This window comes from Sarcophilus harrisii, chromosome X, assembly GCF_902635505.1.
Source record: "Sarcophilus harrisii chromosome X, mSarHar1.11, whole genome shotgun sequence".
In the NCBI taxonomy this organism is placed as follows: domain Eukaryota; kingdom Metazoa; phylum Chordata; class Mammalia; order Dasyuromorphia; family Dasyuridae; genus Sarcophilus; species Sarcophilus harrisii.
Window position 1 is genome coordinate 26,835,252 of NC_045432.1, and position 71,450 is coordinate 26,906,701.

At 44.2% G+C, this 71,450-nt stretch overlaps 1 long non-coding RNA gene across 1 annotated transcript; it reads left to right on the plus strand.

The window, feature by feature from the left end:
* The first annotated feature begins 1,703 nt into the window (after positions 1-1,703).
* Positions 1,704-48,605, plus strand: LOC116420337. Its single transcript, XR_004230633.1, has 4 exons — positions 1,704-9,594; positions 18,546-18,734; positions 36,689-36,790; positions 38,678-48,605. It is a non-coding gene; the product is annotated as an uncharacterized LOC116420337 (long non-coding RNA).
* The last annotated feature ends 22,845 nt before the right edge of the window (positions 48,606-71,450 follow it).

Here is a 71,450-nt window from a genome sequence, read left to right on the forward strand (position 1 = left end):
AAAAAAGAAGAAAGACGAAGAAGAGAAGAGGATGAAGGAGGCGGCGGTGGAGGAGGAGGGAGGGGAAAAAGAAGAAAGACGAAGAAGAGAAGAGGCATGAAGGTGGCGTGGTGGAGGAGGAGGGAGGGAAAAAAGAAGAAAGACGAAGAAGAGAAGAGGATGAAGGCGGCGGCGGTGGAGGAGGAGGGAGGGGAAAAAAGAAGAAAGACGAAGAAGAGAAGAGGATGAAGGAGGTGGTGGAGGAGGAGGGAGGGAAAAAGAAGAAAGACGAAGAAGAGAAGAGGATGAAGGTGGGCGGTGGAGGAGGAGGAGGGAAAAAGAAGAAAGACGAAGAAGAGAAGAGGATGAAGGGGGCGGCGGTGGAGGAGGAGGGAGGGGAAAAAAGAAGAAAGACGAAGAAGAGAAGAGGATGAAGGAGGCGGCGGTGGAGGAGGAGGGAGGGGAAAAAAGAAGAAAGACGAAGAAGAGAAGAGGATGAAGGTGGCGGCGGTGGAGGAGGAGGGAGGGGAAAAAAGAAGAAAGACGAAGAAGAGAAGAGGATGAAGGCGGCGGCGGTGGAGGAGGAGGGAGGGGAAAAAAGAAGAAAGACGAAGAAGAGAAGAGGATGAAGGAGGCGGCGGTGGAGGAGGAGGGTGGGGAAGAAAGAGAAGAAAAAGGAAGGGGAGCTAGGTTGTGCAGTGGATAGAGCACCAGCATTGAATTCAGGAACACCTGAGTTCAAATCTGGTCTCAGACACTTAACACTTCCTAGCTGTGTGACCTTGAGCAAGTCACTTAATCCCACTTGCCTCAGCCAAAAAAAAAAAAAAAAAAGAAAAGAAAAGAAAAGAAGAGGATGAAGGAGGAGGAGGTGGAGGAGGTGGGAGGGGAAGAATGAAGAAAAAGAAGATGATGACAAAAGGAGGAGGAGGTGGAGGAGGTGGGAGGGGAAGAAGGAGAAGAACAAAAAGGAGCAAGAGAAGAAGAAAAGAATGGTGGAGGAAGGAGGTGGATGGAGGGGAAGAAAGAACAATAAAAAGGAGGAAGAGAATAAAAAGAATGGTGGAGGAAGGAGGTGGATGGAGGGGAAGAACGAAGAACAAAAAGGAGGAAGAGAAGAAGAAAAGAACGGTGGAGGAAGGAGGTGGATGGAGGGGAAGAAAGAAGAACAAAAAGGAGGAAGAGAAGAAGAATAGAACGGTGGAGGAAGGAGGTGGATGGAGGGGAAGAAAGAAGAACAAAAAGGAGGAAGAGAAGAAGGAAAGAACGGTGGAGGAAGGAGGTGGATGGAGGGGAAGAAAGAACAAAAAGGAGGAAGAGAAGAAAGAAAGAATGGTGGAGGAAGGAGGTGGATGGAGGGGAAGAAAGAAGATCAAAAAGGAGGAAGAGAAGAAGGAAAGAACGGTGGAGGAAGGAGGTGGATGGAGGGGAAGAAAGAAGAACAAAAAGGAGGAAGAGAAGAAGGAAAGAATGGTGGAGGAAGGAGGTGGATGGAAGGCAAGAAAGAAGAACAAAAAGGAAGAAGAAAAGAATGGTGGAGGAAGGAGGTGGATGGAGGGGAAGAAAGAAGAACAAAAAGGAGGAAGAGAAGAAAGAAAGAACGGTGGAGGAAGGAGGTGGATGGAGGGCAAGAAAGAAGGAAAAGAAATAGAAGATGAAGGAGGAGGAGCTGGTGGAGGAGGAGGGGAAGAAACAAGAAAGAAGAACATGATGGTGGAGGAGGTGGAGGAGGAGGTGGAAGGGGAATAAAAAAATAACAAAAAGGAGGAAGAGAAGAAGAAAAGAACGGTGGAGGAAGGAGGTGAATGGAGGCGAAGAAAGAAGAACAAAAAGGAGGAAGATAAAAAGGAAAGAACGGTGGAGGAAGGAGGTGGATGGAGGGCAAGAAAGAAGAAAAAGAAGAAGAAGATGAAGGAGGATCTGGTGGAGGAGGAGGGGAAGAAAGAAGAAAAAGTAAGAAGAGAAGTAGAAAAAGAAAAAGAAGGGGGGAGAAAATCTGGAACACAAGGTTCTCCAAAGGTGAATGTTGAACATCATCTTTGCATATATTTGGAAAAATAAAATACTATTGAAAAAAAGAAACTCTTCTTAAGGGTGCCAGAGACAGCAAAGAAAGCCCTTTTGGACTTGGGATAGGAGAAGAACATGAGTTAAAAAGAATAGGACATCAAGGAGGGTAAGATACAGAAAGGTGACAGCTGAGAAGATGGGTTGGAAAAATATGTCAGGGACTCATGTCCCTTAGTGGTCTGTTCTTTGTAGTCTTGTCATACCCAAGTTTAAATCCTGTTTAGAATTTTTTCTAATTGTTTGAAAGCAGAAAATTCATTTAGAGTGTTTAAGCCTCTTTTTCTCCTATTAAAATTAGATGGGATTTGCACTCAGTGTTCCCTAAGATTCCCTCTAACTCTAAATCTATGATAGTCTTAGGAAAAAAAGAGAAGAGAAAAAGCGACTCATTTTTGAATGAGGAGAGCAAGGGGAAAATGCTATTAAAAAGGAATGAGAGAAAGGAAGAATTTTTGAAAAAAAAGGGGCCTGGATAGAAAGAGAAAGACAGAAAGAGAAAGAGCTAGGGAGAAAAGGAGAAATATAGCGATAAAATCAGAGAGGCACAGATAGAGAAACAGAGCACAACAGTGAAAAAGAAAAAGAGAAGGCTTGGATAACAAACAGAGAAATGAGGGGAAACCCCGTTATGGAGGACATTAAGCAATAGAGCAAGAAGACCACAGGATATGGAGGGCTGTAAAGAGAAAGGATCCCTTACTAATGTAAGACAAGACTTGTAGGTGTTATTGTTTTTTTTAGGGAGTTGGAGCAAGGTAGGAGGAAGGTAAAGAGAAATAACAAGGGAGGGAGAGTAAGGAAAGAAGGGAGGGAGAAACAGAGAGAAAGAGAGACAGAGAGAGAGCATGCAAACTGCTTGGTAATGGGCAAGAAAGTAAAGGAAGAGATCATTGTGTCAGGGTATGAACAACAGAATTAAACCATAGATAAGAGAAAGATTTAAAGGGGAAAGATCTCTAGTGATACTGGGGGAGGCCATAATGATTATAAAACCAGTGGAAGGAGAGATGTAAAGGGAAGGGACAGCCTTACAAAATGTAGGCATAGCTAGGAAGCATCTATGTGCCCAGGTGGCTTGATCACTGTAGTATGAGGGGCAAGTACTTGAATTTAAATTCAACCCAGTAACTGATAAAATTATTGCCCCGCCCAAGTCACTTAAATGTTCTAGGCTACAGTTTCCTCCTTTGAAAAATGCTGGGCTTGGAAATACCCTCGTGGTGCTGTGTGTGGCAGAGGGCTAACAAAATCTTTTGGATTGTGAAGTTTGTGAGTGGAGGAATGGGTACAGTGGTAATTTTGCCTCATCTGGATGGACTTGAAATGCAGGAATTCCCTAACCTTCTAGTGACCTGATATTAGAAGTGTCCATCCCCTCTAAAAAGATCATTTAAAGTATTGTAACAACCAATCGTCCTTGGATAAGAGACCATGAATTTATTTATTTTGCAAAGGAATTTTTCATGATTGTAAAAATAGTTGATTCTTTAACTTTATTTCTGAACTTTATCATTAAACAGGAAATATATTCCTATTCCAAATAGCCTGTCAAAGAGCATTTATTAAGTACCTACTACGTACAAGGAAGAGTACTGAGCGCTGGAGATGTAAAGAAAAAGAAAAGGCAGTCGCTGCTGTAAGCTCCAACAGTCCACAAAAGGAAACGTCAGAAAACAACTATGAACAAAGAAGACATAGAGATAGAAAGTAAATTGGAAATAATCAACAGAAGGAATTCAGGGAAAAGGGAAATCTGTTCATATCTGGGGAGGCAGCTAGATATTATAGCAGGAAAGAGACTTGACTTGAAATGCAAATTATATGATTTTAAATGTTGGCTCACATACTGACAGCCTGGGTTGCCCTGAACAAGTAAGTTAACCTATATCTTAATGATAGAGTAAATAATGTCAAGAGCGAAGAGGAAGGAAGACCCCATCGTATTGATGTGTAACAACAAAAGAAGATTTGGCTGATACTTGAAGGAGATCCGAGAAGCCAAGAGGCTGAGATGATGAGGGAGAATATTTCAGGTGTGGGGGTGAGCCTGTGACAGCACGCAGAGTCAAAAGCTGGAGTATCTTGCTTGAAGAACAGAAAGGAGATCAGCATGACTGGATTTGAAATTATGATTAATACAAGGTAGAAGAAGACTGGAAAGGTAATAAGAAGGGATTTAAGAAGTAGCCAGGGGACTTTATATTTTGTTCCGGAAGTGATTGAGAACCCCTGGAATTCATCACACTGGGGAAGGCAATGGTCACAGGAGTTTTGGGAAGGTCATGGTCAGACAGCTGAGTGAAGGATAGACAGCAGTGGGGACAGACTTGTGGCTGAGGGCTTGTACCCTTAGTGTGGCATATAAAGTGATTTTTTTATTAGTTACATTAAAAACCAACCATGGTGCTTTGTGTCTTCCTCCTGCTCACATAAGAGCAAGTTTTTCCCAACCTTTGTTGGCAAACTGAGACCCGAGTGAAACACGAAAAGAGTATTTAATTATTTGTTGGTTAAGGCTTTCCTGAGAGGATTGATGTTCGTGGTGGCTAGAATCTCCGGTGTGAGGACTTGCGAAACCGTTTTCAGGGCCGTCCATCCATCTTTAGTGTTTAGATGGTCAGGCACCCAACTCTCAGCTCTGGCTCCAAGAAGTTTTAGCATGTGCAGTGACCACATCCTGGTAAACCATCTCATCAGATGGGCTAAACTAGGCTGAGGGTAACTAATAGGCCTCATATCTGTCTGGGAGTTGGGGGAGATGTCTACCTCCAGCATTTGGAGGCTTTCCCTACTGGAATGGGCCAATGAGAATGATCTGGTCCAACTGCCATGAAGGCGGGTAAAGCAGAAATTGGAGTGCTTAAAACTTGGTCAGACATAGAAGATGTGGGAACATCATGGCTGATCAAGTCCTGAGAGGACTTGAATGGGGCCTGTGGATAGATATCCTTATTGTGAGAGTCCCTGACTGTCACTGGTTTCTGAGGTAGCGCAAAGATCAACTCTGTCTTTTCATGTATTATATGGAGAATCCTGATATCTGTAAAATATTAAGTAGTATAGTTCTTGTGGAGTAAAGCGTCCGTTTGCGGAGATTACACCAAATGAGGAGCCAACCTAACTATGGATCACCTGTGGCCACGATATTGTCCTTTTTCAGCTGCTGTCATGGCCTCTGGAAAGGGAGCTTAGAACCAGGATAAAGGGTCTTATGTGTTGACATTTGATAGAGTGAGCAGTATTTTGCTTGGGTTGTCCTTTGCTCTCAGAACTGTTGGTACTTGGTTTCTTGGTAAATCCTTGTGGTCTGATCACTAAAGGCAAAAGGGCTCAAGAGTGAGAGTTTTCCAAGTGAAACTTTCTGAGATTTCTGGGAGAGAATAAATCTGTTTCTATTGGGGGAAGTAGTTTTATGTTTTAGCAAGGAGAAGATGGGACTTGAGTGAAAAATTATGAGTTTAAAGGTTGGTGCATACATAGACAGCCTGGCTTACCCTGAGCAAGTAAGTTAACCTCTCTTGGCCTTGTGTTGTTCTTTATCAATTGATGGAGTGAGATTTCAGGGCCTCTCAGTTCTCTCCCATTTTGTGATGATATGGCTGTCTGAAAGAGAAAAGGAAGAGCCCATCAGATAGATGTGTACATAGGAGAGTACATAAGAGGTTGGATTTTAGCTAATAATTGAAGGAAGTCTAGGAAACCAGGAGACTGAGATGAGGAGGAAGACCATTTCTAGCTTGGAGGTGAGCCTATACGATGGCAGAAGTCAAGAGCTGGATTGTCTTGCTTGAGGAACGGAAAGAAGCTCAGTGTCTCTGAATATGAAATTATAATGTGATCCAAGATACAAGGAGAATGGAAAGGTATGGGGCAGGGCAGGTTGGTAAGGGCTATACATTGTAACTAAAGGCATTTGTATTTGAGCCTCCAAGTGATTGGGAGTCCCTGGAGTTCTTTTCCTAAACGAATAAAATTAAGAAAAAGTAAGCAGAAAGAAGCATTAACAGATTCCTATGGTTCTGTCTATTCCTTCTGCTTATCCATCAGATGATAGCATTAAGTTTTTCCAAATATTTTTTGGCAAACGAGATCAGGGGAAAACACATGAAAAGGGTGAGGTGTCAACTGTGGCTCTAAGAAGCTGTAGTATATGTAGTGACCACACATTGGTAAACTGTCACACATCAGATGGGCCAAACCTCATTGAGGACAACCAATGGGTCTCAAACCCCAGTGGGTGAGTTAGGGGGATGTCTACCTCAAGCACTCCCCTGGTGGAGTGGGCCTAGGAGAACTATTTTTCTTTAGCCACGAAGGCAGGCGAAGTAGGCACTGTGGAGTACTTAAAGCTTATTCAGACATGGAAGACGCCATACACTGCATTCTGGGCCATACCAGTAGTTGAAACGTTTTTCTTGCCACTGCACAATATTGGGGGGGGGGTAGATGGAGAGAGGAACAAGAGATGAGGAGGATTATGAGAGGATGACATACTGAGAAACAAAGATATACCTGAAAATCACATTTTAAGAAAGGAAAATTTAACAAGAAAGATAGGGATTTTTTGTAGGTTTTGGATAAGGGAGCACCCCGAACAATAGTAAAAAGAATGATATGAGAGACTATTTTGTAGGGTTAGGAAAGAGTAATTGATATAATGGGAAAGCACAGTTAGAAGTGAGAGACAACTAGGGTTAGAGTCTTGAGACTAGAATTAGGAACATATCGCTTCTAATTTTCTCAATTTTAATAAATATAAAGCAAGAAATCTTCAAAGTACTAAACAGTTACACCTATTTCACATGCAGGCAAGGTTATGTTTTAAGATTCTGAAAACTAGGTTTCAGCAGTATGTAACTAGAGAATTACCAGAAGAGCAGGCTAATTTTGAAAGAGGCAGAGGAAAGACCACATTGTCAATATTCATTGGATTGTGGAGAAAGCAAGGCAGTTCCAGAAAATAAAACAAAACAAAAAACATCTACTTCTCTTTCATTGACTACACTAAAACATCTGTATGGATCACAATAAAATATGGTAAGTCTTCAAAGAGATAGGAGTTACCTTCTGAGGATCCCATATGCAGGTCAAGAAACTAATGTGGAACAATTGGTTTATTTAGGATTGGAAAAGGAATACAATAAGGCCGTATATTGATATCTTATATTTAACTTGCACGTAGAGTACATCCTGTAAAATACTCAGCTGGAAAAGCCAGAATTAAGTTTGCCAGGAAAAATATCAACAATGTCAGGTGTGCAGATCCGGCCCCTCATGGCAGAATGGGAAGAACCAAAAGCCTTCTTAATGAGGGCTAAGGTGGAATCTGTATAAAACTGGTTTGAAGCTTAACATAAAAACCCCTTAAGATTTTGGCAACTGTTTCTATCACTTCCTGGCAAATAAAGGGAAAAGAAATGGAAGCAGTTTCATCTTAGATTCTTAGACTCAAAGATTACCCAAGATAGCAACTATAGCCTTGAAATTAAAAGATGCTTGTTCCTTGGAAAGAAAGCTATGGCAAATCTCCTAAAAACAGAGACATGACCTTGCTGACAAGGGTTCCTATAATCAAAGCTATGGGTTTTCCATTAGCAGTGTATGGCTGTGAGAGTTGGAGTATTAGGAAAGCTGAGTGCCATAGAATCGACACTATGGAATTATGGTCCCGGAGAAAATGTCTGAGAGTGCCTTGGATGGCAAGGGGATCAAATAAGTCAGTACTTAAATTAATTTAGACTATTTATCAGAATGTGAAATACAAAAGCTGAGACTTAAATGCTTTGGCTACATAATGAGAAGAGAGGAAACATCAGAAAAAGCCTGATGCTCGGAAATATTGAAGGTAAATGGAAAATGGGATGGTAGAGGATGAGCTAGATAATGTCATGGAAGCCACAAACATGAACTTGCTCATACTTTCAAGAGATTATGGATGATAGAGGGGTGTAGCATGCTCAAGTCCGGGGGCTAACAAAGATTCAAATATGACTGAACAACTACCTATTAGATCTGTCACAGTGGCCAAGTCATTTGAACTCTGGCTCCCCCAATTTCCTCAAATCTAAAAGGGGAATCATAAAAGTGTTGTCATTCGGATTATCAAATGACATTCATTTCTAACACATACTTCCTGGAATAGTTTAAGTACTTAAATGTTTTTTTCTTCCTTCCCCCTTCAAATGAAGGGTTGAAATCAAGGGGTTCTAGGGATGCATTGAGGTTTAAATCGATAACATCCATAACCATCGAATAAAGATAGTGACCAATTCTCCTTTGGTGCAAAAGACCATCTAATAATAGATTTTGGAAGAAGGAAGATAGGCCTAAGAAAGTATTTCAATATGGACAGAGATAAAGCATAGATTGGAAGAGAAACATTATCAAGCGATTTCAGAGCAAGTTGGATTAACAATACACACAGATGTAGAGACAGAAGAGCAGACACAGATATAGAATAAGGAAAGAGGAATAAACTACTCTTGCTAATTGACCATGGCATGAGAGTAAGTGAATAAGACTTTCACAGTCGCTGATGCAGAGTAGAGAAAGCTGAATGGCATATGTTTTTAGCATCACAAGTGAAATGGAAACCCTTCTCAATGATGGAGAAGGTTTATTTTTCGGGGCAAGTTAGTCTGTCTCTGTCACAGGTTGCTCTACTGACAAATGAGTCTGAGCAATTTGTTTCATGTAAAGCTGTTGGAAGTCTAAGGTCCTATGAATGATAGAGGGGGAAAGGACCCTTGGTATAAGAGAGGCAACAGAAAAAACAGAGGAAATATACACCACTGAATAAAACCCTAAAACAGAAGACAGGATTATTCTGAAGATCAAAGTAGAAAATGATTATAATTTGTGTTTGCGAGTCTCTGTCATGTAACAGTCACTTAAATTCTTTTTTTTTAAAGCTTCCTTTCTTAAATGATGAAGTGAAAACCAGTAGCCTCCGTGGGAACCTGAGAGATGTAATTAGAAGATAATAGTTGGGCTGTGGAGAAAAAATGAAGACCACTACACATTTGGAGGGAGCAACAGCCAGGAGATAGGTTTTTGAGGAGAGAATAGTGACAGAAAGAATGCAAAGGAAAGATCAGAAAGGAAGGATTCCAAGCAACTTAGAGTCGTCAGCAGGGACAGAGACAGAGGTGAAGGGATCAAAAGAGCATGAGAAATGACATTAGAGATAGAGAGAAAATCAGCCAAAATAGGCTTCTTAGTAATTGACTTAGAAGATAAGTGAAGCCTAAGGTAGCGTAAGGTGAGTGATAGTTACAGTAGATGTTTGAGAGACACACAGAGACAGAAAATGAGGAGAAGAAAAAGAAGAGATCGAGAGACTAAAAGTGATAGGAAAGGAGAGGGAATGGGAGAATGGGCAAAAAAGAGAGTGGGAGGAAGAGGGAAAGAGGTTCATAGAAAAGATAATTTCAGATCTTGGGTAGTGAAGGTAGCTCAGTTTCATAATGGAAAGAGCACTGCTTTTATCACAAGAAGTACATGAGGCTGAATCTCTTCTCAGTAATGGAAAAGATGTTAACCCAGGTAAGTCGGTTAATATGCTTCAGTCATAATTTTTTTTGTTCAATGAGATTTTATATATCATACACACATTATATATCATATACATACAGAAATATTAAAAAAAAAAGGATTACTAGGAAGAGTAAAGAAATCATTGGTGAAAAAAAGAGAGGACAAAAAGGAACACGGGGAATAAGGGAAGGGATCAGGAAGATACCACTGAAGAAGGGGGAACATGCCAGACTGAGAAGGGACTGTTATAAATAGACCGAGGGGGACAATGAGAAATAACCATTGGGTATTAAAGATAGAAAAAGAAAAGGACCTCTGGGAAAGGAAAGGGACTCTTTGGATGAGATAAAAGGAAGAGAACTTGGGGGGTTGGGGGAAAAGGAATGTAGCACTGACTAGAGCAAAAAAGAGAGAGAAAATGAAAAGGATGAATAATGATGAGCAGGAATGAGACAATCTAACGGAATGAACCACTGACTGCAAGAAAGAGGGAAGGAACCATTAAAAGGGGTTTGGGAAAAACAAAGGAGACTGTAGGAAATGGTGGGCAGGGAACTTGGAGAACGAGGATACTACATTAAGGAGGCTAAATAAGGGTGAGAAAATCGAGGTTAAAAATGAGACATGGGGATAGATAAAAAGAAGCATTAGTAAGACAAAGAGGGAAAGGTTTACTGGAAAAAGAGGAGAGGGGAGAGACAAAAGAGACCATGGAGGATGGTTATGAGGGAGAAGGGAGATGCCATTAGAGAGGGGAGAGAGAAAGGGTAAGTACCACTAAGGATGGGGGTAGTATGACAAAAGGAAAGGAAAATTGGGATGGGGGAAGGGAGAAAAAGAAGGAAGAGAACAGTGTGAAAACTTGAGGGAAATACAGGGAGGACATGGCTAAAAAGCAAAGGAAGAAAGCACTTGCTAAGGGCGGGGGGTGGGGGTGGGGGGTTGCTATTGACAGGCTTGCGCATTGGGCAGACTGTCCAATGAGAGAAGAGAAGAGCAGGAAGGATAAAGCATCAGTGCTTGAAGATGCTCAGGAAGCAATAAGGGCTCACAGTGGATCAGACTTTTAGGAACAGGAATGGGAATTTGAAATCCAAGAGTGACACCCACAGGGTATAGATGGAAGTGCTCAAGTGGGGGATGGGAAGGGAGAAAATAAGAGACCAATGAGCAGAGAGCTGGGGCCGGAGGGAGGGGCCGTGCTGGACAGAGGCATGGGCTGGGGATCAGAACAACCTGAAGTGGAGGCTGCCTCACAAACAGATGTAGGCACTTGGCACCTACTTTAAACCCCATTTTCTGCTCTTAAGTGGTGGGCTTGAATCAAAAGCATTTAACTTCCTTTCTCCCTCTAAAATCCCCTGGTTGAATAAGATAAGAGAGGAAAGCGTAGGGCTTAGGGTGACAGGTAAAAGATAGTTGTAAGGAAAATCCTATCTTGGAATTCATTTGATGCCATTAGAGAGGGGAGAAAAAAGTGAGGAAAAGTAAGGGCAGTACTAGGAATAGAGGGAGAATCACAAAAGGAAAGGAAAACTGGGAAGGAGGAAGGGGAGAAAACAAAGAGGATAGTATGAATACCTGGGGCAAATACAGAGAAGAAAGTAGTGGGTTTTTTGTTTGACAGCCCATGGCTAAAAAGCAAAAGAAGAAAGTACTTTCTAAGGTGCGGAGTGTATTGACAGGCCTAGGCTACAGAGCAAAGGAAGAAAGCACTTGCTAAGGGGGGAGTGTCGTGGACAGGCCTGGGCCCTGTGTTGACTGTCCCATGAGACATGAGAGAAGAGCAGGAGGGATAAAACCGTAGGGTTTGATGATGCTCGGGAGGCAACAAGGGCTCACAGTGGACTGGACTGTCAGGGACGGAGGGGAATTCCAAAACCAAGACTGACATTCAGTCTTGAGATGGAAGTGCCCAGGAGGGGAAGGGAGAAAATAAGAGACCAATGAGGAGAGAGCTGGGCCCAGAGGGAGGGGCTGTGTTGGATAGAGCCATGGGCTGGGGGTCAGGACAGGGAGTGGGGTCACAGGAAAAAGACAGCTATAAGGAAAATCTTATTATGGGTTTCATTTGGAGAATAAAAGGGGATGAACAATAGGAAAAGAGAAGGGGAAGATGGAAGAACCCTTGAGTTAGGCCACTTTGGGGAGGGAAGAACAGAGAGAGGTAAAGAGAGAAGGTAGAGAATGTTTCGTAATTGGATAGGGAGGGATGGAAGAGAGCACCATGAAAAGTGGGTAGAGACCCAGAGGAGGGAGTGAAGTACTCAGTGGGGACACATCTTAAGAAGAAGATGATGGTCTGTGAGGCAGATCATTGCTAGAACAGGTATTGGACTACATTGAGAGTCAAATCACCCTGACTTAGTATCTTGCTTCTGAAAATTAAGAGCTGGTCAAGTCAGTAATCTTTCTTAGGTTAAAGTTGCTCCCCTAAAAAGATGGGGATAGGGATAGAGTTGGATTTGGTTACTTAAGGGCCCTTCCAGTTGGATAATGTTTATTACTGATGGAGAGAAGGAAAAGCCCCATGGGAGGGAATGGGCAGGAAAAAGAATAAGTGGAAGAGAGATTCACTGAACAGCCCTCTAGTCAGGGATGGTGGGAGAGAGAGAAACTAAGTGTCCTGCTGACCAGAACACTAAGTAGAATAAAAAATATGTGTCTTCAACTTCTGGTAGCAAACTTATTGCCTGTTGGGACCTCAGCCTATCACTTAAACTCTGAGGCTCAGTGTTTTTTCTTCCAAAAGCTAAGATTCTTTGATTTTTCTACCAGAAAGGGAAAATTATTTGATATAGGTGTAGAGACTGAGGGGGAAAGTGAGGAAGGAGAGAAAAACAAGAAAGGGAGTACCATGGACAGAGCAAAGAGTCAAAGGAAGGGGACAAGTTATGAGGAGGTGCATTGTAGACTATTTTAGCAAAGAGAGAAATACTGAATCAGAGACACTTAGAGAAAAAGAAGATTCCTTGATAATGGGGAAGTTAGAGGGAAAAAAACCATTGTGTGAGAATCGGATATCTAGAACCACAAGGATGACCTCCAGTCATCCAGCTGACTGGAAAGAGCTGTAGTTGCTGCTGGAGACAGCAACCTTAAGGAACCTTAAGGTCCAATGACTGATGGAAAGGACAAAGAAAGCCCTAAGGGGGATTAAGATGGAAGGAGAAAGAGAGGTAGAAGAGCTTTGGGGAAGAAAGAAATAGAAGGGGGAATATACAAAGAGGAAGAGAACGAAGTAGAGAGGGCGAAGGGGAAAATGTTATTTGATGATGTGAAAGAGAGAGGGAGGTGCTCTTGTAGAACTATTGACAAGATTTTATCCTCAAGGGAGAAGAATAGAGAATTCCTAAGGGAAGAAATATCTGGGAAAGGGGAAAGAAGGAAACAATCATTAGTTAAATAGTTTCGAAGTGTCAGACACTAGCACTCTTTGTAAAATGCTTAGTAATTTAGAAAAAATTATTTCGTTTTGATAGGCCTAACAGTACCTTGTAGTAGGTGTTATCATTATCATCAATTTATATTTTAGAAGACAGACAGATACTTGATATTATCTGCCCTGCATCACACAGCTAGTAAATGTCTGAGGTTGGATTTGAAATCGGCTTTTACTGAGTCCCAGGACAAGCACTGCATACACTACCCAAGTAGTGTCTCTGGGGTCTGGATAACCTGAGTCCAAATACTGCCCCCTAATACTTTCTCTTTAGTTCTGTGTAGCTCACTTCTATTGTCTCACTCCCAGTTTCTTCCTCTCTAAAATTATAAGGTTTTATTCTGGTGCCTCTGAGGACATGTCCAAGACCATATTTGAGTTTCTGGGATTGAAGGAAAAAGAAGAAACCTAGGATTTGGTACTAGGGTGGAGGAATATAGAGAGAAATAGACAAAAGAGTCTTGTGGAGAGGTCTGAGAGAAAGGGAGTCAACTAGTGGGTAAAGAGTCAATAGAAAATGTCCAACCAGAGGTCAAACCAGTGGGTTGCAGGGAGATAGAGACCAGAGTCAAAAAAGAAGTCAGAGAGAGGTGGGAAGGGGGAAGAGACAGATAAGGAGAAGAGAGAGAATGAAAAAAGAACATTTTGTAGAGGGATGAAAGACAGAGGTGTAAGACCTTAAAACACTGAAGATCTTTCAGCTTCCTCTGCAAGATATTTGAGGGTGGGTCTTGATGGCCAATAAGGTCCCATCCTTTGAACAATGGAAAGGAGGCATAAGCCTTTAGAGGATTGAGATGGGCCGAGATGGCAAGCATGTGACTTTAGGAAAGGAGAAATATAGGAAATGGACTGAGAAGGAGAGAAAGAATAAGAGAGGGAGCAGGGGAAGGGACCTTTGATAATGTATAATGTAGATAAGACAGAGATGAAAAGTCCTATGGAGTAGTTGGTAGACTTTTTGAACCATAAGAGACAGAAGAAAAGGGAGAGACCTACAAGGAAGAAAATATCAAAGTGAGAGATGGGAGAAAACAAGCATTTGTTCAGTGCCTAACAGGTAAATTATTCTGTGTAGTATTTTGCAAATGCTATCTCGCTTGATGCTTTAGGACAGCTCCATGCAGCCAGTTACATTCTCCCCATTTTTAAATTAAGAAAACAAGTATATTGAAGTTGTGACTAGCCTGGCTTCATTCAGTTAAGAAATATCTAAATTTTAATTTGAACTCAGGTCTTACTGACTCCAGGCCCAGCATTATTTCCAATCAAGAAGACATGTCCCTGGAGTTTAGCTGATTTCTGTCCAGACCCTACTCTACAGTAGATCTCTACAACTCTAATGCAGATCTCTGTCACTCTCTCAGTCTCGGCTTTTTTCTTTCTCAAATGACGAGATTATACTTACAAGCCTGTGAGGACATTTCCAAAAGCAATCTTATTGAAAGAGAAAGAAGAAACAACAGCATTGGGATAGAGGGAGAAAGCATGAAATAGAGATGAGGGAAACTAAGAGAGTGGACTAGGGTGAAAAGAGGAGAGACAAAGTCAAAAGGAACGGAAAGTGGTGGAATGTAGGTAGAGAGACACTAAAGGGGAGGACACAGAACTGAGAGAAAAGGGGGGGAAGGGAGACAGAGATAGTGAGAGATACAAACAGAAGCAGAAATAGATCATGAAAGGGAAGGGACTCAGTCTCCTTTGATTGCAAAGGAGAGGGAGAATCAGGAGAAAGCATTTGGAAGGCTGTTGGTGAAGCAAACCATGGGACCAGAAGAGGAAGAGACTAGCTAGAGAAAAAGTCAGCTTCGGGGAATAAAGCAAAACCACCATTAAGGGGAAAGGAAAGGGAGGAAATAATGGAAGAGATCATTGACAGTAAAGTCTGGTGGAAACCAAGAAATTGTTGGATATAGTTCAGGGGAAAGAAGAAACATATGGAAAAGAGCACTTGGGAAAAGGATGGGAAGGGACCCCTGGGTATTTAGAGGCAAAGAAATAGGACCTTTGGGCTGAGAAGTGACACTAGAGGGACAAAGAGATAGAGAACCAGAGAGACAAGTATACAGAAATAAGAGTCGGGAAAGATTGGGAAAGCAAGGGAGGGGGAAAAAGAAGGAAGTATGGGTAATAAGATAAGGAGGAGGAAGATACTATTAAAGAATGAAGGAGTGAGAAGGGACCAATAATGCTAGAAAGTGGGGGGAAAGGGAAATATTCTCAGGGTATTAAAGAGAAAACGAGACAAGCAACCCTCGGGAAAGTAAAAGGGGTAATAAAATAAAAGGAAGAGAACATAACATATGGCAGAAGAAATAGCACTGAAGAGAGCAAAAGGGAGAGAAAATGAAAAGGATGGGGACAAAAGAGACAGTCTAACGGAAGTGGCCACTGATAATGGGAAAGAAAGAAGGAAAGGACCACTGAAAAATGGGGGGAGAGGAAGACACAATGAAGGCACAATAGGAAATGGTGCTGAGGCGGGGAGATAACGATACAATTAGGACAGAGAGAAAATATTGAGCGAAATGGGAAAGTGTCTTGGGAAATGGGAAAAGGGAAAGAAGAGCAGGACAGATAAAACAGCAGGACCTGAGAATGCTCCAAGGCAGCAAAGGCTGAGATGGACCGGATTGTCAGGGAAAGTGAGGAGAATTTCAAGTCCAAGATTGACACCCACAGGCTGGAGATGAAAGTGCCCAAGTGGGGGGATGGGAAAGGAAAAAATAAGTGACCAATGAGGAGAGAGCTGGGCCTGGAGGGAGGGCCTGTGATGGACAGAGCCATGGGCTGGGGGTCAGGACAGGCTGAAGTGGGGGCTGCCTCATAAACTCAGATGTGTGACCCTGCACAAGGCACTTAGCACCTGCTTTAGACCACAATTTCTTCTCATTGAATACTATGGTCTTAAACATAAAAGACCTTTACATTTCGTTCTTGTTCAAAAACGGGAGACGGAATGTACCATTAAGGTGGGGAGAAAAAAGTGAGAAATGGGAAGGTATCACAGGAAATGGGAAATGGGGAGAAAAGGGAAAAATCCTCTGATTAGGAGGAAGAGAAAGAAGAAAAGAAAGAACCACCGGAAATAGAGGAGAGGGGAGATACAAAGGGATGGTAACAAGGAACATCAGGATTGAGGGAGATAGAAGGTACCATTCGGGAAGATAAAGCTGAGAAACAAATGGAAGGAGGTACTGGAGACAGAGGCAAAGTGATAAAGGGAACATAGTGATGGGATCTGGGATGTAGAAAAGGGAAAAAACAAGTAAACACTATGAACCCCTGTGGGAAATACAGAGTACAAAGCAGAGTGAGTTTGTGGCAGTAAGGTCAATGATTAAAGAGCAAAGGAAGAAAGCACTTCCTAAGGGGGGAGTGCTAGGGAGGGCCCTGGGCCCTGTGCAGCCGGTGCGGTAAGGCAGGAGGGATGAAGCAGCAGGGCCCGAGGATGCTCTGAGGCCGCAAGGGCTCACAATGGACCAGAATGGCAGGGACAGGGATGGGAATTCAAAATGCAAGACTGACACCCACAGGCTGGAAATGGAAGTGCCCAGGTGGGGGATGGGAAGGGAGAAAATAAGAGACCAATGAGGAGAGAGCTGGGGCGGGAGGGAGGGGCCGTGCTGGACAGAGCCATGGGATGAGGGTCAAGACAGGCTGAAGCAGAGGCTGCCTCACAAACTCAAGAGACATGTGACTCTGCACAAGGCACTTAGCACCTGCTTTAAATCATTTTCTCATTTAAAATTGTGGTCTTAAACATAAAGGCCTTTAAATTTCCTTCTTGTTCAAAAAAAAAAAGGAGTGAAGTAAGATACCATTAGCGTGGGGAGAAACAATTGAAAGAAATGAGAAGGTATCACAGGAAATGGGAAATGAGGAGAAAGGGGAAAGAACCCCTGGTTAGGAGGAAGAGAAAGAACCACTGGAAATAGAGGAAAGGGGAGATACAAAGGGATGACACCAAGGAACATCAAGATGGAGGGAGATGGAAGGTACCATTAGGGAGGGAAGACAAAGTTGAGAAACAAAGGGAAGGAATCACTAGAAACGTGGTCTAAGTGACAGAGGGAACATAATGTTGGGATCTGGGATGGAGAAAAGGGAAAAAACAAGTGAAGAGAACATTATGAAGACCTGGGGGAAATACAGAGAAGAAAGCAGAGAGTGTCTGTGGGAAGACGGCCAAGGGATGAAGAGCAAAGGAAGAAAGCACTTGCTAAGGGGGAAAGTGCTTGGGACGGGGCTGGACCCTGTGCAGCCTGTGCAGTGAGGCAGGAGAGAAGAGCAGGAGGGATAAAGCAGCAGGGCCCGAGGATGCTGTGAGGCAGCAAGGGCTCACTGTGGACCGGACTGTCAGGCAAATTGAGGGGAATTTTAAATCCAAGACTGACACTAACAGGCTGGTGATGGAAGTGCATAAGTGGGGGGATGGGAAGCGAGAAAATAAGAGACCAATGAGGAGAGAGCTGGGGACGGAGGGAGGGGCCGTGCTGGACAAAGCCATGGGATGGGGGTCAAAACAGGCTGAAGTGGAGACTGCCTCACAAGCTCAGATGTGTGACCCTGCATAAGGCACTCGGTACCTGCTTTAAACCATAGTTTCCTTCTTCCTTGAAGTGATGCTCTTGAAATCAAATGATTTGAAAGAAAGTTCTAGTTCAAAATTCCTCTGGTTTCATGAGAAAGGAGAGGAAAGCCTGAGCATGGGGTCGGAAGAGAGAAAAACAGTAGGCAAGCTTCATTAAAGAGACAGATAAAAACACAGAAAGATTCAGAAAGATAAAGACATCAAAAAAGGTGGATAGAGAACTGGGAGAATGATGGTGGTCGGTGAAGCAGCTAGTTCTCCTAATGGGCAAAGGTTGGGTCTTAGAAGCAGGGGGACCTAAATTCAGGGACTGACATAATCTTTCTTGCTCCCTCTCCCAGGGATCAGTTCTACTTATATGTCTAATCATTACTTTCTTTCCCTTAATTTTTTTTTCACCTCTAAGTCAGGGATTGTATAAGTGACAGAAAGATAAGGAAAAGGCTAACTGAGTTTGCTGTGGTGGCAGAGAGCTACCAAAGGCTTTTGGGGAGTACATTCAAGGAGATATACAGCAGGACAAGGCCCACTTTGTACAAAGGGAAGGGGGAGGACAAAAAGGATGGAGGACAGGGGATGAGCCCCAAAAGGTAGAAGGCAGAGCCCTTGGGGTGGGCCAGTTTGGGGAAGGGCAATACAGACAGGGAGACCCAGAGAGAAAAGAAGAGTTGATGATTTGAGGGAGAGAGGGAAGAGATCACTGGGGCGGGGCGGGGGGGAGAAGCAGCGAGCAAGGAGCTGAAGGACCCAGTGGGGACACTTTTGAGGAAGAAGGGGATGGACAGGGAGGGTGTTCTTTGCTAGGACAAAGAGAGGTTTTAATGATTTGGGGACAAATCCCCTTGTTATTAACTTGCTAATGAAAATTAATAGCTGTTTAAGACACTTAACTCTTCTCACCCTGAATTTCTTCCTCTAAAAAAGATGGAGATGATGGTGGCCACTTAGGGGACCTTCCAGTTGGAAGATTCTATCAGTGAAGAAGCGAGAAGGGCAAGCCCTATGGGAGTGGATGGTCAGGAAAGAGTTAGTGGGGAAGAGAACCACTGAAAGGTCTCGTCGACATGGATGGAGGGAGAGACAGAAAGTAAGCCTCCTACCAACCAGAACATAGTAAGTAGAGACAAAAATGATGTGTGTTCAACCTCCTCTTGTGTGTCCCTCACCACATCACATAAACTCTCTATCTCAGTTTCTTTTTCTTTCAAAAGGGGTTTTTGGACAGGTTGGTCTTCTAGATTTTTTCCCATTCTCTAATGTTCTAAACTTTTTCCAATAGAGAAGGGAAAAGTATTTAATATAGAGGCAGATTCTGAGTAGGGAACAGATATAGAGGAAAGGGAATACCATGGACAGAGCAAAGGGAGAGTCAAAGGAAAGGGACAAGTGAGGATGTCGGGAGAGAGAATGGAGGCTAATCCAGGAGAGAGTCAGATATAGAAGGTGATGATGGTGTCACGATATAAAAGGAAGGGATCCTGAAGAAAGTGATGCTTTAGTACTTGGGGTTACAGGCCTAGAGCCAGGAAGAAGCAGAGCTGAGTCCTGGGATAGAGAGGAGAAGGTCCGTTTTATAGCCTAGGAATTGGAATCAGGGAGGGTTGGTTTCTCATTTTTCTTCATAAACTCACTGGCTGTATTCCCTTAGGCATGTTAACTTTGTTAACCTGAACTTCTTGTGCTTTAAAAAGAGGAGGTTGAACCCAGTCGCCCTGAAGATGTCAGATAGCTGCAAAGAGACAGAAAAGAGACAGAAACAGAGGAAGGGAAGAAGAGAGAGAGAGAGAGACAGAGAGGGAGGTGAAAGAGAAGCAATAGGAGTACAATGAAGAGGAAGAATGACAAGTACCTTGACAAGTGGCTCCAAATATATGTGTGAGGGCGAGAGAATTGTGGAGGATTTTTAGACATAGAATTTTGATGCCACAAATGGTGAGATGGAAAGGTAATGCACATAGAGGAAGTGGAGAGAGAGGGCTGAGTGATTCACTGGTTATAGTGATTGGCTTAGTGTCAGCAAGGAATAAATTCAAATTCTGTCAATATCAAAAATCCCCTGACAATTCCTGGCTGTTTTGTTCTGGGCAAGTTGTTTCACCTCCGTCTTCCTCAGCTTCCTCAGCTGTATGAGGTGGTAAAAACAGGCCCTACTTCCCAGAGTTATTGTGGGAAGAAAAAACATTAAAATTTGTACATTGTATAGCACATTCTTTACTACTTGTCAGGCACTTAATCGTTATTTTTATTCCTTCCTTACTAAAATGATCTGGTGTTCATCACTGGTCTCTAAGAATACTTAGAGGTCTATATCACTAATAATACTGGAGCCAGTGAGAACAGGAGAATATATAAAGTGAGAATCAGGTAAGAGATTTCTGAGGAGAACTGAGAGACAGAGGGAAAGCACTACAGAGGGCATAGGACATGGAGAGAGGGAAAAGAAAGGAGCAGAAGTGATATAGAGAGATCTTGTTAGAAAGATTACCATTCAGACACAGAGAGAGACAGTGATAATAACTTAGAGTCTCTTCAGTCTCAGTTTCCTCCCCTGAAGAAAATGTTTCATTTTCTTGGTTTTGACATCCTTTCCTGCTCTAAATCTCTAACCCTAAGAGCGATGAAAGGAGAAAATGACTAGTACATGTTTTGTGATAGAGACAAAAAGAGAGAAATCTGTATTAAAAAAAACCTCAGTGATAGGGAGAGCTCAAGAGAAAACCCATTGGAGAGGGAGAGATCAAAAAAGAAAAGGCCTTTATAAATGTGCTGAGAATCAGAAGTAACTCCTGAAAGAAAGAAAAAAGGATTGTAGGCAAAGAGAAACCAAAGGGAAAAAGGCAGAGGAGATGGCAGAGAGAAAGGGGAAAGGGAGGCAGAGACACAGACACACACACACACACACACACACACACACATACACACACACACAGAGAGAGAGAGAGAGAGAGAGAGAGAGAATGTACAAACAACCCTTTAACTTGAAAGGAGAGGGAGAATCAAGGAAAACAATTGTGGAGAGGGGTGAAAGACATTTTAGAGGTCATTAGAAAGGGAGATTGTGAAAGGAAAGTGACAGCAAGTAATGGATAGAGATCTCCTTAGAAGTTTAAGCAGATGGACAGAGAGACACTGATAAACAGTAACTAAGAGTTTCTTAGCCTCAGTTTGCTCCCTGAAAAAAGTGATTGTATTTCATGGCCCTGAGGTCTTTTCTATCTATAATTCCGTAATCTTACGAGTGATGAAAGGGCAAAAACCCTATTTCATATGTTCTGTTTCTTCAAATTATAAATCTATGATTTCATGAGTGATGGAAGGAGATAGAAGGGAAAATACCACTGTTCAGGGAAAAGAGAAAGAGACCACCTACCATGGAGGCAGGAGAAAGGAGAAACAGAATTTACTAGGTCTCTGGGGAGAGACAAAGATAAGGCCAACAAAAGAAATGGCAAAAGATTATAACTATTGTACTTTTACTCATGAGGGAAAATAAAACAATTGTTGGGGGGAAAGGAAGGAAAGAGAACAGACATGTTGGATGTGAGAAGAGGGAAGAGGTGACTAAGATAGGATGGGGTAGAGGAGACAAAGGGAATACTGTATTAAAGATGGGAGGGACAGAAACTCTCCAGTGGGGGAAAAACCATTAGGTAGAAAGCAAATAGATTATTGGTGATAGAGAACTTATTAGACAGTTGAACTCAAGAAAATGTGTAGGGCCTATGGGAAAGAAGAATGAGTGTCCAGTGGAAAAGACATCTTGGGAAAGGGGAGGGCAAGGGACCTCTGGGCAGCTGGAGATTAAGGAGAGAGACAGAGAGAGAGAAAGAAATAGAAATAGATGGAGAGACAGAGACAAACATGCAAACACACAGAGATAAAGAGAATAGAACTAGGAAAGGACCAGAAGGGAGAGAGGAGAGAGCCAGATCAAAGGGATCCCCGGAAAAGAAAGGAGGGGAGACAAAAGGAGGAAATATGGGGAATAACGGGAGGGAAAATGAAGATACTACTAAAGAAAGCAGAAGAAGGAATGAGACAATGAAAAGGAGCTAGTTTGCACAGAAAAAGGATAAAATGAAAAAAAAAAACAAACCCTACATAATAAGAGGAGAAAAAGAGAGAAATTACCATTAGAAAAGATAAGTGGGTGACAGGAAGAGAAAGGGAAAATAGAGGATGTGGTTTTAAGGGAAAAAAAAGCAAAGAAAAAAGAAAGTTGAAAGAAACTGAAAAGGATAAACCATTTTGGGGAAGGAGGAGACAATGTAAAGGAACAGATCATTGAATAGAGAAAAGAAGGCAAAAGAATGGGGGAAAGAAAAAGGGAAAGAAGTACTGATGAGGAAGAAGAGGGAGAGAGCAACTGAAAAAGGAGCTCTGGAAAAAGTGGAGAGGGGAGATACAAAGGGAAGGAACCACCTAGTTTTGGGATGGAGGGAGATGGAAGGTACCATTAGGTAAGAGAGAAAATGCTGAGAAACAAATGGAAGGAAGCCCTGGAGATGGGGACAAAGTGACAAAGGGAACAGAATAGTGGGATCTGGGATGGAGAAAAGGAAAGAAACAGTGAGGAGAACATGGTGAGCATCTGGGGGAAATGCAGAGAAGAAAGCAGAGCGTGTCTGTGGGAGGACGGTCAAGGGCTGAAGAGCAAAGGAAGAAAGCACTTGCTAAGGGGGGCGGGTCGGGGACAGGCCTGGGCCCTGTCCAGTGAGATAGGAGGGAACAGGAGGGATAAAGCAGCAGGGCCCGAGGATGCTGTGAGGCCCCAAGGGCTCACAGTGGACCAGACTGGCAGGGACAGGGATGGGAATTCCAAATGCAAGAGTGACACCCACAGGCTGGAGATGGAAGTGCCCAGGTGGGGGATGGGAAGGGAGAAAATAAGAGACCAATGAGGAGAGAGTTGGGGCCGGAGGGAGGGGCCATGCTGGACAGAGCCATGGGCTGGGGATCAGGACAGGCTGAAGCAGAGGCTGCCTCACAAACTCAGAGATGTGTGAGCCGGAACAAGGCATTTAGCACCTGCTTTAGACCACAGTTTATTCTCTTAAAAGATGATCTTGAACTCAAAGGCTTAGAAAAACCTTCTAGCTCAAAAATCCCGTGGGTCTATGAGAATGAAGAGAAAAACCTGAGCATGGGGTGGGACGAGAGAAAAACAATTTGTAGGTAAACTTCATTAAAGAGAAAAAGGCACAGAAAGAGTAACAAAGATAGAGACAACAAAAAGGGATCCCAGAGAACTGAGAGAATGATGGTGGGGGGTGAGGCATCTGGTTCTCCTAATGGCTAAACCATGGGGCCTGGAGTCAGGAGGACCTAAATTCTGGAGCTGATTTATAAGCTTCCTTGCTGCCATCATAGAATCAGTTCTCCTTATATGGCTAATCCTTAGTTTCTTCAGGGTTAGATTCAATTTCACTTAATTTTTTCTGTCTCTATGTGAGGGATCCTATCAGTGATAGAAAGAGAAGGAAAGCCCCCGGGTACAGGCAGGGAATACCATTCACAGAGCAAAGGGGGAGTCAAAGGAAGGGGGCAAGTGTCGTTATGGGGAGATAGAGCGGAGGCTAATCCAGGAGAGAGAGTCAGAGACAGAAGGTAATGATGGTGTGAAGATATAAAAGGAAGGGTTCCTGAAGATAGTGACGCTTTAGTACTTGGATTTATAGGCCTAGAGTCAGGAGGAAGCAGAGCTGAGTCCTGGGATAGAGAGGAGAAGGTCCGTCTCATAGCCTAGGATTTGGAATCAGGAGGGTTGGTTTCTCATTTTTCTTCATAAACTCACTGGCTGTATTCCCTTAGACATGTTCATTGGTTAAACCTGGATTACTTGTGCTTTAAAAAGAGGAGGTTGAACCCAGTGGCCCTGAAGATGTCAGATAGCTGCAAATATATAGGAGAGAGAGAGAGAGAGAGAGGGAGAGGGAGAAAAATAAAAGAGAAGCAATAGGTCTTCAGTGAAGAGGAAGACAGACAAATAGAGCTTGACAGAAAGGAGTAAATAGATGTGTAAAGGAAGAGAGAATTGTGGAATATGTTCAGACATAGAATTTTGATGCCAAAAATGATGAGACAGAAAGGAAAGGGGCAAAGATAATGATGAGAGAGAGAGCTGGGTGGTACAATGGATATAGTGATGGGCCTAGTGTCAGAAAAAATGAATGCAAATTCTGTCAATAACAAATCATCCCCAGACATTTACTTGCGTTTCTATTCTGGGGAAATTATTTAAACTCTGTCTCCCTCAGCTTAATCAGTTGTACGAGGAGGCAAAAACAGGTCCTACTTCCAAGAGTTATTGTGGGAAGAAAACACATTAACATTTGTACATTGTATAGCACATTCTGTACTAATTGTCAGGCACCTAATCCTTATTTTTATTCCTTCCTTACTAAAAAGATCGGGTGTTCATCAGTGGACTCTAAGAATACTTAGAAGTCTATATCGCTAATAACATTGGAATCAATGAGAAAAGGAGAATATATAGAGTGAGAATCAGGTAAGAGATTTCTGAAGAGAACTGAGAGACAGGGAAAGCATTACAGCAGGCATAGGACAGGGAGAGAGGGAAAAGAAAGGAGCAGAAATGATATAGAGAGATCTTGTTAGAAAGATTCTCAGACAGATACAGGGAGAGACAGCAATAGACAGTAACTTAGAGTCTCCTCAGCCTCAGTTTCCTCCTTTGTAGAAAGTGGTTGTTTTTCTTGGTTCTGAGTTCATTTCCTGCTCTAAATCTATAATCCTAATAGTGATGAAAGAAAAAGTAAATGACTATTATATATTTTGTGATAGCGACACAAAGAGAGAAATCTATTAAAAAAAACAGAGATAGGGAGAGCTCAAGAGAAAACCCATTGGAGAGGGAGAGATGGAAAAATAAAAAGCCTATATAAATGTGCTGAGAATCAGAAGATAACTCCTGAAAGAAAGCAGAAATCGAAAGGACTCTGGAGATGCGGGAGAAGAAGAGATGGAAAGAGAAGGGACCATTCTGAATATGTATAGAAAAAGATAGGGATTCCTGAAGATAGTGATGCTTTAGTATTTGGATTTTTAGGAAGAGACAGATGAGAATAGATGGTGAGGGGACTCAACAACATGAAGGGCCCACTTATTCTGGTAGGGAGGAACAAAGAGCCCACGTGGGAGAGAGGAAAAATTCAAGATCTATTGGGGAGTGAGGAGAGGGAGAAAACAAGGGAGCTGATAAGAAATCATCAGGGGAGAATCAAAGAGTCAAAAACCAAGAAGTAAGTAGAACCAACAAGTAAAAAAGGGGAAGGATCAGAACTGACTTAGTAATAGTGTTGCTGAGGCAATGAGGAGATGGAGAGACAAACATGGAAGGGACCACTGGTTGAAGAAAAGAGAGAGACAATAAAGATCATCAGCCACTAGAATCTGGAAGAGAGTGTGAAATAGATACAGGAGGCTTGCAAGGTGGTCAGAGGAATAGAGGGAATGGACTAGTGTAGAAAGAGGAGAGACAGAAAGTCAAAGGGATTTCAGTGGATTATAGGCAGAGAGAAAAGGGAAGAAGGAAGAAGAGAAGAAGTCAGAGAGAAAGGGGAAAGGGAGACACACATACAGATAAAGACAAAGACAGAAGTAGAGACAGAGAAATAAAAATAACATACAAACAATCTTCTTTAACTTGAAAGGAGAGGGAAAAGAAAGAAAGACTGTTGTGGAGAGTGGTGAACGACATTTCAGAGGTTATTAGAAAGGAAGATTGTGAAAGAAATGTGACAACAGGTGATGGAGAGAAAGCTACTTAGGTTAGACAGATGAATAGAAAGAGACAATGTAGACAGCAACTTAGAGTTTTTCAGCCTCACTTTTTCCCCCAGAAGAAAGTGATTATATTTTATGGCCCTCAGGTCATTTCCATCTCTAAATCCGTAATCCTAGTGATGAAAGGTAAAAACAAACTATTTCATATAAGTTGTGTCTCTTCCAATTATAAATCTATAATTTCATGAATGATGAAAGGAGATAAAGAGGAAAACACCATTGTTCAGGGGAAAGAGGAAGATACCACTGAGGAGAAAGGAGAAAGAGAGGATTTACTAGGTCTCTGGGATGAGACAAAGAGAAATGGCCACCAGGAGATATGGTAGAAGAATTACACTATTACAGTTGGGTGGGGGGGGGAAGATAAAATGATCTTTGGGAGAAAAGGAAGGAAAGAGGAGACATTTTGGATGTGAGATGAGGAAAGAGGTGACCAAGATAAGATGGGGTGGAGGAGACAAAGGGAATAATGTATTAAAAATGGAAGGGAGAGACACTCCGCAGTAGGGGGAACACCGTTAGGCAGAAAGCAAATAGATTATTGGTGATAGAGAATTTATCAGACAGTCGAACTCAAGAAATTATGTAGGGCCAAGGAGGAAGGAGAAGAAAAATCCAGTGGAAAAGAGTTCTTGGGAAAGGGGAGGGCAAGGGAGCTCTAGGCAGCTGGAGTTAAGGAAGAAGAGATATAGAACAAGAGAAATAGAGAGACAAACAGAATCACTGAGAGAGAGACAGAGATAAAAGTACTAGGAAAAGACTGAGGGCAGAGCCAGATATAAGGGATCAGTGGGAAAGAAAGGAGGGGATTCAAAGGGAGAAAATATGGGGAATAAAGGTAGGGGGAAACTAAAGAAAGGGGAAGAAGGAGTAAGAAAATGAGAAGGGTCTAGTTTGCATAGACAAGGAATAAAATGAAAAAAAAACCCTACATATTAAAAAGAGAAAAAGAGAGAAGGACCCATTAAAAAGACAAGTAGGTGACAGGAAGGCAAATAGAATGTAGAGGATGTGCCCTTAAGGAAAATATCAAAGAAAAGAGAAGACTGAGAGAAAATGAAAAGGAAAAACAGTATTGGGGAAGGAGGAGACAATGTAAAGGAACAGCTCATTGATTAGAGAAAAGGAGAAAGAATGAAGGAAGAAACTATCAGGTGGGATGTGGGGAACAACAAAGGGAAAGAAACACTGATTAGGAAGAAGAGGGAGAGAGCAACTGGGAAAGGAATAATGGAAAAAGTGGAGAGGGGAGATAAAAAGGGAAGAAACCACAGAGCATGGGGATGGAGGGAGAAGGAAGGTACCATTAGGGAGGGGAGAAAATGCTCTAGAAATAAAAGGAAGGAAGCCTTGGAGATGGGGGCAAAGTGACAGAGAACAGAATAGTGGGATCTGGGATGGAGAAAAGGAAAGAAACAGTGAAGAGAACATGGTGAGCATCTAGGGGAAATCCAGAGAAGAAAGCAGAGAGTGTCTGTGGGGCTGAAGAGCAAAGGAAGAAAGCACTTGCTAAGGGGGGACTGTCGGGGACAGGCCTGGACCCTGTGCACACTGTGCAGCGAGACAGGAGGGAAGAGCAGGAGAGACAAAGCCGCTCTGAGGCCTCAATGGCTCACAGTGGAACCGAGAGTCAGGGACAGGGATGGGAATTCCAAATACAAGAGTGACACCCACAGGCTGGAGATGGAAATGCCCAGGTAGGGGGATGGGAAGGGAAAAAATAAGAGACCAATGAGGAGAGAGCTGGGGCCGGAGGGAGGGGCCGTGCTGGACAGAGCCATGGGCTGGGGATCAAGACAGGCTGAAGTGGAGGCTGCCTCACAAACTCAGAGATGTGTGACCCTGCACAAGGCCCTTGGCACCTGCTTTAAACCTCAGTTTCTTCTCATTGAATATTACTGTCTTAAACATAAAGACCTTTAAATTTTGTTCTTGTTCAAAAAAAAAAAGGAGAGATGGAAGATACCATTAAGGTGGGGAGAAAAAGTGAAAGAAATGGGAAGGCTTCACAGGAAATGGGAAATGGGGAGAAAATGGAAAGATCCTCTGTTTAGGAGGAAGAGAAAGAGAGAAGGAAAGAAAAACACCACTTGAAATAGAGGAGAGGGGAGATACAAAGGAATGACACCAAAGAACATCAGGATGGAGGGAGATGGAAGGTACCATTAGGGAGGGAAGACAAAGCTCAGAATCAAATTGAAGGAAACATTGTATACGGGGGCTAAGTGACAAAGGGAACACAATGGTGGGATCTGGGATGGAGAAAAAGGAAAAAACAATTAAAGAGAACACTGTATATACCTATGGGAAATACCGAGATAAAAGCAGAGTGTCTCTAGCAGGACAGGCTGAATTGGAAAGCTGCCTCACAAACTTAGAGATGTAACCTTGAACAAGGCACTTAGCACTTGATTTAAACCACATTTTCTTCTCCTTGTAAATGATTCTCTTAAATTCAAAGACTTTGAGAGAAACATCTAGTTCCAAAATCCTCTGGTTTTATGAGAAAGAAGAGGAAAGTTTTGGGATTGGGGTAGGAGCAGAAAAAAAAAAGTTAGTAGGCAAACTCCATCAAAGAGACAAACAAAAGCACAAAAAGAGTGACAAAGATAGAGACATGAAAAAGAGACCACATAGGGCAGCTAGGTTATGTAATGGATAGAGCACCAGCTCTGAAATCCTGAGGACCTGAGGTCAGATCTGGCCTCAGATACTTAATACTTCCTAGCTGTGTGACCTAGGGCAAATCACTTAACCCCAATTGTCTCAGAAAAAAAAATTTCCTAGTCAAAAAGGGACCACAGAGAACTGGGCGAATGATGGTGATAATTGCGGCATCTGGTTCTCCTAATTAGTAAAGCATGGGGCCTGCAGTCAGGAAGACCTGAATTCTGTGGCTGACTTACAATCTTCTTTGTTCCTTCTCCCAGTATCAGATCTTCTTATATGTCTAATACTTAATTTCTTCACGGTTAGATTAAATTTCCCTTAATTTTTTTCCACCTCTAAGCCAGGCATACTATAAGTGACAGAAAGATAAGTTTCTCAGGCTAACTGAGGTTCCTGTGGTGGCAGAGAGCTGCCAAAGGCTTCTGTGGAGTGCAATCAAGGAGATGCCGCAGGACAAGGCTAACTTTGTACAAAGGAAAGGGGGAGGATAAAAAAAGAGGGACAACAGGAGATGAGCACCAAAAGACAGAAGGCAGAGCCCTTGGGGTGGGCCAGTTTGGGGAAGGGCAGTACAGACAGGGAGACCTAGAGAGAAAAGAAGAGTTGATGATTTGAGGGAGAAAGAGAAAAAAGTCATTGTGGGGGAAGAGGAGAAGAGCAAGGAGCTAAAGGATCTAGTGGAGACATTTCTGAGGAAGAAGGAGATGAACCAGCAGGGAGTTCTTTTCTAGAACAGATAGCTTGTGCTTTCAACCTCCTCTTATAAGTATACTGGTTGTTTGTCCTTCAGCACATTCCATAAATTGTCTTTCTCAGTTTCCTTTTCTGTCAAAAGAAGTCTCTGGGCTGGTTGGACTCCCAGATTTCTGCCCTCTCTCTAATGTTCGATGCTTTTCCAATAGAGAAGGGAAGAGTACTTAACATAGGGGAGAGACAGATTCTGAGAAGGGAATAGATATGGAGAAAAGGGAATTCCATGGACAGAGCAAAGAGAGAGTCAAAGGAAGGGGACAAGTGAGGATGTGGGGAGAGAGAGTGAAGGCTAATCCAGGAGAGAGAGTCAGAGACAGAAGCTGATGATGGTGTCAAGATAAAAATGAAAGGATCCTGAAGATAGTGATGCTTTAGTACTTGGAGTTAAGAGGCCTAGAGTCAGGAAGAAGCAGAGCTGAGTCCTGGCATAGAGAGGAGAAGGTCCATTTCATAGGCTAGGATTTGGAATCAGGGAGGGTTAGTTTCTCATTTTTCTTCATAGACTCACTCTGCTTTCTCATGGACATGTTAACTTGGTTAAACCTGAATTTCTTGAGCTTTCAAAAGAGGAGGTTGAACCCACTGGCCCTGAGGATGTCAGAGACACAGAGTAAAGTACTAGGAAAGGACCAGAGGGAAGAGAGAACAGAGCCTGATGGAAGGGATCAGTGAGAAAGAAAGAAGGGCAGACAAAAGGAGAAACTGTGTGAAATAAAAAAGGGAGAATAAAGATAATACTAGTAAAGAAAGGGGAAGAAGGAGTGAGAAAATGAGAAGGGCCTAGTTTGCATAGAAAAGGGATAAAATGAAAAAAAAAACACTACATATTAAAAAGAGAAAAAGAGGGAAGGAACCATTTGGAAACATGAGTAGGTGACAGAAAAAGAAAGCGAAGGTAGAGGATGTGGTATTAAGGAAAAAAAGCAATGAAAAGAGAATGTTCAGAGAAAATGAAAAGGATAAACCCTTTTGGGGAAGGAGACAATGTAAAAGAAGAGAATTGATTACAGAAAAGAAGGAGAAAGAATGAAGGAAGAAACCATCAGATGGGATGTGGGGAAAGAAAAAGGGAAAAAACGACTGATGAGGGAGAAAGCAACTGGGAAAGGACCACTGGAAAAAGTGGAGAGGGGAGACACAAAGGAAAGGAACAATGGATCATGGGGATGGAGGGAGAAGGAAGGTACCATTAGGGAGAGGAGAAAAAGCTGAGGAACAAATGGAAGGAAAGTGTAGATGGGGGCAAAGTGACGAAGGGAACATAATGGTGGGATCTGGGATGGAGAAAAGGGAAAAAGCATGTGAGCACAACATTGAATACCTGATGGAAGTACAAAGAAGAAAGCAGATTGTGTCTGTTGGAGGATGGCCAGGGCTGAAGAGCAAAGGAAGAAAGCACTTGCTAAGGGGGGAGCGCTAGGGATAGACCTGGGCCCCGTGCACACTGTGCAGTGAAGCAGATTGGAAGAGTAGGGGGATGAAGTCACAGGGCCCGAGGATGCTCTGAGGCCGCAAGGGCTCACAATGGACCAGACTGTCAGGGAGGGAAATTCCAAATGCAAGAGTGACACCCACAGGCTGGAGATGGAAATGCCCAGGTAGGGGGATGGGAAGGGAGAAAATAAGAGACCAATGAGGAGAGAGCTGGGGCTGGAGGGAGGGGCCGTGCTGGACAGAGCCATGGGCTGGGGATCAGGACAGGCTGAAGCAGAGGCTGCCTCACAAACTCAGAGATGTGTGACCCTGCACAAGTCCCTTGGCACCTGCTTTAAACCTCAGTTTCTTCTCTTAAATGATGAACATGAACCCACTCAGTGAAGAAGAGAGGGAGCAACTGGGGAGGCGTGGTCCATGGAAGTAGATGGGCAGGAAAGAGAGTTAGTGGGGAAGAGAACCAGTAAAAGGCCCACTAGGCCTGGATGGTGAAAAAGAGAGAAAGGTAAGTGTCCAACAAGCAGAGTAAGATAATTAGAGGGAAAGTGCTCCAGCTCTACTTGTAACCTTACTAGCTGTTTGGCCCTCAGTATATCCCATAAACTCTCCAGCTCAGGTTTCTTTTCTCTCAGTAGATGTGTTTGGACTGCATGGACACTCAGATCCATTCCAACTCTCTAATATTTTATAATTTTCCAGTAGAGAAGGGGAAAACACCTTGATGTAAGGGTAGAGGCAGAGAGATTAAGATTAAAGGGCAAGGCTTTTGAGGAAGGGACAGAAATGTCAGGAACTGAATAGCCTGTAGAGAGGAAATAGAGATGCAGAGGAAGGGGCCAAGCAAGGATGTGGGGACACAGAGAGGAGACTAGGTCAGCAGGCAGAGAGGGAGACAGACACACAGGTGGATTTCACGCAGGTGAATCAGAAATTTTCAGAGAAAAGATTCCTTGGCAATGAAAGTGTCAGAGAGAGAAGAGAACAGTGTGTCAAGGAAGTAGATCTGGGGCCTAAGTAAACCCAGCAAGGATCAAAGAGAAAGGGACAGTGAAGATTGCCTGGGGTAGTCAAGTGGCAATTAAGGATGGAGATAGCAAAGCACTTGAGATCAGATAATACTTCAGACCTTTTCATGCATGAATTTGCTTCAGGAAAAGATTGAAGGTGTGTTAGCCTTGGCTTCCTCCTCTGTAATATATTTGAGGGCTTCTTTGATGACCTTTAAGGTCCCTTCAGTGTTTACAATCCAAAGAATTGTGGAAAGGAGAAAGAAAGCCCTTTGGGAGGTTGAAATGGGAGGAGAAATTGAGTATGAAAAAATCTCTTTGGAGGGGAGAGACACAGAGAATGGCCAGAGGGGGAGAGAAAGTGTTGGAAAGGGAGAAAAGGAAGGGACGATTTACAATGGAGATAAGACAGAGATGAAAATACTGCCGCAAAATATTTTTTACTGTGATTTTGAAAGACGAGAGAAGGAAACAGAGGGAGCAATCTAAAAGGAAGAAAATATGCTTTGCAAACACTTTCTCATTTGATACCTAGGACAGCTCCGTGCAGCTGCTTATATGGTCCCTGTTTTATACTTAAGGCAAAAAGTTCATTGAGATTGTGACTAGCCCAGGATCACTCAGTAAGAAGTATCTAAAGTTTAATTTGAACTCAGGTCCGACAGACTCCAGACCCAGCACTCTTTCCAATGCCAGGCCATGTCCCTGAGCCTCACTGATATGAGTCCAGATCCTACTTTCCACTGTCTCTATAACTCTCTGCAGATCTCTGTCACTCTCCCAGTCTCAGCTTCCTTCTCTCAGTTGGTTCCCCTGAAGAAAGTGGTTGTATTCCATGTCCCTCAGTTCCTTTATATCTCTAAATCTGTAATCCTATGAGTGGTGAAATGCGAAGAACACTATTTTCTATAGTCTCTTCCAATTATAAATCTATCATTTTATGAGTGATGCAGGAACATAGTGAGGAAAAGGCCATTGTTGAGGGAAAAACGGAAGACAGCACTGGGGAGAGAGGAAAAAAAGAGGATTTACTAGGTCTCTGGGGAATGACAAAGAGAAAAGGCCACCTAGATATATGGCACAAAAGTATCCATAACATAGTTGGGCTGGTGGGGGAAGAGAAAACTATCTTTGGGTGAAAAAGGAAGAAAGAGAAAAGAAGAGGAGATATTGTGGATATGAGAAGAGGTAAGAAGTGACTAAGATGATATAGGGTGGAAGAGACAAAGGGAATAATGTAGTAAACATGGGAGCCAGAGAAATCCCCCACTAGGGAGGAACACCACTAGCAGAATGGAGATAGACTATTGGCAATAGAGAATTTAACAGAGAGTGGAATTCAAGAAATTGTGTGGGGCCTAGGGGAAAGGAAAAGAAGGATCCAGTGGAAAAGACATCTAGGGAAAGGGGAGGGCAGGGGACCTGGAGCAGCCAGAAATTGAGAAAGAGAGACAGTACAAGAGACAAAAAGGGACATAGATTGACAGAGAGAGACACACACAAACACACAGAGACAAAGACAGAAGTATTATGAAATGACCAGACAGGAGAACGTTGAGAACCAGATGGAAATGATCACTGGGAAAGAAAGGAGGGGAGACAAAAGGAGAAAAGGTGGGAAATAAAGGGAGGGAGTATGAAGATACTACTAAAAATACGGGAAGAAGGAGTGAGAAAATGAGAAGGGCCTAATTTGCATAGAAAAGGGATAAAATAAAAACAAACAAACACTACATATTAGGAAGAGGAAAAGAAGGAAGAAATCATTAGACAAGTTCCTTAAGTGGCAGGAAGACAAAGGGAAGTTAGAGGATGTGGAAGTAAGGAAAAAATAAAAAAAGAGAAAAGGGTGAGAAAAAATGAAAAAGATAAATAATGTTGGGAAAGGGAGGAAACAATGCAAAGGAACAAATCATTGATTAGAGAAAAGACAGAGAAAGAATAAAGGGAGAGACCATAGTATAAGATGGGGGAAAGAAAAAGGGAAAGAACCATTGATGAAGAAGAGGGAGGGAACAACTGGGAAAGGACCACTGGAATAAGAGGAGAGGGGAGATACAAAGAGAAGGAACCATGGAGGGAGGGCATAGAGGGAAAAGGAAGGTACCATTAGGGAGGGGAGAAAAAGCTGAGAAAGAAATGGAAGGAAGCCCTGGAGATGGGGGCAAATTGATAAAGGGAAGAGAACAGTGGGATCTAGGATGGAGAAGAGGGAAAAATATGTGAAGGAAACATTGAATACCTGGGAGAAATGCAGAGAAGAAAGCAGAGAGTGTCTGTGTGAGGACGGCCAAGGGCTGAAGAGCAAAGGAAGAAAGCACTTGCTAATGGGGGAGTGTCGGGGACAGGCCTGGGTCCTGTGCAGTGAGACAGGAGGGAAGAGCAGGGGGGATAAAGCCACAGGGCCCGATGATGCTCTGAGGCCCCAAGGGCTCACAGTGGACCAGACTGTCAGGGACAGGGATGAGAATTCCAAATGCAAGAGTGACACCCACAGGCTGCAAATGGAAATGCCCAGGTGGGGGATGGGAAGGGAGAAAATAAGAGACCAATGAGGAGAGAGCTGGGGCCGGAGGGAGGGGCCGTGCTGGACAGAGCCATGGGCTGGGGATCAGGACAGGCTGAAATGGAGGCTGCCTCACAAACTCGGACCCTGTACAAGGCACCTGCTTTAGATCACAGTTTCCTTCTCCCTTGAAATGATGCACTTGATCTCAAAGGCTTTGAAAAACCTTCTCATTCAAAAATCCTGCATTTTATGAGAATGAAGAGGAGAGCCTGAGCATGGGGTGGGAGGAGAGAAAAACAGTTAGTAGGCAAAGGCCATTAAAGAGACAGACAACAGTACAGAGTGACAAAAGCAGAGGCATCAGAAAGGGACCACAGAGCACTGGGAGAATGACGGTGACAGGAGAGGCTGCTGCTTTTCCTAATTGCTAAAGCATGGGGTCTGGAGCCAGGAGAACCTGAATTCTAATGCTGACAAAACTACTCATTCCCTGTACAGGAGCAGGTGTGTTTAAGGGTCTAATTCTAGTTTTCTTCAGAGTAAGACTGAATTCCACTTAAATTTCCTTTTACTTCTACACCTTTGATATGTAAGTGAAACAAAGAGAAGGAAAAGGCTGAATGGCTCTGCTGTGGTGACAGAAAAAGTGTAATAGCAGCCAAAGGCTTCTGGTAGAGGAGACAGGGAAAAGGAGCAGCCCCGGGCCCCCTGTGTACAAAGTAAAGGTGGAAAATGAGAGGGGAGGGACAACAAATGATGGGAGGAAGATGGAAGGCAAAGCATTTGAGGTGGGAAAGGGTGGAGACGTGAATACACAGAAAGAGATAGAGAGAGAAAAGACTGTTTGGTAACTGGAGATGGAGAGAAGGAAGAGATCAAAGTGGAGGGTGGGGAGAGGCAGAGAGGAGGGAGTTACAGGACCAAGTGACAGCACACCTGAGGAAGAAGGAATCCATTCTTGGGATATTGGGGGCAGCTCTTTGTCCTGAGACAGCGAGTGTTTTCCTTAGACTCAGATCTCTCTGAGTTAGGAACTTGATTCTGAAAATGTCCAGTTGGTGAAATCACTTCACTTCGCTTAGCTTGAATTTCCACCTCTAAAAAATGATAGAGTTGGGAAATAAGGGGCCTTCAAGGTCAATATCTCTTCATTCCTGAAAAGATTAAGGGCAACCTCTATGTGGGTAGGTGGGCAGAAAAGAATGTAAGTGGAGGAGAGACTCAAGGAAGGCTGGACAGGGTATGGATGGAGGTAGAAAGAAGATAAGGCTCCTACTGATCAGAGGACAGATGGGAGGGGTAAAATTGTGAGTTGAAGCTCTTGCAAAACTCCTGGCTTTATGGCCCTTGGCTCATCACTTCAACTTTTAGACTCAGTTTCCTCTTCTTGCAAAAAAGGAAAATACCACTGAAGAAGGGAGAAGGAGTGAGACAGTGAGAAGGGACCAATAATGTTCGAAAGAGTAAAGGAAAGGAAATAACCACAGAATATTAAGTAGAGAAAAAGAGGCCAAGAAGTGCTGGGAAAGAAAAAAGGAAATAAGATAAAAGGAAGAGAGAATGAGGGATGGGGGAGGGGAGAGGAAGATAGCACTGATAAAAGCAAAAATGAAAGAAAATGGAAGGTATGAACAATGATGGGACGGAAGGTGACAGTCCAGTGGAGTTGACCACCGATTACTGGAAAAGAAAGAAGGAAGGAACAACTGAAAAACGGGATAGAGGCAGACAAATGAAAGAGATTATTGGAAATGGTGTCGGGGGAAGAAGAGAAGGAAAATACCATTAGGATGGGGAGGAAAAGTGAGAGAAAGGGGACATATCACAAGAAATTGGAAACAGGGAGATAAAGGAAAAGAAATCCTGGTGAGAAGGAAGTAGGAAAGAGAAATGGACCAATGTAAAAAGAGGAGAGAGGAAATAAAAAGGGAAGAGACCAAGGAGGATGGGGATGGAGGGAGATGGAAGGTACCATTAGGGAGGGGAGAGAAAGCTAAGAAAGAAATGGAAGGAATCACTGGAGATGCGGGCACAGTGACAAAGGGAACAGAATAGTGGAATCTGGGATGGAGAAAAGGGAAAAAGCAAGTGAAGAGAACATTGTGAATACCTGGGGAAAATAGAAGAGAACAGAGTGTGTCTGTGGGAGGATGGGCAAGGGCTACAGAGCAAAGGAAGAAAGCACTTGCTAAGGGGGGAGTGTCGGGTACAGGCCTGGGCCCTGTGTTGACTGTCCCATGAGACATGAGAGAAGAGCAGGAGGGATAAAGCTGTAGGGCTTGAGGATGCTCGGGAGGCAACAAGGACTCACAGTGATCCAGACTGTCAGGGACAGGAAGGGAATTCCAAATGCAATAGTGACACCCACAGGGTAGTGATGGAAGTGCCCAAGTGGGGGGATGGGAAGGGAGAAAATAAGAGACCAATGAGGAGAGAGCTGGGGCCGGAGGGAGGGGCCGTGCTGGACAGAGCCATGGGATGAGGGTCAAGACAGGCTGAAGCAGAGGCTGCCTCACAAACTCAGAGATGTGTGACCCTGCACAAGGCACTTGTCACTTGGTTCAAACCCAGAGTTTCTCCCCCCTTAAAATGATGCTCTTGATCTCAAAGGCTTTTAATGCTGTGCATTTATGAAAAAGCAGAGGAAAGTCTGAGGATTGGGGTGGGAGGAGAGAAAAGCAGTTAGAGAACAAACTCCGTTAAAGAGACAGACAAAAGCACAGAAAGAACAACAAAGGCAGAGACACCAAAAATAAACCACAGAGAAATGGGAGAGGGATGGTGGGGGGTGAGGCAGCTGGTTCTCCTAGTGGGTAAACACTGGGCTTGGAGGCAGGAGGACCTGAATTCTGGGGCTGACTTATAACCTTCCTTGCTCCCTCTCCCAGTGCAGGTCTCCTTCAACAGATCCACGAACACACGCAATAAGATCAGGAGGAGGAAGAGGAGAGACACATTGACAGACACTGAGAACAACACAAGGACAGTTAGTAAGTTATAAACCCATTGGATAAGGCTTGGGGACAGCTGGATGCTGGAGGGATGTTATAGAAAGGGAATTGTAGTTGGAGGAATAGGTAGTAAGTGACAATAGGCTGAACCATAATTCTTCTCCTTTTTTCCTTTTTTTCCTGAGGCAATTGGGGTTAAGTGACTTGTCCAGGGCCACACAGCTACCAAATTTTAAATGTTTGAATGTGGATTTGACCACAGCTCCTTCTGAATTCAGGCCCTGTGTGGTATGCATTGTGCCATCGAGCTGTCCCTGGATTCTCAGTCATTTCCAACTGAGTTCAAGACCTGGTCTGACAATTTCTAGGTGAGCCAGTCACCTAATCTCCCTCAGGCCTCTGAGCAAGGTGTGCTAGGATGTGGCCTCCAAGAGTTCCTCTGCTTGAGGTTTTTGATTGTAGGAAAAAGAGTGATGGATCCCCACAGGCAGCATGGATCAGGAAAGACCAGCCAGTGGGAAGAGGCCACTGAGTGAAGAGACAGACAAAGAGGAAGCTTGATGGTAGAAAAACACAGCAGACTCACGTGGGGAAAAGAATACATGAAGCTGAATATAAATAACAGAGTTCAATTCCTTCCCCCTAACATCAGTGGCTGTTTGGCCCTGGACAAGTCTTTAACTGTCACCACTTCCTCGGCTAGAACAAGTCCTCTGGGAGTAGAATGGCCGCTCAGTCAGCCTCCGGCTCTGAGATTCTGGGCTGGAACAGGAGAGAAGGAAATATCACCTGCCATGGGGGCAGAGGCAGAGGATGGAGATTCAGGGAAACAGCTTCTTGCAGCAAGAGACATGCAGGTTACTCAGTACCATGGACAGAGCACAGGGAGAGCCAAAGGAAGGGGCCAAGTGAGCATGTGGGCAGATAGAGCAGAGGCTAGTCCAGTACAGAGAGTCAGAGACAGACACACAGGTGGAGACAGGGAGACTTTGAGAGAGAGAAGACTTCTGGGTAATGGGGAGCTAGAGAGGGAAGAGACCACTGGGTGAGGGGCAGAAGTCCAGAGCACAGGGAGGGATTAGAAGGAAGAGTCATCAGAGAGGAAGGGACACCTGGGTAAGGGCTGGGGGGAGGCCACTGGCTACTAAGATGCAGAGAACACTGCACTGGACTGCAGTTAATCCATCCTGAGACATTTTCAAGCTGAATCAGGCTCAGCAAGTCCCTGAAGGTCTCTCAGTCTCTGTTTTCCCCTCTGTCAGATGTTGCAGGGTTGCATTTGGGGGCCTCTAAGGTCCCTTGGAAGTGCAAGGAAAGATGGAAAGGGCACGGAAAGCCCTCAGTAATTGAATTGGAAGGACAAAGAGAGAGATTTAGCAGATCATTTATGAGGGGAAAGATCCAAAGGGAATAGACAGAGAGGAAGGGAAAGTGTTGGAGAGGGAGAGGAGGAAGGGATGACTTGACAGTGTAGATAAGATAGAATGAACGTTTTATTACAGAATTGTTCACAGGTTTTGAATCATAGGCTAGAAGAATAGAGGCAGAGATCCCAAGAGAAGAAGGGACTGGGGATGGGGAAAGAAGAAAATCATTTGTTAGAGTAGTTACCTAGTGTCAGACGTTGTGCTAAGTGCTTTACAAAAAATGGTCACATTTCATCTCCTCATCGGCCCTCTGACGTTGGTATGACCAACATTTTCATTTTGCTCTTTAGAAAACTGAGGCACAGAGAGGTTCTCATCTACTCAGGGTCATAGAGCTTGTAAATGTCTACTTCTGGATCTGGAACCAGGTCTTCCTGAGTTCCGTCTCAGCATTCTCTGTGCTGCACAAGCAGTGTCCCTGGCACCTGGATGACCTGAGTCCAGATACTACTTCAAAAGCTGTTCTATAACTCTGTGTGTATCATTTCTACTGTCCCAGATCCAGCTTCTTCCCCTCTAAAAGGATAACACTGGACTCCAGAACCTCTGAGGATCCATCCAAGATCATATTGGAGCTTCTGGGATTGAAGAAGAAAGAAGAAACATACAACTTGGAATTGGTATGGAGGGAGAGAGTGAAATACAGCCAAGAGCCTTGTGGGGAGGCCTGAGAAACAGAGTCAACTAGTGAGTAAAGAGTCAATAGAGAAAGTTAAAAACAGAGCAAGACCATAGGGTAGAAAAAGACAGGGAAGTGAGAAGACAGGGGCAAAATGGGAAGAGACAGAAAATATAGAGAAAGGCAGGACAATCTTTTATAATTGGAAAGGGAAGGAAAATGAAGAAAGGCCATTGGGGAGAGAGATGAAGACAAAAGCATAAGATCAGATGAGAGAGATGAGATGGGGAGACACATAGAAAACAGGCAACTGAGCCATACTGGAAAAGCCAACTAGATGTCACAACAGATCCTTGTCCTTGAATCTAGATCAGCCTGAGGTCAGCTCTGGACTCAGACACTTTCTCTGTGAGTCTGGGCAAGCACTTAAGCTCTGAGCCTCAGTTTCCAACCCTGCCATGAGAGGTTGTATTTCATCAGCACTAATACCCTTCCAAGTATGAATTTATGATCTTGGCAGTGATCTAAGATGAAAGAGTGGAAAAGACCTTTGTTCAGGGGAAGAAAAGGAGATTCCTAGGGAAAGGGAAGGCAAGAGTAAAGGAGGGGTAAGGTCCTTGGGGAGAGATGAAGAGAGAAACATATTATGAAATATAGATAAAGACTGTGAGCAGAGGAGTTAGGGTGGGATATGGAAAAAAAAAGAATAACTGGGGAAGGAAGAAAGAAAGGAAGGGATCATTTTGGATGATAGGAGACAACAGAGTAATGAGGAAAGTAGAAAGACAAAGGTGAGAGCTCCCTAAACATGGGGAGGAAGAAACAAAGTAAAATTAGGTTTAGAGAAGGAAGAGAGGGAGGAAATAACTGAGGGGATGCGGGGTCATAGTCTTGGAAGCAGAAGCCAAGCAGCAGTTCTGCAGGGCCTAGAAAAAAGGAGATGAAAAAACAAATGGAAAATATCACTTGAGACAAGGATGGGAAGGGACATTTAGGGATCTGCTAGAGACAAAGAGAAGGGAAAAGAGAGTAGAAAGTAAAGAAAAAGAGATGGAGAGACAGAGACAGACAGGGACAGAGAGATAACACACACACACACACACATACACACACACACACACACACACACTAGATAGACATATTAAAGGGAAAGGACCATTAGGAAGAGAAGAGACAAGAAGAGGTAAAACAACACAGGGAAAGAAAAGGGAAAGAAAAGGAACTGAGTACAAGACTAAGAGAAGAGAGCAAGAAGACAGGACAGAAGAAGGGAGAAGCTGTCAGATTATAAGAAGAAACTGATATGGATAGAAGGAGAGGGACAAAGAGATAGAAAAATTGGGTATTAAAGAGGGCAAAAAGATACAAGAGACAAAAATGAGAAAAAAGGAAGAGAGCAAAGGATGGGGGAAAAGAACAATAGCACCAAAATGAAGTGAGAAAATGAAAAGAATAAACTGTAATAGGGAGTGAAGAGACAGTTAAAGGTAAGGGACCACTGATTACAGGGAAGAGAGAGAAAGAAGGCAGAGCCTAGAGAGAGGATATAGAAGCGGATATTGGAAATAGCAAGGGCTGGAGAAAAAAGATAGCATAGGGAGACTGGCATGGGGAGAAATAAAGGGGAAAAACACTGGTTAGGAAAAAAATGAGAGAAAGACAGAAGGTTCTATTGTAAATAGGACTGGGGAGAGACAAGGGGAATAGATAATGGAGGACAGTTATGAGGGATAAAAGGATTTACCATTAGGAAGGAGAAAAAAAAGGTGAGGAAAAAGGAATACATTATTTGAGTGACAAAAAGGAACGGAAAACTGGGATAGAGGATAAGGAAAAAACATGAAAAAAGAACATTGAATATCTGGGGGAAATACAGAGAAGACAGAAGAATATATTTATGCCTGAGAGAGTAAAAGAATAACACACCTGCTAACGGAGGAAGACTAGGGACAGGCCTGGGCCCTGTGCTGAGTGTCCAGTGTAACAGGAGAGAAGAACAGGAGGGATGAAGCAGAAGGGCTTGAAGATGCTCTGAGTCAGCAATGGCTACCATTCCATGATAAAGAGAGGGGCAAAGGGGGAAAGGCCTATGGAAGTGAATGGGCAGAAAAGAGAGTTAGTGCGGAAGAGAACCAGCAAAAGTTCCACTTGGCATGCATGGAGAGAGAGAGAAAGTAAGTCTCCAGCAACCACAGTAGTAAGTAGAGGTAATGTGCCCAACCTCTGCTTGTAACCTTAATAGCTGTAAGGATATGCTGAAGGTCATATTACATAAACTCTCCAGTTCAGGTTCTTTTTCTTTCAATACATGTGTTTTAGTGAATGGATACTCAGATCCATTCTCTCTAATATTTTCTGCTTTTCCAATGAAGAAGGGGAAAAAATCTTGAAGTAAGAGTAGAGGAAGAGAGATTGAGATTAAAGGGAAAGGCTTTTGAGGAAGAGAGAGAAATGTTGGGAAGTGAATAGCCTGTAGAGGGGAAAGGGAAAGTCAGCGGAAGGGTCTAAGCAAGGATGTGGGGACACAGAGAGGAGGCTAGTACAGCAGGCAGAGAGGGAGACAGAGATACAGGTGGATTCCACACAGGAGAATCAGAGATTTTCAGAAAAAGAAGATTCCTTGACAATGAAAGAGACAGGGAGAGAAGAGAACACTGTGTCAAGGAAGTAGATCTTTATGACCAAGGGGGCCTAAATAAACCCAGCAAGGATCAAAGAGAAAGGAATAATAGGGATTGCTTGGGGTAGGCAAGTGGCAATTGAGGATGGAGAGAGCAAAGCACTTGATATCAGATAATACTTCAGACCTTTTCATGCATGAATTTGCTTCAGGAAAACATTGAAGGTCTGTCAGGCTAGGCTTGGTCCTCTGTAATATATTTGAGGGCTTCTTTGATGACCTTTAAGGTCCCTTCAGTGTTTAAAATCTAAAGAATTGTGGAAAGGAGAAAGAAAACCCCTTGCGGGGTTGAGATGGGAGGAGAAATTGAGTATTAAAAAATCTCTGAGCAGAGGAGAGACACAGGGAATATCCAGAGATGGAGAGAAAGTGTTGGAAAGGGAGAAAAGGAAGGAACCATTTACAATGGAGATAAGCAGAGATGAAAATGCTACTGAAAAATTGTTGACTGATTTTGAAAGACAAGGGAGGGATACTGAGGGAGAGATCTAAAAGGAAGAAAATATGCTTTGCAAACACTATGTCACTTGATACCTAGGACAGCTCCATGCAGTTGGATATTTCATCTCCATTTTATACTTAAGGCAAAAAATACATCGAGATTGTGACCAGCCTCGATTCACTCAGTAAGAAATATCTAAAGTTTAATTTGAACTCGGGTCCGACAGACTCCAGGCCCAGCACTCTTTCCAATGCACAGGACATGTCCCTGAGCCTCACTGATTTGAGTGCAGATCCTACTATCCACTCTGTCTCTATAACTCTGTTCAGATCTCTGTCACTCTCCCAGGCTCAGCTTCCTTCTCTCTTAAATGATGAGATTATACGTAGAAGCCTGTGAGGACATGTCCAACACTCAATCTGTGATTGAAGGAGAAATAAGAAACATGTAACTTAGCATTGGGCTAGAGGGAGGAAGCATGAAATAGAGAAAAGAGGTTTGTAAGGAAGTCAGAGAAATGGAGGGAGTGGACTAGTGTGGAAAGAGGAGAGACAGAAAGGGAAAAGGAAGGCATGGCAATGGATTTGGGGGAGAGACAGACCAAAGGGCAGAAGGAGTCAGAGAAGTGAGAGAAAAGGGGGGAAGGGGAAAAGAGAGAAAGAAAGAACTTGAGATAGAGAAAGCAAAATAATATACAAAGAATCTTTAACTTAAAGGACAGGGAAAATGAAGGAATACAATTGCGTAGAGGGGTGAAAGACATTTCAGAGGTCATTAGAAAGGGAAATTGTGAAAGGAAAGTGACAGCAGGTGATGGAGGGAAATCTTCTTAGAGGTTTAAACAGATGAGACACTGATAAACATTACCTAAGAGTTTCTCAGCCTTAGGTTGCTCCCCTGAAGAAAGTGATTGTATTTCATGGGTCTCTGGTCCTTTCCATCTCTAAATCCGTAATCCTATGAGTGATGAAATGTCAAAACCACTATTTCATATATGTTGTCTCTTGCAATTATAATTCTATGATTTCATGAGTGATGCAAGAAGACAGTGAGGAAAAGACCATTGTTTAGGGGAAAGAGGAAGAGACCACTGAGGAGAAAGGACAAAGAAAGGATTTACTAGGTCTCTGTGGAGAGACAAAGAGATATATGGCAAGAAGAGTGTGAGTAACACAGTTGGTGTAGTGGGGGAAGAAAAAATGATCTTTGGGTGAAAAAGGAAGGGAAGAGAAAAGAGAAGGAGCCATTTTGGAGGTAAGAAGAGGGAAAAGGTGACTAAGATGGGATAGGGTGGAGGAGACAAAGGCAATAATGTAGTAAACATGGGAGCCAGAGAAATCCCCCACTAGGGAGGAACAGCATTAGGCAGAAAGGAAAGAGATTACTGGGGATAGAAAATTTATTAGACAGTTGAATTCAAGAAATTGTGTATGGCCTAGGGGAAAGGAGAAAGGGGATTCAGACATCTTGGGAAAGGGGAGAGAAAGGGACCACTGTGCAGCTGGAGGTTAAGGACACAGAGTGAGAGACAAAAAGTTATAGATAGAAAAACACAGAAACACACACAGCCCCATAAAGAGAGAAGTTTTAGGAAAGGACCAGAAGGGAGAGAGGACAGAAGCAGATGGAAGAGATCACTGGGAAAGGAAGGAGGGGAGAGAAAAGGAGGAAATATGGGGAATAAAGGCAGGGAGAATGGAGACAGTACTAAAGTAAGGGGAAGGAGCAGTGAGAAAATGAGACGGGCTTAGTTTGCATAGAAAAGGGGAAAAATGGAAAAAACAAAGTAACACTACATATTAAGAAGAGCAAAACAGGGAAGGAATCACTAGGAAAGATAAGTAGGTACTAGCAAGCCAAAGCAAACTTAGAGAATGTGGAAGTAAGGAAAAAAGCAAAAAAAGAAAAGGTTGAGAGAAATTGAGAAGGAGAAACAGTGTTGGGGAGGGAGGAAACAAGGAAAAGTTACAGCTCACTGATTAGAGAAAAGGAGGAGAAAAAATGAAGGGAGAGACCATTGTGTAAGATGGGGAAAGAAAAAGGGAAAGAAGCACTGTTGAGGAAGAAGAGGGAGAGAGCAACTGGGAGAGGACCACTGGAAAAAGTGGAGAGGGGAGATACAAAGGGAAAGAACAATGGAGCATAGAGATGGAGGGAGAAGGAAGGTACCATTAGGGTACTGAGCGAAGAAAACCTGGTGACAAGAAGTAGAGAGAAAGGACCAATGGGAAAAGAAGAGAGAGGAAATAGAAAGGTAAGATACCATGGATGATGGGGATGGAAGGAGATGGAAGGTAACATTAAGGAGGGGAGACAAAGCAGAGAAATAAATGGAAAGAAGCCGTGGAGATAGGGGCAAAGTGACAAAAGGAACATATGGTGGGATCTGGGATGGAGAAAATGGAAAAAGCAAGTGAAGAGTACATTATGAACCCCTAGGGGAAATAGAAGAGAGCAGAAAAGAGAGTGCCTGTGGGAGGACGGCCAAGGGCTACAGAGCAAAGGAAGAAAGCACTTGCTAAGGGGGGAGGGATGGGACAGGCCTGGGCCCTGTACAGCCTGTGCAGTGAGGCAGGAGGGAAGAGCAGGAAGGATAAAGCCAAAGGGCCCGAGGATGCTCTGAGGCAGCAAGGGCTCACAGTGGATATGACTGTCAGGGAAACTGAGGGGAATTTTAAATCCAAGATTGCCACCCACAGGCTGGAGATGGAAGTGCCCAGGTGGGGGATGGGAAGGGAGAAAATAACAGACCAATGAGGAGAGAGCTGGGGCCAGAGGGAGGGGCCATGCTGGACAGAGCCATGGGCTGGAGGTCAAGTCAGGCTGAAGTGGAGGCTGCCTCACAAACTCAGAGATGTGTGAGCCTGCACAAGGCCCTTGGCACCTGCTTTAGACCACAGTCTCTTCTCCTTTTAAATGATGCTCTTGAAATCAAAGGCTTTTAATTCTGTGCTTTTATGACAAATAAGAGGAAAGTCTGAGGATTGAAGGGGAGGAGTGAAAAGCAGTTAGAGACCAAACTCCATTAGAGAGACAGACAAAAGCACAGAAATAGTGACAAAGATAGAGACATCAAAAAGGGACCACAGAGAACTGGAAGAGTGATGGTGGGGGGTGAGGCAACTGGTTCTCCCAGTGTGTGCTTGGGGTCAGGAGGACTCGAGTTCAAATGCTAGGAACAAACCTCCTTGTTCCATGTCCAGGAACAGGTACGTTTAATGGACTAAGCTTCAGGTTTGTCAACGTGAGACTCAGTTCACTGTCATGGTCCCTTCTAGCTGGAAACTTCTGATGTATCAGTGAGAGAAAGGGGAAAAGAGGTTCTGTGGCCTTGCTCTGGTGCCTCCAAAGCAGAGTGTAAAAGCTGCTAAAGTGTCCTGGGGAATGGAGGCAGGAAGAAGGAGCAGGACAAGCTCCACTGAGTGCAAAGGAGAGGGGGAGAAGGAAAGAGGTGGGAAAACAGGAGATGGGGGGGGGAAGATGGAGGGGAGAGCACTTGGAGGGGGCCAGTTTGGGAGGGACAGTCAGAGAGAGATAAAGAGAAAGGGAAAGACTTTTTGCTAATTGGAGATGGAGGGTGGGAGGTTACCACTTTGTGGGATGGGAGAGGAAGGAGAGGAGGGAGGTAAAGGACCTAGTTGGGTCTAGGAGGGAGCTCATTGCCAGAACACATAGAAGGTTTTACCTGGTTCCAATCACCCTGACTTAGGACCTGGCTTCTAAACATTAGGACCTGCCAAATTACTTAATTTTTTTCAGTTTGTATTTCCTCCTCTAAAACAAGATGGAAATGGAGTTGGCCCCTCTGGGCTCTTCCAGGTGAATGATCCTCTCAGCGATAGAGGGAGCAACAGGGCAGGGGGGAGGCCCTGGGAAGGGAATAGGCAGGAAAGAAAGTTAGTGGGGAAGAGACAAGAAGAAGGCCCACTCGGCCTGGATGGTGGGAGACAGAGAAAGGTAAGTGTCCAATAACCAGAGTAAGGTAAGTAGAGGGAAAGTGCTCCAGCTCTGCTTGTAGCCTTACTGGCTGTTTGGCCCTCAGCATATCCCATACACTCTGCAGCTCAGGTTCCTTTTCTCTCAATAGGTGTGTTTGGACTGCATGGACACTGAATCTCACTTCCTCTACACTTACATCAAGTAGTTTTCCCCTTTTCTTTTGGCAAACCATAATATATTAGAGAGTTGGAATGGATCTGAGAGTAAGGGCAAGGCTTTTGAGGAAGGAAGACAAACGTTGGGAACTGAATAGCCTGTAGAGAGGAAAGAGGCAGAGGAAGGGGCCAAGCAAGGATGTGGGGACACAGAGAGGACGCTAGTCCAGCAGGCAGAGAGGGAGACAGAGAGACACAGGTGGATTCCACACAGGAGAACCAGAGATGTTCAGAGAGAGAAGATTCCTTGGCAATGAAAGAGCCAGAGAGGGAAGAGAACAGTGTCAAGGAAGTAGATCTTTATGACCATGGGGGACTAAGTAAACCCAATAAGGATCAAAGAGAAAGGGAAAGTGAAGATTGCCTCGGGTAGGCAAATGGTAATTAAGGATGGAGAAAGCAAAGCACTTGAGATCAGATAAATCCTCAGACCTTTTCATGTATGAACTAACTTCAGGAGGACATTGAAGGCCTCTCAGGCTCAGCTTCCTCTGTAAGATATTTGAGGGCTGCTTTGATGACCTTTAAGGTCCCTTCCATGTTTAAAATCCTAAGAATTGTGCAAAGGAGAAAAAAAATCCCCTTGGGGAATGGAGATGGCAGGAGAAATTGAGCATTAAAAGATCTCTGAGTAGGGGAGGGACAGAGGGAATGGCCAGAGGGGGAGAGAAAGTGTTGCAAAGGGAGAAAAGGAAGGGGCCATTTACAGTGGAGGTAAGATAGAGATGAAAATGGTACTTAAAAATTATTGACTGTGATTTTGAAAGCTAAGGGAGGGAAGGAGAGGGAGCAATCTAAAAGGAAGAAAATATGCTTTGCAATTTTGGTGTCACTTGATACCTAGGACAGCTCCATGCAGCTGGATATATCACCTCCATTTTATACTTATGGGAAAGATACATTGAAATTGTGACTAGCCCAGGTTCACTCAGTAAGAAAATCTAAAGTTTAATTTGAACTCGGGTGCGACAGACTCCAGGCCCAGCACTCTTTCCAATGCACAGGCCCTGTCCCTGGATCCTTGCTCATTTGAGCACAGATCCTACTCTCGACTCTGTCTCTATAATTCTGTGCAAATCTCTGTCACTCTCCCAGTCTCAGCTTCCTTGTCTCCCAAATGATGAGATTATACATAGAAACCTGTCAATCTGTGATTGAAGGAGAAAGAAGAAATATGTAACTTAGCATTGGGCTAGAGGGAGGGAGCTGGAAGTAGAGAAAAGAGGTTTGTAAGGAAGACAGAGAAATGGAGGGACTAGTGTGGAAAGAGGAGCAACAGAAAGGGAAAAGGAAGGGATGGCAATGGATTGCAGGGAGAGAGACCAAAGGGTAGAAGGAAGCAGAGAAGACAGAGAAAAGGGGGAAGGGAGACACACACACAGAGCGAGAGACAAACACAGAGACCGAGAAAGAAAAATAATATACATAGAAATCTTTAACTTGAAAGCAGAGAGAAAATGAAAGAAGATCTTTGTGGAGAGAGCTGATAGACATATCTGAGATCATTAGAAAGGGAGATTGTGAAAGGAAAGTGACGGCAGGCGATACAAAGAGATCTCATTACAAGTTTAGGAAGATGGAAACAGACACTGATAAAGAGCAACTCGGAGATTTCAAGATTCAGTTTTCTCCCTGAAGAAAATTATTGTATTCCATGGCCCTGAGGTCCTTTTCAGCTCTACATCTGTAATCCTATGAGTGAAGAAAGGCAAAAACACTATTTCATATATGTTTTGTCTCTTGCAATTATAAATTTATGATTTCATGAGTGATGCAAGAAGACACTGAGGAAAAGACCATTCTTTATGGGGAAGAGGAATAGACAGACCATTGAGGTGAGAGGAGAAAGGAGAAAGAAAGCATTTACTAGGTCTCTGGGGAGAGACAAAGAGAAAAGGCCACTAAGGTATATGGCAGAAGAGTGTCACTAGTACAATTGAGGTAGTGGCGGAAGAGAAAAATAGCTTTCACTGAAAAAGGAAGGGAAGAAAAAAGAGAAGGAGCCATTTTGGATGTGAGAAGAGGGAAGAAGGGAAGAATTGATTAAGATGGGATGTGACAGAGGAGACAAAGGGAATAATGTATTAAACATGGGAGCCAGAGAAATCCCCCACTAGGGAGGAACACCATTAGGCAGAAAGGAAAGAGATTACTGGGGATAGGGAATTTATTAGACAGTCAAACTCAAGAAATTGTGTAGGGCCTAGGGGAAAGGGGAAGGGGGATTCAGATATTTTGGGAAATGGGAAGGCAAGGAACCTCTGCGCAGCTGGAGATTAAGGACAGAGACAGAGTGAGAGACAAAAAGAAATAGAAAAACACAGAGATATACACAACCCCACAGAGAGAGAAGTATTAGGAAAGGACCAGAAAGGAGAGAGGACAGAAGCAGATGGAAGAGATCACTGGGAAAGGAAGGAGGGGAGACAAAAGGAGGAAATATGGGGAATAAAGGCAGGGAGAATGGAGATAGTACTCAAGTAAGGTCAAGGAGCAGTGAGAAAATGAGAAGGGCTTAGTTTGCATAGAAAAGGGATAAAATGAAAAAAGCACTACATATTAAGAAGAGAAAAAGAGGGATGAAATCATTAGAAAAACTCTGTGGATGGCCGGAAGACAAAGGGAACGTAGAGGATGTGGAAGTAAGGAAAAAAAGATTGAGGGAAATTGAGAACGAGAAACAGTGTTGGGGAAGGAGGAGACAATATAGAGGAACAGCTCATTCATTAGCGAAAAGGAGAAAGAATGAAGGGAGAGACCATTGTATAAGATGGGGAACGAAAAAGGGAAAGAACCAGTAATGAGGAAGAAGAGGGAGAGAGCAACTGGGAGAGGACCACTGGAAAAAGTGGAGAGGGGAGTTACAAAGGGAAGGAACCACAGAGCATGGAGATGGAGGGAGCAGGAAGGTACCATTAAGGAGGGGAGACTAAACTGAGAAACCCAGGTGACAGGAAGAAGTAGAGAGAAGGGACCAGTGGGAAAAGAGGAGAGAGGAAATATATAGGAAGATACCATGGATGATAGGGATGGAGGGATATGGAAGGTACCATTAAGGAGGGAAGACAAAGATGAGAAATAAATGGAAGGAAGCTCTGGAAATGGGGTCAAAGTGAGAAAGGGAAAAGAATAGTGGTATCTGGGATAGAGACAAGGGAAAAAGCAAGTGACGAGAACATTATGAGGACCTGGGGAAAATACAGAGAAGAAAGCAGAGAGTGTCTGTGGGAGGATGGCCAAGAGCTACAGAGCAAAGGAAGAAAGCACTTGCTAAGGGGGGAGTGCTAGGGATAGGCCTGGGCCCTGTGCAGCCTGTGTGGTGAAGCAGGAGGGAAGAGCAGGAGGGATAAAGCAGCAGGAGTTGAGGATGCTCTGAGGCCTCAAGAGCTCACAGTGGACCAGATTGTTAGGGACAGGGATGGGAATTCCAAATGCAAGAGCGACACCCACAGGCTGGAGATGGAAATGCCCAGGTGGGGGGATGGTAAGGGAGAAAAAGTATGAGACCAATGAGGAGAGAGCTGGGGCCGGAGGGAGGGGCCGTGCTGAGCAGAGCCATGGGCTGGGGGTCAAGATAGGCTGAAGCAGAGGCTGCCTCACAAACTCAGATGTGTGACCCTGCACAAGGCATTTAGTACCTGCTTTAAACCAGAGTCTCTTCTCCTTTTAAATGATGCTCTTGAACTCAAAGGCTTAGAATCAAGAGGACCTGAATTCTGGGGCTGACTTACAAACATTCTTGCTCCCTCTCCCAGAATCAGTTCTCCTTATATGTCTAATCCTTAGTTTCTTCAAGGTTAGAATAAATTTCCATTAATTTTTTTCCATCTCTTATGTCAGTGATTCTATAAGTGACAAAGAGAAGGAAAAGGCTGACTGAGCTTGCTGTGGTGGCAGAGAGCTGTCAAACACTTTTGGGGAGTGCAATCAAGGAGATGCAACAGGACAAGGCCCACTTTGTACACAGGAAAGAGGGAGGACAAAAGGAGAGGGACAACAGGGGATGAGCACCAAAAGGCAGAAGGCAGAGCCCTTTGGGGGCCGTTTGGGAAGGGGAGTACAAAGACAGGGAGACCCAGAGAGAAAAAAATGGTAATTTGAGGGAGAGAAAAAACACTGGGGGAGGGGGGGGAAGAAAAGAGAGCAAGGAGTGGGACCCAGTGGGGACACTTGAGGAATAAGGAAATGGACCAGGAGGGAGCCTTTGGAGAAAGATAGGGGGAGGATGTGGGACCAAATCACCCTGGAGTAATCTCTTTCAAAAATTTGTTTTTCAGTTACTTAACTCTTTGTGTTGAATTACTTTTCAGAAAATAAGACATTGGCCAAAACCCAGGGAAGATTCCTTTATTGAGGAAGAGAGAAGGGCCCCAAGGGACTGACGACGGAAGGAGAGAGGGGGAAGAGAACCGAGAAAGGCCCAAGGGCATGGATCATGGGGAAACAAAAGTAATCCTCCTCCCAACCAGAACACAGATGCTGAAAACAAAAATGTATGTTCAAACCTTCTAATGTATGGTTGTGTGTCCCTCAGCACATCACATAAACTCCTTTTCTCAGTTTTTTTTCAAAAAGGAGTCCTGAAAGGTTGGTTTCCTAGACCTCTGGTTCAAATTTTTTCCCAAAGAGAAGGGAAAGTTTAATATAGGGAGAGGCAGATTCTGGAAGGGAAGAAAAAAGAAAAAACAGGACAGAGCAAAGGGAGAGTCAAAGGAAAAGGAGATGGGGGAGAGAGAGAGGTTATTCCAGGAGATAGCAAAGATGATTTAGCCAAGAAGAGAACTTTTGAGAGAAGAAATTGGAATGGGGAGCTAGAGAGGGAAGGGACCACGGAAGGAAAGTGAAGGCAGAACCGAACAGGGTGGGATTACAGAGCATGAAAGGCCTTGGTCCGGCTGACCGTCCAGAATGGAAAGAAGAGCAGCAGGGATAAAGGAGCAGAACCTGAGGATGGTCAGGACGCAACAAGGGCTCAGAGGGCGAGCGACACCCCAGTCTGGTAAGAAGACCCAAGAGAGGGAGGGAGAAAAGAAGAATGAGACCAAGAGGAGAGGAGCGGGAAAAGGGGCAGGGAGGAGTTCTGCTGGCGAGCCATGGGCTGAGGGTCGGACATGAAGTGGAAGCTGCCCCACAAACCCAAGATGGGATCCTACAAGGCATGACCTGCTTTAAACCTGTTTCCTTAAATGATGAAATGAACCAAAGGTTTTTACTTATGTTCACCCTTCAAAAATCAATTGTTGAATGAGAAAGAAGAGGAAAAACCCTGGAGAAAAAGTTGCAATTACAAAGGACAGAAAGGCAGAAAGTAAGAGCGGGGAGGGAACAGAGATTGGGAGAGTGAATGGAAGGGGAGGCAGCTTTCCCGGGGCTTGGGGTCAGGAGGACCTGAGTTCAATGTAGGAACAAACCTTGGTTCATGTCCAGGAACAGGTCAGGTTAATGGACGCTTCAGGTTTGCAATGTAGGACCAGTTCACTGTCATGGTCCTTCTAGCTGGAAACTCTATACAGTGATAAAAGGGAAAAAGGTTCGGGCCCTTGCCCTTGCCTGAAAGCAGAGGTAAAAAGCTGCCAAAGTGTCCTGGGGAATGGAGGGGAAGAAGGACAGGAAAGCCCACCTGAGGCAAAGGAGGGGGGAGAAGGAAAGAGGTGGGAAAACAGGGAGATGGGGGGGAAGATGGAGGGAAGAATTGGGGGGCCAGTTTGGGGGAGGGGGGCGAGAGAATAAAGAGAAAGGGAAAAGACTTTTTGGGTAATTGGGAATGGAGGTGGGAAGTTACCACTTTGTGGGATGGGAGAGGAAGGAGAGGGAGGGGGTAAAGGACCCAGTTGGGGCAGGAGGAGCCCACCAAAACACATAGAAGGTTTTACCTGGGTCCAATCACCCTGACTTAGGACCTGGCTTCTGAACATTAAGACCTGTCAAATTACTTATTTTTTTTCAGTTTGAATTTCCTCCTCTAAAAAAGATGGAAATGGAATTGGTCCCTTTGGGCTCTTCGGTTAGGATCCTCCCTCAAAAAAAGAGGAGCAACGGGGGGGGGGGGAGATGTGGAAGGAACGGGGCAGGAAAGAGAGTTATGGGGAAGAGACCAACAAAATGACCACCAGCCCAGATGGTGGGGAGACAGAGGGTTAATGTCCGACAACCAGAGTAAGGTGAGAGGGAAAGTGTCCAGCCTGCTTTGCTCCTCTGTTTCCCTCACATATCCCAACACCACAGCCGGTTCCTTTTCTCTCAATAGATGTGTTAGGACGAACACCAGACCCATTCCAACTCTAATATTTTATGATTTTCCAATAGAGAAGGGCAAAACAAGGTGATGGGTAAAGGAAGACAGATTGAGATTAAAGGGAAAGGCTTTTGAGGAACGAAGTCAAATGTTAAAATGAATAGCCTGTAAAGAGGAAAAAGTCAGAGGAAGGGGCCAAGCAAGGATGTGAGGACATAGAGAGGAAATTAGTCCAGCAGGTAGAGAGGGAGACAGACACACAGGTTGATTCCCCATAGTCGAATCAGAGATTTTCAGAGAGAGAAGATTCCTTGGCAATGAAAGAACCAGAGAAGGAAGAGAACAGTGTCAAGGAAGTAGATCTTTATGACCATGGGGGGACCAAGAAAACCAAGCAAGGACCAAAGAGAAAGGGAAAGGAAGATTGGGGGAGGCAAATGCAATTAAGGATGGATGAGCCAAGTACTTGAGATCAGACTACCCTCAGACCTTTTATGTATTAACAACTTTAGGAAGCTTGGAAGGTCTCTCAGGCTCAGCTTCCTCCTCTGTAAGAAACTTCATGGCTGCTTTGATGATCTTTAAGGTCTCTTTCATGTTTAAAATACTAAGAATTATGGAAAAGAGAAAGAAATTTGTTGGGGATTGGTAGGAGAAATGAATTAAAGATCTTTGAGCAGGAAAAGACACAGAATGGCTATAAGGGAGAGGGGTTGGAAAGGGAGAAAAAAGAAGGACATTACAAAGTAAAAAGATAGAGATGAAAGTTACGCAACACTGTTGACTGTGAGTCTGAAAGACAAGAGAGGGGAGAGGAAAGACTAAAAGGAAAAATATGCTTTGCAAATACTATGTCACTTTACCCAGACACCCTGCAGCTTACGATCCCCATTTTATAGTTAAGGCAAAAAGTTCATTGAGATTGTGACTCGCTCTGGTTCTTTCAGGTAAGAAATATCTAAAATTTAATTTGAACTCGGGTCCGACAGACTCCAGGCCCAGCACTCTTTCCAATGCACAGGCCATGTCCCTAGAGCCTCATGGATTTGAGCACAGATCCATTCTCTGTCCTATAACCTGTGCAGATCTCGCCCCCCAGTCTCACGCCCTCTCCTCAAATGATGAGATTATATATAGAAGCCCGTGAGGACATGTCCAAAACTCAATCTGTGATTGAAAAAAATGAACACAGAGGGAGGGAGCTGGAAATAGAGAAAAGAGGTTTGTAAGGGTCGAGAAAGGGAGCGAGTGGAAGTGGGAAAGAGGGAGGGCCCAGAAAGGAAAAAGGGGGGACAACGATTGAGGGAAAGAGAGACCAAACGGTAGAAGGAGGCAAAGAAGCCAGAGAAAAGGGGGAAGGGAGGCAGAGAGAGAGAAAAGGAAACAAAACAGAGGAAAAGAAAAAATAATATACTTAGAAATCTTTAACCTGAAAGGAGAGGGAGAATGAAAGAAGATCTTTATGGAGAGAGCTGATAAACATATCTGAGACATTGAAAGGGAGAGTGGGAAAGGAAAGTGAAGAAGGGAACAAAGACATCTATTAGAAGTTTAGGGAGCTGGAAACAGAGAATGATAAAGAGGAATTGAGATTTTTGGGACTTAATTTTCCCCTGAAGAAAATTTATTGTATTCCATGGTCCTGAGGTCCTTTCCAGTTCCACATCTGTAATTCATGAGGAAGAAAAAAACCTTTTTATATATGTTTTGTCTCTTGCAATTATAAATTTATGATTTCCGAGTGATGCAAGAAGACACTGGGAAAAAAAACCTTTTGGGGAAAGAGGAAAACCACTGGGAGGGAGGAAAAGGAGAAAGGGATTTACTAGGTCTCTGGGGAGGCGAGAAAAGACCACCAAGATATATGGGAAGAATGTCACTAGTAGTTAGGTAATGGCAGAAGAGAAAATGCCATGAAAAAGAAGGGGAAAAGGAAGGGCCATTCAGGAGAAGAGGGAAAAGGTGACTAAGATGGGAAAGGGGGAGGAGAAAAAATAATTTGTATAATGGAGCCAGAGCAATCACCCACTAGGGAGGAAACCCATTAGGAAAAGGAAAGAGAACTTGGGGGAATTATTAGAAGTGAACCCAAGAAATTGGAGGGGTAAGGGAGAAAGGGATTCCAAATCTTGGGAAATGGGAGGGCAAGGAACTTCTGGGAGCAAGGTTAAGGAAGGAAAGAGGAGAGACAAAAAGAAATAGAAAACACAGAGAACCACAACCTCACAAGAGAAGATTAGGAAAGGACCAGAAAGAAAGAGGACAGAAGCAGATGGAAGAGATCAAATGGAAAGGGGAGGGGAAAAAAAGGAGGAAAAAATAAAAAGGAGGGAGAATGGAGATATTCAAGTGGAAAGGGATTGAGAAATAAGAAGGGCTTAGTTTTAAGAAAAGGGAAAAATGGGGGGGAAGGTATACTGAGAGGGAAAAAGAGGGAAAAACTTGGGAAAAGTTCTGTGGGTGGAAAGACAAAGGGAACGAGAGGATGGGAAAAGGAAAAGAGGGAAGAAAAGGGAAAAAAATTGAGGATAAATGGTTGGGGTAGGAGGAGACAATGAAAGGAACAGTCATTATTAAGGAAAACAAGGAGAAAAATGAAGGAGGGACCATTGTAAAGGAAAGAAAAAGGAAAGAACCCATGATGAGGAAGAAAGGGGAGAACCTGGGAGGGGACCACGGAAAAAGTGGAGAGGGGAATACAAAGGGAAGGAACCACAGAGCAGAGATTTAGCGGGAAGGCACCATTAGGGAGGAAAGAAAAGGAGAAACCCGGTAAGGAAGAAAGAGAAAAGGACCAATGGGAAAAGGGAAGAGGAAAAAAGATACCTGGATGAGGGGGAGGAGGAATAAACATTAGAGGGAAACAACGAGAAACAATGGAAGGAAGGGGAGTTGGGGCAAATGGGGAAGAGAAAGGATAGGGATTAAAAAGGAAAGAAACAGTGAAAAAATTGTGAAGAACTTAAAAAGAAAGAAATCAGAATGTGTCTGTGGAGGACGGCCAAAGGGCACAGAGCAAAGGAAGAAAGCACTTGCTGGGGGCAAGTGCAGGGAGAGGCCGGCCCCGCTGCCTGTGCAGGAGGCAGGAGGGGAAAGAGGAAGGATAAAGCCAAAGGGCCTGAGGATTTCTGAGGCAGAACCTCTTGGATCTGACGTCAGGGAAACTGAGGGAATTTAACCAAGACTGCACGACAGGCTGGAGATGGAAGGCCCAGGTGGGGATGGGAAGGGAGAAAATAACAGACCAATGAGGAGAGAGCGCCGGAGGGAGGGGCCGGCACAGAGCCATGGGATGAGGGTCAGGACAGGCTGAAGCAAAGGCCGTTTAAAAACGTGTGACTGCACAAGGCACTTAGCACCTGCTTTAAACCAGAGTCTTTCTCCTTTTAAATGATGCTCAACTAAAGCTTTTAATGCTTGGCCGAGAAAAAGAAGTGTCTGAGGATCTCGGGGGGAGAGAAAAGCGTTAGTGCAAACCCATTAAAGGGAAAAAAAGACGAATGAGGACAAAAAGAGAGAGACATCAAAAGGGACCCCAAAGAGGGAAAAAGGGGGGGTGAGGCATGGTTCTCCGGTGCTTTTAGAGGATTGAGTTCGTGCTAGGAAGAAACCCCCTGTTCCACCCAGACAGGTCAAACGGACAAGCTTGGTTTTCAACGGGAGACTCAATTACTGTCACGTCCCCTGCCAGCTGGAAACTTCTAATCTAAGTAGCAGAAAGGGGGAAAAGGTTCTGTGGCCTTGCCGGGGCCTGAAAGCAGAGTGTAAAAGTGGTTCCTTGGGGAATGGAGGAAAGGGAAGGAGGGAAAGCCCATACAAAGGAGAGGGGAAAGAGGTGGCAGGAGATGGGGGAAGATGGAGGGAAGAGCAGTTGAAGGGGCCAGTTTGGACAGTCGAGGAGATGCAGAAAAGGAAAAGAGTTTTTTTGCTAATTTCAATGGAGAGGGGAAGACCCTTGGGGTGGGGGAAGGAGAGGAGGGAGGGGACCCAGGGGGGGGCAGGAGGAGCCCGGCCAAACATAAGAATGTTTTACCTGGGTCCAATCACCCTGACTTAGGACCGGCTTCTGAAAAATTAAGAGCTGTCAAATTAATTTTTTCAGTTTGAATTCTTTCAAAAAATGGAAATGAGGGCCATCTGGGCCTTCCAATTGGATGACTGGTGGAAGAAAGGGAGCAACATGAAAGGAGGGGGAGTCCTGTGGAAGGAATGGGCAGGAAAGAGAGTTAGTGGGAAGAGTCCAAACAAAAAGGCCCAATTAGGCTCAGATGGGGGAAGGAAAGGAAGTTCCAACAAACCGAGTAAGGTTTAAGAGGGAAAATGCCCGCTTTGTTGTAACCTTTTTTTTGGGTCAGCATTTCTCAAAACCCTCAGAGGTTTTTTTCTCTCAAATATTGGGATTGCATGGAACTTAGATCCATTCCAACCTCTTATTTTATGGTTTTCAAAGAGGGCAAAACATGGTGATGGGTACAGGGGAGAGAAAAGGGAAAGGCTTTTGAGGAAGGAAGACATGGTGGGAACTGAAAGTTTTAGAGAGGAAAGAGGAGGGAAGGGGGAAACAAGGATGTGGGGACAAAAGGAGCAGTCCAGCAGGCGAGAGGGAGACAGAGAGACACAGGTGGATTCCACCCAGGAGAACGGGAGATTTCCAGAGAGAAGATTCCCAAAAAAAGAGCAGAGAAAGAGAAAAGTGCAAGGAAGAGACCTTTATGACCATGGGGGACAAGAAACCAAGCAAGGATCAAAAAGAAAGGGAAAGGGGGATTGCCTGGGGTATGCAAGTGGCAATTAATGATGGAGAGAGCAAACCCTTTAACAGATCATACCTTCACCTCTTCTTTTTAATAGAACTTATTTATTTTTTCATTTATTACTTTTACTTTTTTCCTGAGGCAATTGGGGTAAGTGACTTGCCCAGGGTCACAGGTAGGAAGGTTAAGATCGAGACCACATTTTGAATTTAGGTCTTCGATTCACGGCTCTTGCTTTATCAACTGTACCACCTAGCTGCCCCCTCAGACCTTTCATGTAAGGAATAACTCTAGAAGATATTGAAGATCTGTCAGGCTCAGCTTTCTCCTCTGTAATATATTTGAGGGTGTTTGATGACTTTTAATCCCTTCCATGTTTAAAACGAAAGAATCATGGAAAGGAGAAAGAAACCCCTGGGGGGTTGAGTTGGGAGGAGAAATTGAGCATTAGAAATCTTTGAGTAGGGGAGAGACAAGGGAATGGCCGAAAGGGGGAAAAGGTTGAAAGGAGAAACGAAGAATGAAAATGGTACTAAAAATTTTGAAAGTGATTTTCAAAGAAGAGAGAGGAAAGAGAGGGAGATCAAAAAGAAGAAATGTGTTTTGCAAATACTGGTCACTTGATAACTGGAAGTTCCATGAGCTGATAATCATCTCCATTTTATACTTATGGCAAAAAGTGCATTGAGATTGGGATACCCTGCTTCTTTCAGCTAAAAAATCTAAAATTTCATTTGAACTCAGGTCTGAAGACCCAGGCCCGCACCTTTCCAATGCACAGGCTGTGTCCCTGGAGTTTTTACGAGTGCAGATCCTACCTCCACTCTGGGAAATGGGAAGCCCCTAATTTCATAGAAAAGGAAAAATGAAAACCAACACATATTAAAAGAAAAAAGAGGGAAGAAAAATTAGGAAAGAAAGTAGGTAGAGTAAGAGAAAGACAATGAAAGGATGTATTAGAAAAAAGCAAAGAGAAGAGAAGGGAGAGAAAGAAAACGATAGACATTGTTGGGAAGGGAGGAGACAATGAAAGGAAAAGATCATTGATTAAAAAAATGAGAAAGAATGAAGGAAGAAACCACTGGATATGATATGGGGAAAAAGGAAAGAACCACCATGAGGAAGAAGAGGGGAGAGATCAACTGGGAAAGGAACTGGAAAAAGAGGAGAGGGAATATAAGGGAAGAAACCACTAAGCGGGGATGGAGGTAAGGAATACAATTGGGGAGGGAAGACAAAAGGAAACAAATGGAAGGGCCCTGTAGAGGGGGAAAGACAAAGGAAATAACGGTGGGACGGGGGAAAAAGGAAAAAAGAAGGAAGAAACATTGTGAACCTGTGGGGGAAATAGAGAGAAGAAAGCAGAGAGAGTTCGGGAGGAACCAAGGGCTGAAGAGCAAAGTGAAGGACCTGTTAAGGGAGGAGGCCAAGACAGGTTAGCCCCGGGCAATGGGTACAATGAGGGGAAGGAAGAGTAGGGGGAAAAGCCGCAAGGTTGAGGATGTTCCCAAAGGCAAGGGACCACAGGGATCAGCAAAAAGGGATGAAAATTCAAATTTTAAAATTTCCCTTTGGGGGTAAGGAGGGCCCAATGGGAGAAAGAAAGGAGCAAGATGAGCCTGGGAGGAGAGAGCAGGGTCGGGGGAAGGGTCGCTGGACAGAGCCATGGGCTGGAGATCAGGGCTGAAGAGAGGCTGCCCTCCAACCCTCAGAGATGTGTGAGGCGGCACAAGGACTTTACCTGCTTTAAAACCACGTTTCATTATTGTGAATGATGCCCTGATCCTCAAAGGTTTTTAAAAACCTTCCCCACCAAAAATCCTGTTTTTAGGAGAATGAAGAGGAGAGCCTGAGCATGGGGTGGGAGGAGAGAAAACATTGTAGGCAAAGGACATTAAAGAACAGACAAACACAGAGGACAAAGGAAACATCAGAAGGGGACCACAGAGCACTGGGACAATGACGGTGACAGGAGAGGCGCTGGTTTTCTAATTGCGAAAGCATGGGGTCTGGAGCCGGAGAACCTGAATTTGGCTCAAAAACTACTCTTCCCCCGTACAGCAGCAGTTGTTTTTCAGTTTCTAATTCTAATTTTCTTCAGAATAAGACTGAATTCCACTTAAATTTCCTTTTAGTTTTTACCTCTGATATGTAAGTGAAACAAAGAGAAAGAAAAGGCTAAATGGCCTGCTGTGGGACAGAAAAAGTCAAAGCAGCCAAAGGTTTGGGGGGAGAAGAAAAGGAGCAGCCCCGGCCCCCCGTGTACAAAGTAAAGGTGGAGAATGAGAGGGGAGGGACCACAAATGACAGGAGGAAGATGGAAGGTAGAGCATTTGAGGTGGGGAAGGGTGGAGAGGTGAACACACAGAAAGAGATAGAGAGAGAAAAGACTGTTTGGTAAATGGAGATGGAGAGAAGGGAAGAGACCAAAGTGGAGGGTGGGGAGGGAAGAGGAGGGAGCCAGGACGGCGCACACCTGAGGAAGAAGGGATCCATCCTTGGGATTTGGGGCAGCTCTTGTCCTGAAAGAGTGAAAAAGTTTGACAGCCACTCTGAGTTAGAACCTTTAAAAAATGAGCAGCGGGAAATCATTCATTTTTTAGCTTGAATTTATGCCTTTAAAAATGATGAGTTGGCAAAAAGGGTTCAAGGTCAATAATTTTCAGTGATGAAGAGATAGGCAAACCTTTGGGGGGTAGGTGGGTAGAAAGAATGGGGCAGGGAAGACTGAAGGAAGGCTAAGGGAAGGATGGTGGAGACAGAAGAAAGGTCCCATGATCAGAGGACACAAGGGAGGGGCAAAATTGTGAGTTGAAGCACTTGCAAAACTCCTGGCTTTATGGCCCTTGGGCTCATCATAACTTTGACCAGTTTTCTTCTTGCAAGAGAAGTCTTTGGATTGGATGGCCTCTCAGACCCCTTTGAGTTCCTACCCCAACATCTCTGCAGTTCTCTGCAGGTCCCTTTCACTCTCCCAGGCTGCTTCCTCTAAAATGATTTGTACTTTGAGGACGTTCCAAAAAGATCGATTGGAAGAGAAACAAGAAACATAAAACTTGATTGGAGACAGGGAAAGGGAAAAGAGCAAGGGCCTTTAAGGAGGTTAGAGAAACCGAGGGAATGGACTAGGGTGGAAAGAGAGAAAAAAAGTGAAAGGGAGAACAGGGATTGCAGGTAGAGAGGGCAAAGGGGAAAGGAGAAGAGAAGTGAGAGAGAACAGGGAAGGCAGAGACAGGAGAGAAGAGACAGAACAGATATGAAAGGAAGGGACCGGTCTCCCTGAATGCAAAGGAGAGGGGAGAGAAGGAGAAAGCTTTAAGGTTTTTGGTGAAGGAAAGCTGAGGGACCACAAGAAAGAGATTAGAAGAGAAACAGGAAAAGTCATGGGGGATGGAACAACTAGGTAACAATAGTGAGTTTATACAAATTAAGATGACCTGAGTTTGAATCTTGACCAGACATTTCCCTGTGAGCTGGACAAACCCAGCCTCCCAGCCTGCCATGTCCATGAAAAAATTGATTGTATTTCATAGCCATTGATTCTCTTTCCAGTTCTAAATGTATTATTGAATGAGTGACGGGGGATAACAGAGTAAAAAAGACATTTTCAAGGGAAAGAGGAGGAGAAGAAGAAGGGAAAAGAAAAGGAGTTTTTGTGGGCTTTTAGAGAGACAAAGAGAAAAAAGGCCGCTGAGATAATGGAGAAGAAATGACCGGGAGCAGTGGGGTGAAAGGAAAAATGGGAAAAAGGCCCTTCGATGAGAGGAGAAAAAAAGGGAAGGGACTGTTGGATGAGGTTAAGGGAGAGAAGGACCAATGAAATGGGATAGATGAACAAGGGAAAGGACAAAGGAGGGAGGGGATGGAAAAATGGAGGAAACCAAATTTGGATGAGGAAAATGTATCCAATGTCACTGCAAGAACCAAGGGAAAAAAAAAAAAAAATGGAGATAGGGAGGCGAAGAGAACGCTGTATATTTGGAGTCAAAGAGATGGAACCACTGAGACAGAAAGAGGGAGGGTAGGAGAGAGGGAGAGAGAGAGAATATCAGAGATGACTGGGAAAGAAAGTGAGGCAAACAAAAAGAAGGATATATGGATACTGAGGCAAGGAAAAAGGAAGATACCACTGAAGAAAGGAGAAGGAGTGAGACAGTGAGAAGGGACCAATAATGTTAGAAAGAGTAAAAGAAAGGGAAATAACCATGGAATATTAAATAGAGAAAAAGAGTCTAGGAAGTCTTGGGAAAGTAAAATGGAATGAGATAAAAGGAAGAGAGAATGAGGGATGGGGGGGGAGGGGAGGAAGATAGCAATGATAACAGCAAAAATGAGAGAAAATGGAAGGTATGAACAATGATGGGAAGAAAGGTGGCAGTCCAGTGGAGTTCACCACTGATTACTGGAAAAGAAAGAAGGAAGGAACAACTGAAAAATGGGGAAGAGGCAGATAAATGAAAGAGATTATAGGAAATGGTGTTGAGAGAAGAAGAGAAGGAAAATACCAATAGGGTGGGGAGAAAAATTGAAAGGGGTATGTATCACAGGAAATTGGAAATGGGGAGAAAAAGGAAAAGAAACCCTGGGGAGGAGGAAGTGGCAAAGAGAAAAGGACCAATGGAAAAAGAGGAGAAGGGAAATAAAAAGGGAAGAGACCAAGGAGGATGGAGATGAAGGGAGATGGAAGGTACCATTAGGGAGGGGAGAGAAAGTTGAGAAATAAATGGAAGGAAGTACTGGAGACGGGGACAAAGTGACAAAGGGAACATAACGTTGGGATCTGGGATGGAGAAAAAGGAAAAAGCAAGTGAAGAGAACATTGTGAATCCCTGGGGGAAATAGAAGAGAGCAGAGTGTGTCTGTGGGAGGACGGTCAAGGGCTGAAGAGTAAAGGAAGAAAGCACTTGCTAAGGGGGGGACTGTCGGGGACAGGCCTGGGCCCTGTGCAGCCGGTGCAGTGAGACAGGAGGGACGAGCAGGAGGGATAAAGCCGCAGGGCCCGAGGATGTTCTGAGGCAGCAAAGGTCACAGTGGACCTGACTGTCAGGGACAGGGAGGGGAATTCCAAATCTATGCCTGACACTCACAGGCTGGTGATGGAAATGCCCACGTGGGGGATAGGAAGGGAGAAAATAAGTATGAAACCAATGAGGAGAGAGCTGAGGCCGGAGGGAGGGGCCGTGCTGGACAGAGCCATGGGCTGGGGGTCAGGACCGGCTGAAGTGGAGGCTGCCTCACAAACTCTGAGATGTGTGACCCTGCACAAGGCACTTAGCACCTGCTTTAGACCACAGTCTCTTCTGTTTTTAAATGATGCTCTTGACCTCAAAGGCTTTTAGTGCTGTGCATTTGTGAAAAAGAAGAGGAGTCTAAGGATTGAAGAGGAGGAGAGAAAAGCAGTTAGTAAACAAGCATCATTAGAGAGACAGACAAAAACACAGAAAGAGTGACACAGCTAGAGAGAGACATCAGGAAGGGACCACTAGGAGCATGACAATGGGGAGTGAGGCAGCCTGTTCTCCTAGTGGGTAAAGCACGGGGCCTGGAGTCAGGAGGACCTGAATTCTGGGGCTGACTTAGAAGCTTCCTTGCTACCTCTCCCAGAATCAGTTCTCCTTATATGTGTAATCATTAGTTTCTTCAGGGTTAGAATAAATTTCCATTAATTTTTTTCCATCTCTTATGTCAGTGATTCTATAAGTGACAAAGAGAAGGAAAAGGCTGACTGAGCTTGCTGTGGTGGCAGAGAGCTGTCAAACACTTTTGGGGAGTGCAATCAAGGAGATGCAACAGGACAAGGCCCACTTTGTACACAGGAAAGAGGGAGGACAAAAGGAGAGGGACAACAGGGGATGAGCACCAAAAGGCAGAAGGCAGAGCCCTTGGGGTGGGCCAGTTTGGGGAAGGGCAGTACAAAGACAGGGAGACCCAGAGAGAAAATAATCGGTAATTTGAGGGAGAGAGCGAAGAAATCACTGGGGGGGGGGAGGGGGGGGGAAGAAACAGAGAGCAAGGAGCTGAAGGACCCAGTGGGGACACTTCTGAGGAATAAGGAAATGGACCAGGAGGGAGCTCTTTGGTAGAATAGATAGAAGGTGGAGGGATGTGGGACCAAATCACCCTGAGTTAGTAATCTGCTTTCAAAAATTAATAGCTTTTTCAGTTACTTAACTCTTGTGTTGAATTACTTCTTCTAGAAGAGATGGAGATGACATTGGCCAATTAGGGGCCCTTGTAGTTGGAAGATTCTATTATTGAGGAAGAGAGAAGGGCAAGCCCCATGGGACTGACGATCAGGAAGGAGAGTTAGTGGGGAAGAGAACCAGAGAAAGGCCCACTAGGCATGGATCATGGGGGAAACACAAAGTAATCCTCCTCCCAACCAGAACACAGTATGCTGAAAACAAAATGATGTATGTTCAAACTCCTCTTCTAAGTGTACTGGTTGTGTGTCCCTCAGCACATCACATAAACTCCTTTTCTCAGTTTCCTTTTCTTTCAAAAGGAGTCCTGGAAAGGTTGGCTTCCTAGATTTATTTCCTCTCTCTAAGGTTCAATGTTTTTTTCCAATAGAGAAGGGAAACGTACTTAATATAGGGGAGAGGCAGATTCTGAGAAGGGAAGAAATATAGAAGAAAGGGAATACCATGGACAGAGCAAAGGGAGAGTCAAAGGAAGGGGGCAAGTGAGGATGTGGGGAGAGAGAGTAGAGGTTATTCCAGTAGAGATAGTCAAAGATAGATACATAGCTATAGACAGAGAGACTTTTAGAGAGAAGAATTATTGGTAATGGGGAGCTAGAGAGGGAAGGGACCACTGGACAGGAATGTGAATGGCAGAATTCCAGAGCACAGGGTGGGATTAGCAGAGCTATGAACAGGCCTTGGTCCTGTGCTGACCGTCCAGTGTAACTGGAAAGAAGAGCAGCAGGGATAAAGGAGCAGAACCTGAGGATGGTCAGGACGCAACAAGGGCTCAGAGTGGGTCAGAGCTGACACTCCCAGTCTGGTGATAGAAGAGCCCAAGTAGAGGGAGGAAAGAGAGAAAAGAAGAATGAGACCAATGAGGAGAGAGCTAGGGATAAAGGGGCAGGGAGGAGTTCTGCTGGACAGAGCCATGGGCTGAGGGTCAGGACAGGCTGAAGTGGAAGCTGCCTCACAAACTCCAAGATGTGTGATCCTGCACAAGGCACTCAGTACCTGCTTTAAACCTCAGTTTCTTCTCTTAAATGATGAACATGAACCAAAGGTTTTTTACTTATGTTCACCCTTCAAAATCATATTGTTGAATGAGAAAGAAGAGGAAAACCTCGGAGAAAAAGTTGCAATTACAAAGGACAGAGATAGACAAGCAGAAAGTAAGAGTCGTGGGGTAGGGACCACAGAGACTTGGGAGAGTGATGATGGAAGGGTGAGGCAGCTGGTTCTCCCAGTGTGTGCTTGGGGTCAGGAGGACCTGAGTTCAAGTGCTAGGAACAAACCTCCTGGTTCTATGTCCAGGAACAGGTCAGGTTAATGGACTAAGCTTCAGGTTTGTCAATGTAGGACTCAGTTCACTGTCATGGTCCCTTCTAGCTGGAAACTTCTGATGTATCAGTGATAGAAAGGGGAAAAAAGGTTCTGTGGCCTTGCCCTGGTGCCTCGAAAGCAGAGTGTAAAAGCTGCCAAAGTGTCCTGGGGAATGGAGGCAGGAAGAAGGAGCAGGACAAGCTCCACTGAGTGCAAAGGAGAGGGGGAGAAGGAAAGAGGTGGGAAAACAGGAGATGGGGGGGGGGAAGATGGAGGGAAGAGCACTTGGTGGGGGCCAGTTTGGGAGGGATAGTCAGAGAGAGATAAAGAGAAAGGGAAAAGACTTTTTGGTAATTGGAGATGGAGGGTGGGAAGTTACCACTTTGTGGGATGGGAGAGGAAGGAGAGGAGGGAGGTAAAGGACCTAGTTGGGGCTAGGAGGGAGCTCATTGCCAGAACACATAGAAGGTTTTACCTGGGTCCAATCACCCTGACTTAGGACCTGGCTTCTGAACATTAAGACCTGTCAAATTACTTATTTTTTTTCAGTTTGAATTTCCTCCTCTAAAAAAGATGGAAATGGAATTGGTCCCTTTGGGCTCTTCAAGGTTGAGGATCCTCTCAGTAATAAATAGACGGAGCAACGGGGGGGCGGGGGGAGTAGGTCCGTGGAAGGGAACGGGCAGGAAAGAGAGTTAGTGGGGAAGAGACCAAGCAAAATGACCACTCAGCCCAGATGGTGGGAGACAGAGAAAGGTTAATGTCCGACAACCAGAGTAAGGTAAGTAGAGGGAAAGTGCTCCAGCTCTGCTTGTAGCCTTACTGGCTGTTTGGCCCTCAGCATATCCCATACACTCTACAGCTCAGGTTCCTTTTCTCTCAATAGATGTGTTAGGACTGCATGGACACTCAGACCCATTCCAACTCTAATATTTTATGATTTTCCAATAGAGAAGGGCAAAACAAGGTGATGGGTAAAGGAAGACAGATTGAGATTAAAGGGAAAGGCTTTTGAGGAACGAAGTCAAATGTTGGGAAATGAATAGCCTGTAAAGAGGAAAAAGTCAGAGGAAGGGGCCAAGCAAGGATGTGAGGACATAGAGAGGAAATTAGTCCAGCAGGTAGAGAGGGAGACAGACACACAGGTTGATTCCCCATAGTCGAATCAGAGATTTTCAGAGAGAGAAGATTCCTTGGCAATGAAAGAACCAGAGAAGGAAGAGAACAGTGTCAAGGAAGTAGATCTTTATGACCATGGGGGACCAAGTAAACCAAGCAAGGATCAAAGAGAAAGGGAAAGTGAAGATTGCCTGGGGTAGGCAAATTGCAATTAAGGATGGATAGAGCCAAGTACTTGAGATCAGATCATACCTCAGACCTTTTTATGTATTAACTAACTTTAGGAAGACATTGAAGGTCTCTCAGGCTCAGCTTCCTCCTCTGTAAGAAACTTCATGGCTGCTTTGATGATCTTTAAGGTCTCTTTCATGTTTAAAATACTAAGAATTATGGAAAAGAGAAAGAAATTTGCTTGGGGGATTGAGTTGGGAGGAGAAATTGAGCATTAAAAGATCTTTGAGCAGGATAAAGACACAGAATGGCTATAAGGGGAGAGAAAGGGTTGGAAAGGGAGAAAAAGAAGGGATCATTTACAAAGTAAATAAGATAGAGATGAAAAGCATTACTGCAACACTGTTGACTGTGAGTCTGAAAGACAAGAGAGGGAAGTAGAGGGAAAGATCTAAAAGGAAAAAATATGCTTTGCAAATACTATGTCACTTGATACCTACGACAGTTCCATGCAGCTGCTTACATGATCCCCATTTTATAGTTAAGGCAAAAAGTTCATTGAGATTGTGACTCGCTCTGGTTCTTTCAGGTAAGAAATATCTAAAATTTAATTTGAACTCGGGTCCGACAGACTCCAGGCCCAGCACTCTTTCCAATGCACAGGCCATGTCCCTAGAGCCTCATGGATTTGAGCACAGATCCTATTCTCCTCTCTGTCTCTATAACTCTGTGCAGATCTCTGTCACTTTCCCAGTCTCAGCTGCCTTCTCTCTCAAATGATGAGATTATATATAGAAGCCCGTGAGGACATGTCCAAAACTCAATCTGTGATTGAAAAAAATGTAACTTAGCATTGGGCTAGAGGGAGGGAGCTGGAAATAGAGAAAAGAGGTTTGTAAGGAAGTCAGAGAAATGGAGCGAGTGGACTAGTGTGGAAAGAGGAGCGACAGAAAGGGAAAAGGAAGGGATGGCAATCGATTGCAGGGAAAGAGAGACCAAACGGTAGAAGGAGGCAAAGAAGTCAGAGAAAAGGGGGAAGGGAGGCAGAGAGAGAGAGAAAGAGAAACAAACACAGAGACCGAGAAAGAAAAATAATATACTTAGAAATCTTTAACCTGAAAGGAGAGGGAGAATGAAAGAAGATCTTTATGGAGAGAGCTGATAAACATATCTGAGATCATTAGAAAGGGAGATTGTGAAAGGAAAGTGACAGCAGGCGATACAAAGACATCTCATTAGAAGTTTAGGGAGCTGGAAACAGAGACACTGATAAAGAGGAACTTAGAGATTTTCAGACTTAATTTTCTCCCTGAAGAAAATTATTGTATTCCATGGTCCTGAGGTCCTTTCCAGTTCCACATCTGTAATTCTATGAGTGAAGAAAGGGAAAAACACTATTTTATATATGTTTTGTCTCTTGCAATTATAAATTTATGATTTCATGAGTGATGCAAGAAGACACTGAGGAAAAAAAAAACGTTCTTTAGGGGAAAGAGGAAGAGACCACTGAGGAGGGAGGAGAAAGGAGAAAGAAAGGATTTACTAGGTCTCTGGGGAGAGACAAAGAGAAAAGACCACCAAGATATATGGCAGAAGAATGTCACTAGTACAGTTGAGGTAATGGCAGAAGAGAAAAATAGCTTTCACTGAAAAAAGAAGGGAAGAGAAAAGAGAAGGAGCCATTCTGGATGTGAGAAGAGGGAAAAGGTGACTAAGATGGGAATAGGGTGCAGGAGACAAAGGGAATAATTTAGTATACATCGGAGCCAGAGCAATCACCCACTAGGGAGGAACACCATTAGGCAGAAAGGAAAGAGATTACTGGGGATAGGGAATTTATTAGACAGTCGAACTCAAGAAATTGTGTAGGGCCTAGGGGAAAGGAGAAAGGGGATTCAGACATCTTGGGAAATGGGAGGGCAAGGAACCTCTGCGGAGCTGAAGGTTAAGGACAGAGACAGAGTGAGAGACAAAAAGAAATAGAAAAACACAGAGATACACACAACCTCACACAGAGAGAAGTATTAGGAAAGGACCAGAAAGAAGAGAGGACAGAAGCAGATGGAAGAGATCACTGGGAAAGGAAGGAGGGGAGACAAAAGGAGGAAATATGGGGAATAAAGGCAGGGAGAATGGAGATAGTACTCAAGTAAGGGGAAGAAGGATTGAGAAAATAAGAAGGGCTTAGTTTGTATAGAAAAGGGATAAAATGGGGGGGGGAAGCGCTATATACTGAGTAGAGGAAAAAGAGGGATGAAATCATTAGAAAAGTTCTGTGGGTGGCAGGAAGACAAAGGGAACGTAGAGGATGTGGAAATAAGGAAAAGAGGGGAAGAAAAGGTTGAACAAAATTGAGGATAAATGGTGTTGGGGTAGGAGGAGACAATGTAAAGGAACAGCTCATTGATTAAGGAAAACAAGGAGAAAGAATGAAGGGAGGGACCATTGTATAAGATAGGGGAAAGAAAAAAGGAAAGAACCACTGATGAGGAAGAAGAGGGAGAGAGCAACTGGGAGAGGACCACTGGAAAAAGTGGAGAGGGGAGATACAAAGGGAAGGAACCACAGAGCATGGAGATTAGTGGAGAAGGAAGGTACCATTAGGGAGGAAAGACAAAGCTGAGAAACCCAGGTGACAGGAAGAAGTAGAGAGAAAGGACCAATGGGAAAAGAGGAGAGAGGAAATAGGGAAGATACCATGGATGATGGGGATGGAGGGAGATGGAAGGTACCATTAGGGAGGGGAAACTAATCGTGAGAAACTAATGGAAGGAAGCAGTGGAGTTGGGGCAAATTGAAACAGGGAAGAGAACAGTGGGATATGGGATTGAGAAAAGGAAAGAAACAGTGAAGAGAACATTGTGAAGAACTTGGGGAAATACAGAAAAGAAATCAGAATGTGTCTGTGGGAGGACGGCCAAGGGCTACAGAGCAAAGGAAGAAAGCACTTGCTAAGGGGGCAGTGCTAGGGAGAGGCCTGGGCCCTGTGCTGCCTGTGCAGTGAGGCAGGAGGGAAGAGCAGGAAGGATAAAGCCAAAGGGCCCGAGGATGCTCTGAGGCAGTAAGGGCTCACAGTGGATCTGACTGTCAGGGAAACTGAGGGGAATTTTAAATCCAAGACTGACACCGACAGGCTGGAGATGGAAGTGCCCAGGTGGGGGATGGGAAGGGAGAAAATAACAGACCAATGAGGAGAGAGCTGGGGCCGGAGGGAGGGGCCGTGCTGGACAGAGCCATGGGATGAGGGTCAGGACAGGCTGAAGCAAAGGCTGCTTCACAAACGTGTGACTGCACAAGGCACTTAGCACCTGCTTTAAACCAGAGTCTCTTCTCCTTTTAAATGATGCTCTTGAACTCAAAGGCTTTTAATGCTGTGCTTTTCTGAGAAAAAAGAAGTGTCTGAGGATCTCGGGGGGAGGAGAGAAAAGCAGTTAGTAAGCAAACTCCATTAAAGGGATAGACAAAAGCACAGAATGAGTGACAAAGACAGAGAGAGACATCAAAAAGGGACCACAGAGAACTGGGAAAGTGATGGTGGGGGGTGAGGCAGCTGGTTCTCCAAGTGTGTGCTTTGGGTCAGAGGACTTGAGTTCAAAGTGCTAGGAAGAAACCTCCTTGTTCCACTCCAGGAGCAGGTCATTTAACGGACTAAGCTTCAGGTTTGTCAACGTGAGACTCAATTCACTGTCACGTCCCCTGCCAGCTGGAAACTTCTAATCTAAGTAGCAGAAAGGGGGGAAAAGGTTCTGTGGCCTTGCTCCGGGGCCTGTAAAGCAGAGTGTAAAAGCTGCCAAAGTGTCCTGGGGAATGGAGGCAGGAAGAAGGAGCAGGACAAGCTCCACTGAGTGCAAAGGAGAGCGGGAGAAGGAAAGAGGTGGGAAAACAGGAGATGGGGGGGAAGATGGAGGGAAGAGCAGTTGAAGGGGGCCAGTTTGGACAGTCAGAGAGAGATGCAGAGAAAGGGAAAAGAGTTTTTGCTAATTTCAGATGGAGAGTGGGAAGTTACCACTTTGGAGGGTGGGAGAGGAAGGAGAGGAGGGAGGTAAAGGACCCAGTGGGGGCTAGGAGGGAGCTCATGGCCAGAACATATAGAATGTTTTACCTGGGTCCAATCACCCTGACTTAGGACCTGGCTTCTGAAAATTAAGAGCTGTCAAATTACTTAATTTTTTTTCAGTTTGAATTTCCTCTTCTAAAAAAGATGGAAATGGAGTTGGCCATCTGGGCTCTTCCACTTGGATGATCAGTGATGAAGAAAGGGAGCAACATGACGGGGGAAGCGAGGGGAGTCCCGTGGAAGGGAATGGGCAGGAAAGAGAGTTAGTGGGGAAGAGTCCAAACAAAAGGCCCACTAGGCTCAGATGGTGGGAGACAGAGAAAGGTAAGTGTCCAACAACCAGAGTAAGGTTTAAGAGGGAAAATGCTCCAGCTTTGCTTGTAACCTTTACTGGCTGTTTGGCAGTCAGCATTTCTCATAAACTCTGCAGCTCAGGTTACTTTTCTCTCAATAGATATATGTGGATTGCATGGACACTTAGATCCATTCCAACCCTCTAATATTTTATGGTTTTGCAATAGAGGAGGGCAAAACATGGTGATGGGTACAGGCGGAGAGATTGAGATTAAAGGGAAAGGCTTTTGAGGAAGGAAGACACTGGTGGGAACTGAATAGCTTGTAGAGAGGAAAGAGGCAGAGGAAGGGGACAAGCAAGGATGTGGGGACACAAAGAGGAGCTTAGTCCAGCAGGCAGAGAGGGAGACAGAGAGACACAGGTGGATTCCACCCAGGAGAATCAGAGATTTCCAGAGAGAGAAGATTCCTTGGCAATGAAAGAGTCAGAGAGGGAAGAGAACAGTGTCAAGGAAGTAGACCTTTATGACCATGGGGGACTAAGTAAACCAAGCAAGGATCAAAAAGAAAGGGACAATGGGGATTGCCTGGGGTATGCAAGTGGCAATTAATGATGGAGAGAGCAAAACCCTTGAGATCAGATCATACCTTCACCTCTTTCTTTTTTAATAATAGAACTTATTTATTTTATTCATTTATTACTTTACTTTTTTTCCTGAGGCAATTGGGGCTAAGTGACTTGCCCAGGGTCACACAGGTAGGAAGCGTTAAGTATCTGAGACCACATTTGAATTTAGGTCTTCAAGTATTCACGGCTCTTGCTTTATCAACTGTACCACCTAGCTGCCCCCTCAGACCTTTTCATGTATGAACTAACTCTAGGAAGATATTGAAGATCTGTCAGGCTCAGCTTTCTCCTCTGTAATATATTTGAGGGCTGCTTTGATGACCTTTAAGGTCCCTTCCATGTTTAAAATCGAAAGAATCATGGAAAGGAGAAAGAAATCCCCTTGGGGGGTTGAGTTGGGAGGAGAAATTGAGCATTAGAAGATCTTTGAGTAGGGGAGAGACACAGGGAATGGCCGGAGGGCGGGAGAAAGTGTTGGAAAGGGAGAAAACGAAGAGATGAAAATGGTACTATAAAATTTTTGACAGTGATTTTCAAAGAAGAGAGAGGAAAGTAGAGGGAGAGATCTAAAAAGAAGAAAATGTGCTTTGCAAATACTGTGTCACTTGATA